Here is a 71,766-nt window from a genome sequence, read left to right as displayed (position 1 = left end):
TTAAATACCTTCACTCCAAATGTGACAAACTGCCTATCCGAAAAGCCATTACACAGAAGAATCACTCCAAGAAACAAAATAGAAAGGTCTCATTTTCCAGTTCTGTCTTACCTACTCCTTTGTGTAGTAGCGCTCAAAACCCAAAAGGTTTACCAGCTGAAGACCGTCTCAAAGCTGCAAGTAGACTTCAGCAAGGAATAATAATAATAATAGTAGTAGTGGTAGTAAAAATTAAGACTTAAGGTTGATGTTGAATCTGCATGCGGCAAAGCAAACGATGAACTGCCCATCGGATTATTTGCAACCTCTCTGTTGTGTGACTCCTCTAGTTTCATGTGGCTGATTATGGCCCCACTGTTCCAAGTTTCTCTCAGTGAGTGATCTGTCACTGGGTTTTATTAGATTTTCTTAGAGCAGATAGCTGATTCTTCTTACCTGGAGAGCTGCCACTTTCTTTAGATGCATCTCAGTATTATGGTAGTCTAATTTATCTGTTTACTTGAGAAATAAGTAACTTAAATTACAAGGGGGGTATAGTTTCACTGACCTTAGAGGAAGTGATAGATTTGCTGTGTAACCTGGGAAAAAAAAAAAGAGAAAAGAATTTAGTCCATTGGTAGATGGACTGCTAGCCATGAAAAAACCAGCCCAGGTCATGACTAAATTCTGGCATCTGTGATAGAGCTTCATAGCTGGTTGCTGGATATTCTGCTTTACATTTCAGCTTGCAGAGTTACATCAGGAATAAACTTGCTCTGTGCAGCCATTCACCTATATTTATGTCTAGGTTTCTTATTTCTGCAGGTTGCCTTTTATCGGCTCGTATTCCTGAGCTGGAATTGCTCCTTGTTTGTTTGTACCAGGTTGTTCTTTTCCTGCTGCTTCTTCCATCCTGTCTGAATAATTCTGCACCGGTTCATTGCAAAGCTGCCAGATACTCCTTATTCGGACGTTAATCACACAGATAAGGACTGGTTTTGTACTGGTGACCTGGCCAGGGGTATTTTCTTGCTTGTCTTTGGGCCACAGTTTAAGGTTGGCGATAAATAAATAAATAAAGGCTTACAGAGAAGAGCACGCAATTTGTAAAGACACCTTCATAGCCAGCGGTGACTACAGATGAAGTTTCATTTTGAGTATTTGAGCTCTGACCTGCAGCCCACGGAGGGAGAGGTCTCGTGTTTGGCCTTGTGAACCTCTGTCGCTGCTCATACTTCACTGACAGGAATAATGCAAATTTTGCCCCAGTAAAACATGCTTGTGAAAATGTTCTCCACCTTCTACAGGGCTGTTCAATGAAGTATGAATGATCTTTCTAAATTCTACTCTTGCGAGTTCCCCTTTGCTTGAATGTTGATGTCTTTACAAGCCCCAGATTTTACAAACGTGACATAAAAGCCATGCAGGCAGTGTAAGCTTGCCGAAAAAATAACCCAAATCCTAGGCCTGTCAATAGGAACGAATGAGGATTTTAATTCAGTAGCTATGTATGCCACCCTGGATATGCTGATGAAAGGCGCATCCAGGTAGCTGGCACCGAGTCTAAGCTAACTGGTGTTCCTTGGTGAAAGCAAACCAGAATTTGCCCCCGTGGTACAGAGAACTAATGGCACAGTTCAAGCGTGCATTTCTAACCATGAGATAAAGCCCAAGAAGAATAACTGTACAATCCAGGCCATTTCCCATTTTTTATTTTCTTTTTTTTTTTTTTTAAACTGACTAGGGAATCCCCATTTTACCCTTTTTACACGGATTTAGCATTAAAGTTTCTGTTTTCTGTAATCCCCACGGACCTCCTGTCAGCGTGAAATATACATCTATTTCTTTTCTTTTTGATCTTAACACTTGTAAGTAATAAATAATTGATTGCCAAAGGAATTCTGGGAATATATTCAGCCTTAAATTGAGCACTAAACTATTTGCAAATGTGCTTAGGCACTAGCCCAAAAGATACATCAAAAGAATGTCAATTGGATATTGGGAAGTGAAGTGCCATCGTATGTTAGAATTAGGAAGCATAAAATATAAGTAGAGAGATAACAGCTGTCAGATCTGCTACCGGTAGTAATAGAAAAAGGTATGTTTTTATAGAAGGCTATAAACTTTTGTTCAAGCTAGATCACACTTTGACCTCAGTAATGACACTCCAGACCCTAGCCAGGGAATGCCTCGGTTTTGACCGTTGTCTTGAAACTGGGGCTTGACAGTGCACTCTCCCAGGAGATATCTACAACTTAGTCTGAATGGCCTGTGAAATAAATCTACTGGAAAGAACTGGGGTATATTTAGTGCAGTGACTGGCCATCTTTGGTACTGAGGACAGATTTACTATGGCAGTCTTGTTTCACCATGGCTATAAGCCCCAACATAAGCTTGGTCAGTAAAGCTATAGTCGGTGCTGCTGTGGCCAGACTGTTTGTAGGGTCTGGACTAACCTGACTACACCTACACTGCGGCGCTTGCAACACAGTCATACCCCAATATTGGGATGTCTGTGAATAAATTTAGGTGCTGTATGATGTTGGCCTTGCCACTGCAACTAAAGCTCAAGTATGCTCTTCGTGGGGCACATCCTCTTGGAATCCATTCCCAAACATGCAAATGACAAGAAGGTAAAGACAAGGAAGAGTGAGGATGGATTTATTTACCAATGGTAAATCATGCTTGACCAACCTGGGTGCTTTTTCTGGTGAAACAGCTGGCTAAGAAGATGAAGGGAGAGTGAAGGATGAAATATATTTTGTCTTCCGCAGTTTTTGACACCATAGCATTCTTACCTGGAAGCTGAGGAAGTATAGGTCAAATGAATAGACTGTTAGATCAGTTGAAAACTGCCTGGGACCACGAGGTTTGAAGAACAATTATCAATGGCCTGACGCCCAGCTGGTGGCTGGTTAGTAGTTGTGTACCGCAGGGTGGATACTGGGGCTGATATTGTTCAGCATTTTCATTGTGACCAGTGAGAATGCACCTTCAGAAAACTTATGCGTGATGCTAAATTAGAGGAAACTATTAGGACACTGAACAATAGAGCTTCAGTCTAAAGGGATCTTGAAACACTTGTGGACTGGACCTTAGGACATTCAGTAAGGTGTGTGAAGCTTGGTACCTGGAGCAGAATAACCTCATGCAGCAACACAGACTGGGAACTTACAGTGAGAACTGGAAACTGAGGGCAAATTTGAGGGCAAGGGCCACAGTTTGCACCTTGGGAAATTCAAACTGGACATTAGCAAAATTTCTTCAGTAGATGGATAGTACAGCACTGGAATACATTATTTGGAGGAGTTGTGGAATCTCGATCCTTGCAGGTTTTCAAGACTCAGCCAAATAAAGCCATGGCTGATTTGATTTAGAGTAGGTGATAGCCTGGCTTTGAGTGGAAGGTTGGTTCAGATGGCCTTCAGGAGCTTATCCAGTTTCTCTGATTCTGTAATCTTTGTTTCCACACAGCAGCTAGAAGAGTCACAAGTGAGTTTGCCTGTGACCTCCCCAGATCTGTTAGGTTTTTCTTGCTTAGAAGTTTCTTGCATCTGTGCAAACTGGAAATCTGTAACCACGGGTGTAGATCAAAGATGGCTTTGCACTGGCTTTGTCAGAAGCCGTTCTGTCTTCCGATACTATGGAAAGCTATATCATCCATGATGTATGTTAGATCAGCCGCAGAGATTCTCTTGTGTAAGGCAACTTGCAGTAACTCTTACGAAGTTGCACATGTGGAGTGTTGCAAAGAGAGCACGCTCCATCCATGTTCATCCGGCATACTCATGGTTCTTCCGTCATGATGATGGAAGATGGTCATGGTAGCAACACAGAATAGAGTCAGTCAAGAGTTTTCTGATCGGTAGTTTTCCTATCAGAGAATACGGACTGGTGGAAAACAAGAAGCTCTTGCAGACTCTCTTTTGATGGAATGAAAATGGGTTGGATGGATTTCTCATCTTCAAAACTTCCGGGGGAGGTTTTTTGAAAGCTGTTGAGACATCATTGGTTAGCAATTTCAATGTGAAAACTGTCTTGTGAAACAAATTTTCTGATAGATCTTAAAGGTAATTATACTATTTGAATGAAAAAGGGCCATAGTTGAAACGAAACATTTAAAAAAATGTTCATGTTCGCTCACTGGTGGATTAGAGTACAAGACTTTGCTCTTTTGATTTTGAAATCCTGAAACTCCCCTAGGATGGGAAACCTCTTCCTACTGTTGTAAAAGAAAATAGCCATCTGAGGTTATGTTACGTTAGGGGAGCACAAAATAGCCTTGTTGTGGCTTGGGAGCATCATCCTGTATTTTCATTTCCTATATTCCATGCATCCTGACACTAGTGCAAAAAGTCACTTTGTGCTAAGTAGCATTTCTCTAATTATTAAATGTATTCACTTTGCTTGTGTTCATACCTGTTTCAATGCTTGATTTTCTGCAAATGTTCTGACAACAAGCTGCTGATGGGAATGTTCACTGAAGCACCAAATTTGTAAGTGAACATTCAAGTATATCTGCAGAGAATGAATTCAAAATATATATATAAACTACAATTTTTTCATCAACTGTATGAACTGTGCACTCACATCAGCGGTGATGGCCTGGATTTTCTGATGATGCATGTTTATAACAAACTTAGTGAGGGGCAGTTTACAGAAAGAGACTTCTTACAGAAAAGTCTGAAAAAAAGGTTAGAACTGAGATTTGGAAATGGTAGTTTCTGGAGAAAATAGTATATGAGAACATTCTTTCTCTGCAAATGGGGCTTTCTGACATACTTTCTCAGATTACATAGAACTTGAAAATATGGTCACCTCTTTCACTGCCGTAATCTTTGATAAGCAGTGCAGTAGCGAATAGCAATGTGTTGAAACAGTAACTGTGAAAATTAAGCACTTCACTAAAACAAATCTCGTAATTTAAGATTTTTCAATGTGCAGGCTAAGGTTGCAATTGCCTGACTGCTTTAAAACAACATCAGTTCAAGCTGCTCCTGCAAGACGTGATCCCTCTCTGGGCTGCACATCTTGCTGCCTCCTTTGGGCTGTGCTGGTGGTTGTGCACTGAACCAGCTCAGCCCTGCGACCCAGCTGGGAGCTGATGGAGGCGAGAGGAAGGAGTCTGCCTTTGGTTTCGGTGGTCAGTTCCCTCATGTGCAGATGGCAACGTGAAGCCAGAGGTGAGAGAGGGCAGGACTGTCTCACGCTGGCAGCCCGTATTTAGGTTGGCCAAGAGTGACTATAGAGCCAGTTGCAGGGAGACCTCAAAGCACTGGTTAATCTCAAAGGTTAATTTCTCCTCTGTGAAATTCACAGTCTCAAAAACAAAGCCTGAAATTCTGGAGCACGAAATGAAGCATCCAGAAGAAAACACCCTGTTGCTAGGCCACCCGGAGGTGATCCAAAATGTTTTGATGCCTGACCCAACACAGGGCAGTTTCTACCCTTTGGTTTGTGAGGGAATTGAGATAGATCTGTAGGCTAAAATAATTTCTGTATAAATCCTCTGACAGCAGCAGAGTTTCAACAGGAATGATTTCACCCAAGGTAGCAACTTCAGCAAGAAATGTGTTACATTGCTTCCCAAAGACCTGCACGCGAGCCCTAGCTTGGATTTATTAAATGGATGGTTAATAACAAAGAAGATGATCTAAGACAACATGGAAAGTTGGGGAGTAATAACAGACTTGTGGGAGATGCACAGGCCATGACCATGGATTACTGGAAACCTCTCCATGTCCACGTGGCATTTCAGAAGGTACCTGCAATATTAAAAATGACTACAAGGGTCCTATGCATCAAAAGCAGGGTTTCTGACACACGGTAGCCATCAACAAAGGTCCCTGGATTTCTGAGAGACCATTGCAGTTTCCAGCAAATCTTTCTCTTGCTGCTGGGATCCCACAAGCTGATTTGTGTCTATGTTAACTGGAAGATCTGCTTCTTAGGAAGAGATGCAGTTGGAGGAGGAGAGCGAAACATGGAAGTGTCTGCAAAATACCTTCATCATATAAGTGGAACCACTGGTTTGAGTGGCATTAAGGGTGCTGAGAACAGAGCACTAGGAAAGGACAGGACTGGTTTGCAAGAGAGGGGAAATTGGGGCTGATATGGTTAGGAGTCTGAGATTAACACCACAGCTTCTAATTGAACAAAACAGCCACTAAAACTGGTGCATTTTTTTCCAAGTTTAAGAATAATATGGATCACTTAGAGAGTGACAGAGTTATGGGGACCCAGAAAAGCTCTTCTCACCCCATAATCTCAAGTCTTCAGCTGACTGTCATGTTTGCCTGCCCTTCTAAAGTGAACCTAATAGTTCCTTCAAAAATAGCTTTGAATAAAATAACCAGACTCTTTCTCTCCATTTCCCTTTCCCGCTTGCCACTGGCAAACAAAGCCCTGACAGACAAGAGCCTTCACTAGTTCAATCCCCAACCCCCAAAATGAACTTAAAATGTAGCATGGAGCTAAAAAAAAAGGGTATAATCTGGGTGATTTTACCCATTACTATAGCCTGAAGGCTGTCTGAGCAAGTGTTCTCCACCTTCTCAAGAAATGAGGTGCCTCTGAGGAATTCAACAAAGCTAGATAGATGAGGAGTCTCAGGAGCAGTGAAAGGGGACACAAAAAAGGTCAGCTTGCCTTCCTCGCAAGCAACTCTGCTAATGTTTTAACGCAGACATAAATTAGGGGCCTGGAGAAAGAAGGGGAAAGAGCCCTGATAAGTTTGAGCAAATGTGGAAGTATCTTTTGGAGGTAGAATTCTAACTTCATCTGCATCTTCAATATTGTCCTTTTTCTCGTGGGATCCTGTCTTGGAAAAAATATCACATTTCACAATCCAAGGTAATTAGCCAACAACCATGATTTAAATCGTTAATTACAAACATCTCTGCTTACATATGATTACGCATTGACTTTTGTATGGCTAGATGAGCTCCTGTTCCACTGCTTTCTTGTATTGTTTTATCACCTTTTATGATCAGTCTCTTTCGTCCTTACGGCATGTTGGCTTGCTGTGCTTTGCCTGTAGGGTGTTTCAAGCCAGGTAGCAGCCGTGTGCTCCCCTCTTCACAGGCAGTTCTTTGACTTGTGTCCTTTCCCACCGGCACGCTCAGTCCTCAGTGGCCGCAGTGGCTTGGCGCAGAAAACAACAGTTGACCGATTATTGTAACGCTATCTTCACAGGGGCAGCCAGGTGTTGACCACAGCAAGAGAAAGAAATGTTGATTTTCTTTTTCTCAGGGTCATCCACTCCCTTTCAGTTAAACAAGAGGTGAACCAGGGCCAGGCAGTGCTGAGATGTCTGCTGACGTTCTCCAGCTGTGCATTTATCATCTGCTTCTATTCTTTATTTTGCCTCTCCCACTTTTGCAGGATGAAAGTAATGACAATGTGGGATTCTAAATATATCCGAGCCGCTTGCAGGTTCTGTGATTGCGCTGTAGGCTGTGTGAAATCTGCAGGCAACAGTACGCCCGCTTGCAGTGTTGCTTTAGGTGAGAATCTGTTTAGTGCCCTAAGACAAAGTTAGAGACATACAGAGGCCCAAAGGCTAACACACTGAAGGAGATGCTGGCAGCGTTTGCCTGAAAGCCTCTGTCTGTTAGCAGGTAATGTCCCCGCTGGACAATGAGTGCATTCAGCGGCAGATCTCCGTTACCATGAATTAGACACTCACTAGCACACAAAGATTCATCGAGTGAAGCATTTCAGGGAGAGAGCACATCCATCCTCACAAGGGCACCCTAGGAGTACTTGATCCCAGCGAGGCAGTTATTTTTTTAGGCTGCGGGCCTCAGACCCGCTGAAGCAGTCCCTTCTGCTCCCTCACCTCCTCCTACTTCCAGCCACTCCTTCCCACTCTCTTACTCCTCCTTCTGCTATGCTGGCACAAGCATTTGGGCATGTGGCGAAGTGCAAAGGGAGAGCTAATCTGGCTGAAAAAATCCTGGCTGAAAAAGAAGGGGTGGGGGGGTTAGGCAGCTCAGCTCCCTGCTCTGATTTATTTGCAGCAGCCTAGGAGGTACAAGGAGGAACAATGTAGGAGCAGGGACTCCTTAAGCAGACAGAGCTGCTGAAACTAATGCTCATCAGGCTATGACAGGATTTCCTTTTTGTGATGACTTCATCCTGCCACCTGCAAGGAGACAAGGCAGCCCTGGTAGCCTTTGCTGGGAGAGGATGGGGAAGAAATTACCTGCTCACAAGTGCTGGACTCCGAACTGGGCATCGAAGGGGAATTGAGAAGAAACTGTCAAGTGATGGTCAAGATCTTTTATATTCTCGTTTGTTTGGCATAGAGTTCAGTTTAAAATAAGAGTTTTTAACTAGTGAAGCTCTGCATGGTTTGAACCTCACTACCTCCAAACAGAGGAACCGCCACTTAGTTCAAACCACTGATAAGAGAAACCAGCGGAGCATTAGAGAACCACCTACTGAAAGGGAAATGTCTCCTTGGTTTGTATCAAGGAATACCTCATCTGTACTCAGAAACTTCATGGTTTATGTAATTTGTAAAATATCTTTCTATGCTTTTTTATTGTGGTCTTAAATATTATCATGATGTTTATGTGCATATATACAGATATACCCTCTCCTCTTTTATTTTTCTATCCTGCTTACCTCTTGGCCTGAAGAGATAACTGGAGGCTGTAGAGAGCGTTTTCAATGAGTCAGTTTGAAAATTACTCTGAGGATCTGAGGGCGCACAAGTGCTTTAGAAACACAACTGAGGACTCGAATGTACCCAGCAGCTTCAGGCACTGGGTTAAAGTGAAATAAAGCTTCAAAAGTAAGTCCTGGCCATCAGGGAGTGGTTCCAAGCAGCTGACCCAAGTCCTGCAGGTCTCCACACAGTAAGTGAAGACAGAAAGCTCAGAGGGCATGTCAGCGTGCCTGAGGCAATACCTCTCCTTCTGTAATGTGTCTAATGAACCTATGGGATGATGAAGCCTGTGGGCTGAGGAAGAAGCTCTTGGGCTAGCCGATGGGAAGCGATGGATGAAGATGTGTCTGAGACCAGGTGCCTGACTTGGGACTGCCTTGGGGGAGTCTTTCTCCCTTACAGATCAAGAATACTGAGCTCTAGGAAGGTAGGTCATGATAGGTGGACTCTTAAATGGAAAAATACAAGCAGTCCCTGAGCGAGAACCGGATCCCTGCCTTCTGGAGATGTTCATCAGTAAGGAGTAAAATTCATGCTTACTTTCTCCCTGGCCCACTGAAAGTTGTCGTCTTTGCAGCTCGGTGTGCCAGCTGCAGTAGGAGACGCATGGGAGTGGGACTGAGCACTTTATGTTCTGATGGCTGGAAGATCTTGCTGAGAAGTGGGAGCTGCAGAAAAGAGGAGTCTGGGTCCTCAACATCTTAGGAGTGTGCTGCAGACACTGAGTTATGATACAAAAGGCCACCGCCATCTTCTCCACCTGTGTTCTGCAGTGAACTCCCATGTAAGACTCACTTGGATATACTAAGATAAACTTTTTTTTTTTTTCCAGGGAGTTTTGCAGAAAGCACAAAAGCTTCACAGCGATTTTGAGGACACGTTTAGGGACTCAGCATGTTTCTTCTTTTTCAGACCTCAGGTAAGTTTGTATTCCAGACTGATGACAACAGTTGATATATACACACACACATACACATATAGATGCATACATTTAGTTCCTCTGGGAGCTATTTGGTACTGCAGTAAGTGGTCAGAATCACTATCTGAGCATGAGTTCCCCCAAACTGGCTGACTTGCTGGTGGTATAGGTGGGGAGGATCTGGCCTTCTGGCTATTAAATCAGGCAGGCTTTTTTTTTTTTTTTTTTTAAACTGAATTGTGTTAGAGAAGTACGATATGGAACAAACCCCTTGTGTTACACTTCTTTTCTCCTTGCAGCAGGAATGGCTGGAGGCAGGGGTGTGGCGCACAGAGATAAGCCGTGACTTTGTCATTACGAAGTAAGTAAGGGTTTACAAAGTGATGATGCAGTGGCTGTGTTCCTGCAGCGTGCTGGGCAGGCTGTGACTGCTGGATAATCTTTAAACTATTGCCTCACTCTCTGTAACTCCGAGCTCCTGAATTACATTAGAATCCCATATTTCATCCATAAAGCTGTCAAGTAGATACATTTTTCAAACAGTAAGGAACATTTTTCTTTCCTATTCTTTTCATGCCAATTCCATACCTTTCCTGAGGGAACCAGAGTGCCTGGCTAAGTGGAAAAGCAAGAGTGGGTCTGCAACAAATAGATAAGATGAAAAACTTGCTCTGTTGTAAAGGGTGCAGCTGCTTGATTGCATCTTGCTTATTTTGTCAGTGTCTGATATCCACTTTCTTGTCATCAGGCTTTGAGATTATTAGTACTGAATCTTCACCTCATTGCTTGCATCTACTGATAGTCTTTCTTACTTTCAGCCTCATGATGTGATAGTCTCAGCTACTGTAATGATAGCTGACTTTATGCAAAAAACCCCCACAAACAACAAAACAAAACCATCTGAGGAAAGGCACGGCACCCACACAAGTACCACAGAAGTACTTCTTCCTTAGCTGCTCTAAAGAGTTGCTACGAACCTTAACATTTTTCGGAGTGGGATTATAGGCAAGAGGAAATTTGGTAAGCAAGTTCTCAGAGAAGAGTGGAGTGTTTGCCTCCATTGGGGGTCTGCTTGTAGTGTGGGTAAATACATTTGATTTAGCTGTGATCTTACTTTGCTTGGGCAACAAGCGGGGTGAGAGATCAGTGGAAGAGCCACCCGCTTGGTTAATCACCCACAGCCCACTACATGCTGCTGCGTCGTCGCTGCTACCCATAGCTGAGATATACAGATTAGGAACAGTTTGCATATGTTTACAGGTGCTGCAATTGTTTTTCTTTCTTCCAGTTGCTGAACTGGCCTGTTGCTTTGTGAGGTATGTGAAGGTATTGTGTGAAACCAGGTGTCCACAGACTTGAAAGTCTTTGTTTTCACAAATGCTGAAGCTATGATATAGGAGACTCGAACCATCAGGCTTTGCCTTTATGCAGTAGTAGTATCAAAACATTTTGTAATTCATTAGCAAAATTCTATACTTTAAGGAAAAGTCCTAGTTTGTCTGTTAGTTGACACATATTCCACCCCTCAAAAACAAGTGAAGCGGGATGCAGGGCAGTATTAGTGGAGACACAGGAGCTGAGGGGGAAGAAGCAGCAAAGAGTATTTAAGAAAATCATCTTTTTCTATGTAGCAAAAGATGAAAATATTAGTCTGGGAAGATGGGTTTCCTTTGATATCTCGTGTAGAGAATATTAAATTTTGATGGTGACTGAGCTTGTATAACTTAGAAACGCTGAGGCTGGCATAAACCTTTATGGTGCTGGGGGTAGAGAAGCAAAAAAAAGTGTATATCAATGGACAGTTGTCAACAGGACAACTACCGTAGGTCTGAGCGCTCTGCAGTAGGTGACAGCTGTCGGATGTCGGACCTGTGAACTTAGAGTCAAAACAACAGCCCATACTCAGCATTTTTACTGCTAAATGGATGAATACTTGCAGTGAGTTAAGTCCAACTAGAGATACGGGGGATTCTCGATCAGTTTTAATATGCAAATGCCCAATAAAGGTATAATTGCTTGAGTTAGAAGTAAGGTCCAGCTCCACTTTTAGTGAATCTTTTTGTGGGAAGGCCTTGGAGAAGGAAACAGCCCATTCTGCTGTTGGCAGAAAGAATACGCCAGGATTTTCATGTTACTGAAGAGAATTAGCCCCTGGCCTCCGTGGAAGGCTGCGTTTCCACCTCCAAGTACTGTGTGCCAGTACCAGCCTCAGAGCCCTTCTGGTGTGTGACTTGTTGCAACCTGAAAAATTCACAAGATTTTCTTCAAAAGCCTGTTTTAAAAACAGTTCTGCTGCTTGAGAAAGTTAAACACAGACTCAGAAAGATATTTGGTATAAATAGCAGGGGTTTCGGAGATGAGGAACGGCATGTTGCTTTTATTGGTGCTTCAGACCAGCTAGTGCCCTACTCCTGCGGCAAGGCTTGGTCAGACCCCTTTTTGTGCCTCTGGGGTTGATCCTGTCACGTGCAGTTTGGATGTCCGTGATTTTGGACAGCTGTGTTCAGCTACAATAAATGTTTTCTTAAAGCCTGATTAGATCAAAATGATGTTTGTGTTGCGTGTGACAGTGCTTGTGGTGACTCGGAGAACCAAAGACTTCGTCTCCACAAAGAGGCTTCTTGATATCTCTGGTTTGGCTGATTAACAAATGCATTTAGTAACTGGAAAAATATGTTGCTGCTTTGTTGATGTGTTGACTCATTTGATGTATTTTAAAACAAAACAAACAGCAAACTGATTTGCTTGTCCAAACGCGTCTAGCTGACATATCTGCGGAGGTAGGCTGGGCTGGAGGATGTCAAGATCGTCTCTCATCAGATTACTGTGATCTCTTGTTTGCTTCATGGTCTGTATGAAGAAATCCGTTCTGTATTACCATCAACTCTTCTGGGCCTCAGATGAGGTTTCATATGGCATCGTTGTGACAAACAGACCTACGCTTTATGAACAGCATGTTATGGGAAACTTACCAAACCATGAAACTGGAGCATGTTTGATATTGATAAAAACTACATTGCATAAAAGTTATTTGAATGATACTTTAATGGCTCAGACAGTAATAGGAGAACATATTCCATTCAGTGTCCAGGAGACAAGATGTGCCGCTCCCGAGCTAGAGTAGTAGAGGGTTAGTTCAATCTGCAGGCAATTTTATTTAAGGATGGAAACCATTGGATAGGAGGTTCTGCACATACATATGTGTGCAGTCGCTTTTGAATGATGCACTTCTCGTAGTGGGGGTGGTTCTATACAGTGTGGAGCTGGGTTGTTGTTTGCATCCTGGAGGAACTTAAATCTCTCTCTTTTTTGGTGTGTCTAAACAGCCTGAATTGCCATTTTTGGAACTGGCTGTAATGCATCTGTTTCCAAGCAGATAAAGATTTGAGGGGCCATGCGTGCTCCAGTGATGACATTCATCACTGTGTTGCTGCGTTCTGCGCTGTTCTGCTGGCTTTCTGTAGCCGTTTCGGGCAAATTAAGCAAACAGTCCTTTAGACAGTGGCACCTGGGAAGTTGCCTCTGCCATGTTAATTTGTTGTTGTCTAATAATATACCTGCGCTGATGCTGCAATCTCTCTGTGAGGGTGATACTGGCCGTTCTCTGTAAGCTTCTCAGCTATTTTCTTTACACAACTACTGGAAATGTTTACATCTTTCAGGCCTCTACACTTGACTCAAGCTTGGTTGAAGTTGCCCAGTGAGTTCAAGTTGGAGGGAGGGAAGAAACTGTCAGTTAATACAAGCTTTTTTCCTAAGAATACCAAACTGAAAACCCAACGACGGAATTTGAAAGTGAATACTACAATTAATATAAAAACTTGACAAATACAGCTGACTTTATGCTATTCCCATGTTCAATATGAGCAGTCGTCTTCTTTTTCCCTTAAATTTACAATTCAGAAGTGCATCGCTGGTATTGTTTAGGAAGAAAGGGATGAACGGCATAGACCTTCCCTAGGTACTAGCTAGGCCTTCTGTTGATTTCCAGATTTCTTCAGAAGTGCAGGGGTAAAATCCCCTGATGTAAAAACGTAGCTTCTGGTGTATTATTTTTCAAATTAGAGGTGTAATGTTTGGCAAATTCCATGGTGCAGCATCACAAAGTACACAGAACTGAGTATATGGAACAGAATGTTGTGTTCTGTTTTAAAACCATGTAATGACATTGTATATATACATATACACATATATATGCAGAGTTTTACCGTATAGTTAATAATAACCAGATTTCAAGGTAATCAGGTGTGTTAACATAGGTGAAAGTGAGCATGAGAGTGTACTGCGAGTCTGCTGGCTTTGCTTGAATTTGAGGAACTGCTGCTTTCATTAATTATAAACATTCTATATCCTAACATTTCTCTTGGAGAAAGAAAACTATAAAAATAAGTGCATTATTTACATAGGTGTCAGTTACTGCAGTTGCTATTCTCAGCTAAAACTGGGTCCCAGGTCATGCTGGACTGGCTTCAAATTTCAGACTGTTATTTGCAAAGTGCAAAAGGGTAATTTCTCCGCTGGAGTAAGATGAAGTTGTTAGAATTCAATTTTAAAGGCAAAGAATCAGAGTGGTTTAAAATAAGCTTTGCACAGCCTCTACCTCAAAGATACTTTCTAAGGCATTCAGCTACCATGGTGATGAATGTGGTATAAATAGCAAATAGATTAGATAGAATCCAAAATGTTTCTGAGTAGATCTAAATTAACAATGGCCATTCAGGAAAGAGAGGTAGGAAGTCACTGTGCAAAATTTAGGAAAATACACACCAATAGTAAATCTAGAGTGGTTTCTAGAAGGAGGAAGGTAGGAAGCAGTTGATACTCAGATACACTCAGAAATAAGTCACCTATTCAACAAAAGACATACATCTCTGGCCTCTATCAATCAAACCCTCTTTAACTTGTCTCGTAACATAAGACCCCAATATAATATAAAGACAGCAAGTACTTTTTTAGGTTGTTTGCATAAGCAGCTTGTAGTTTTCTGCCACAATATGGTAAGGTCAACTGTTTGGTAGGAATTAAAGCTTGTTTAGGCCCCAGTTTGCAGACTTCGTTAAAGGAAATATAACTTTAGGGGCATGGATAATTCCGGTGTTTTCAGCGGGTCTATGTGCTTTCAATTGCAGGCGGACTGAAGTACCCTGCTGAAGAATGGTCTTAGAAACAGCCGTGTGCAGGTCTATGCAGACATAAAGAATATGCAATAGGTTAATGTGTGCTCTACAGATCTGTCTTTGTGTGAATAGTTTGCACTGTGTTGCTGCTTTTTTTTTTGGCTTTGTTTCGTCTGCAGCCAAGGGGAAAACTTAGCTTCTCCAGCGATTTACTTTCCAGTGATTGAGTAATACTCTGTGATTGCTAGTGTGTGAACGCCATTACTTGGTGACCTTTCCTAGTGATTGTATGATGACAACTGCGTAACAGCTGCCCTTAAACTAGCCTCATGTTTGAGATGATCAAGGGATTAAAGACCTGTCTTTCGTGCTGCTGCTTTTTGAGCTTCTGAGTTGAGTCTTTTTTATGTTGTCATCGTTTCTGCTAGTTAGAAAACAAGTTGAGACTTCAATCATGTATTTCTGACCAAGATGTAAGCACTGATTTTGGCTGGTCAGATGAACAAAAATCAGAGGGTGTACTTTATCTAACTCAAAAGTAATTCACTGAATATGATCTGATAACAGTTCTCCACTATTTACCTAAAATCAAAGTTTAAAGGAAGAGTGCTGACCACCCACTTATCTAGACATTGAAATTTTAGATTTGAAAGTAATTTAAAAAAAAATACATAGCTGAAATTATTTTGGATGGAGGATGACAGCTGGACAGAACAGAAACTTCAGGGGATGTGTGATAGTGCTCCCTCACCCTCATGTTACACAAGATACTGATGACCACTCTGTGAGGAGGCAGAGGTGCAGGAGAATGTTCTCAGGGGCCTTTATGAAGGTGCCTGCTAAGTAAGGAGTGATGGAAGAATATACCCTTACAACTACCCCTCTAACTAGAATTCAGCATGAACATGTGGCCTGCAGGTAAGTTGTTTGGGCAATGTGAATCTAAGTGCCAGCAGTACAGTCCTTCAACAGATCTTAGGTCTTATCAGTCCCACTAAGATAGCCTAGGGCTTTTACAGACCAGCTCAGCAATGAAGAAAAGCTGACTGAAGCTGATCTCAAGCAGGGGAGAGGTTACGTAAACAAAGAAAACCTTTTTCATAGTCTCATTTCTTTGACTGCATGCAAACACAATTGGTTAACTTGCTAATTAATTTGGTGATGTCCCTGGACTCTGAGCTGTACTAAGCCAGTGCATGCACTTTGTTTAGGAACCCCTGTCTCCTCCTGGCAGATTAGATATGTAACCAAAGCTGGGTTTCCATTACCCCTCCTCTGAAATAGCGACGTGATATATCTGGGTATGACACGATCAGCTTTGGAGATGCATGATCTAGAACACAACGTGCAGTTCATCTTAATAACACAAAGCTAGCATAAACGCATCAAAAGCACCCTCTTCTCGCATTACTGGCTTCTCATGGCTAAGTGCAGGCTCGCTTTGCCAAAGTTATCTAAGAGTTTCTCGGGGGCTGCTCTGTTACTGTTGAATTTATTCTCACAGGAGTAAAGGGTTATCAAAACTTCAACACCTTCTGCTTCTTTAGATTACCTTCTTTATTGTAAACATACAGTAGCATCAACACTTTAAGATAAAAACCCTAAAATAAAAAGTAAAAAACCAATCCTCTCCTGCCTACACAGTTCTCCCTTTGAGACTGAAATGAAAGAATGGCAGATATTAGCCACATCACTTAACACATCCCTGGAAGGCATTTGCATGCTGTGGTGCAAAGGGGTGTAGACAAACCAACGCAGAACAGCATAGCTTCAGCCGTGTAACTCGTGGCAGGCTTTATGGATAGTCAAACTGAGACTACGTATACTTCTTGGGTGTCCGTTTCCCTTTCTGTATAGCTTAAACTTGGCCAACTGTTGTGGCCTATATGGTGCAAAGGGCGGAAGAACATAATGATCCCTGTGGGCTTAACGCATGAAACAACAATAACAATGGCTGTGTTCTGAGGGAGAGGCCATGATATCCTCCAAATGCCACATGATGATGGTATCGGAAGAATCTACCGTTCACTAAGCTGTATAGAACAGGTGTCTCCTCCTTCCTCTTCTACCTGAGGAATTAGTTATCATTATTGTCATTTAAATAATCATTAGATACTTGATCTCTAATATATCCCTGGGATGAAAGAATGTTTTCACATTTCTCGTTGCTGTGAGGCCATCAGCTGATGTGTGTTATCATAGTTTCATGGCACAATTTTTGTTCCAGGTTCTCCAGGGACTTGTCTCTTTGTTACTCAGACTAGGGACAGATGTCCTCTTCTGGATCCAGCTGGAACAGCTAAAGATGTTACTGTGCCTTACCCCTCCTCTCACTTCTGCTAACAAAGCAACTTGTTTGAGTGCACCCTAACCCACTTCAGGCACAATCTACGGCGTTAGCACATAGCTCCTATTTAAACTGGTTGAACTCTCTCAGCTGATTCTGCTTGAAGTGGGTTAGGGATCACTCACACAAACAGCTGGGAGAGCTACGGGGGTAGTAATCAATGCCCGAGGGACCCTGATAAACAGCTTGAGAAGAGAAGGGCAGGGCACAAATGTTTCAAACCTCTGCAGCTGTTTGCAAATTGAATGTCTACATAGAGCCTGTAGGCTGCATCTGAGCTATGGCAATACCTCTGTTTCCAGATGAGGCATTCTTCTCTGCTGTAACAGCTAGTGACTTCTTAAAAAAAGAAAAAAAAAAAAAAAAAAGGGAAAGTTGAGAATCATAAGAAAGTTTACAGTGATGTGCCCATATAGCATATGAGCAGATATTCTCTGAGCCCAGCACAGCATATTGTGCAACAGCATGGGAGAGGGGAAATTTTGGCCAGCAAAGTCAAAGCATATTCTTTCTTTTATCTGTTGGATGCTAAAGCAGTGCCTTTCACGTGCTGTTTTAATTTGACTGACCTGAAGAGGGGGGCAGACAATTTCTATTGAGCTTCAATTCCCAGTCCTGGAGCCTACTTACTAGAGTCTGAGTGTTTGCTGTTTCAACCCACCGATAAGGGAGCCCTTCCAACAAACAAATTGGGCTGCCTTCCACCACACTCTGTATCTTCCAAAATCTCCAAGGGGAACGCGGTGAACAAATATGTTGAGCGAGTGTGCTCAGTTTGCGGTAAACGGCTGAACAACCCCCCCAGGGCATATGCGCAGTCTATAGCCATCGCACCACGTTGGGTCCGAGGACCAGCGGATACATCTCATTAATTTTCTTACACAAGCCCTTGATCTGCACGAGCTTCTGGTGTAGCGATGCGGAGCTGGGAGAGGGCGATAGAAAACTACACCCTCATGGGAAACACCCTTCTTCTCGTGGTTGGTGCTTGGGCCCAGGCATCCGGAGGGTCTATTTCTGGCATTACCACGCACTTGCAGTATGACCAGGGCTGAGTCACATATGAGACATCATTATCCTGTATGTAAATTAGGTATCAACAACTTTGCAGGTGATGTTTGTTGCAGCCTGGTTTTTTTTTTTTTTTCAAGTGCTTTAAGTGGATTAATATGTTGTTTTCTGGGTCTGTTTACAGCCAACCCCAAGGATTTGTGGGCTGTAGCATGGCCACCTGCGCCCAGAGAAACACAGCTTTGTGTTTTTTTACAATTGACTGGTTCGATGTTGGTGTTTTTTCCTGGGGCAAACCCCACCTTCACTGAAACGTGAACCCGGAGGCAAATCTTGCTCTGAACGGCAGCAGCATCTGCAGTGTTTGCTGGGGGGTGGTGAACCCTTTCTTCCCCCCCACACGCACCGTATCCTTTCTGGTCATACATCGCTTGAAAGAAGCTTTTAAAATGATGAAATCCATCTTGGCCACCGTGTCCTTGCTGCGGCCAGCCCTGGCAGACAGGCCCGAGGAACCGGCCTGGATGAAGCAGCACCCCTCACAAAGCTGAGCACGCCTTCAAGCCCAGAAGAAGGCTACGACCCCGCTGACACGCACGGCCTCTGAGGAGCTTCTCCAGAGCCCATGACAGCGGGCCGGGGCCGCCCGCAGCGCCCTCCCAAACCCGCAGCCCTTCGCCGCCCTCACCCAAGATGGCGGCCCGGGGGCGGGGAGGGGGGAGCGGCGGGCGGCGGAGGCCGCGTCACGTGGCGGCGGCGGGCGGCGCATGCGCCCCGGGGGCGGCGCTGACAGGCGGCTGCATGGTGCCCGCCGCCCCTCCGCCGCCCATGCAGTGAGGCCGCGGCGGGCCGGGCCGGGGGAGCCGGCGGCGGCCTGGATGGTGGCGTAGGGCCCGCACTGCCGGCTCCCCAGCATGGCGAGCTACCTGCCCCCCTGCGTGATAGACGGAGGCACTGGGTGAGTGCGGGGAGGGGGGGACCGGCGCTGCCGGTCCCCTTTCTGGGGAGCGGGGGGGTGTCTCCGCCGTGCCCGCGCCCCTCAGCCGCCTCCTGGTGCCGGCGAGGGCCCTCAGCGGGGAGTCCCTTCCCCTCTCACGGGGCCGGGCTCCTGCCGTGTGTCCCTGTCCTCTCTTGCCCTCCACCGAGTGCCCTCCTCCTCCTCCTCCCGCCCTTCCTCCCCGTTGGGAGCTCGGCGCAGGGCAGCCCTGCCGTGCCCCGGCCGTGTGCCCCGGGCGGGCCGTGTGCCTCCGGCCATGGCGTACTTCTACGTGCCTTTCGCTCCCCCGGGGTCCAGTTTTTGTTCGTGTTCTCTATTGCATGACTAAAATGCTAAAATTGGGGATGGCTTATTTGAAATGACTGCCTGGAGAGACGGGACCCGTTTTGCTTTGCCTGGAAGCTGCAAACCAGCACTGTGGTCCTTCGTGCACAGCTCCGGGACCGCAGTGGCCTTGCCGGATTGCATCTGGCCATCCCTCTAGATGCCATGTACATCTTGAACCTTTCCAGGTATTACCTCTGGCCAGCAATGAGATGGGAGCTGGCTATCTTATACTGCTGGTGTTTCTTGGTCATTAAGTCATCCCTTCTTCACCTTTGTGAGATGTATTCTACATTTAGCCAAACCACAAGTTTTGTAACTCAAGTCTTTGAGGACTAAAATGAATCTAAATTGCAGAGGATGTGCTTGGGAGGTGTTTCAGGAACAGGTCTTTCCTACCTGTCTGTGGGTAGAGAAGACCCGTTCATCATCTGATAGACCAGTTCTGCTGTGCCTCAGGAGTGGGAGGTGTCAGGGAGCTGTAATGAAGGGGATACTGAACATGGGTGCTCTTGCTAATACCTTTCCTTTGGCCCAGCAGCTATGGACAGCTCTGAGGAGGAGAGGAGACACAGGTCCATGAGAAACTATTCAGCCAATAGCTTTACTTGTCAGACTGTGCCTTACTGCCATAGATTACATCAATTTATTGCAATAAAAATAGACCTTTCATCTGCAGGGAATTTGCAGCACTATTTTCATTTATTTAATGCTTGGAAAGTTACCTTTAAAATTTCCAAAACTGAGCCATCTACAAAAAACAAACCCAAAACCAAACCAAACCAACAAACACCCCCAAACCCCTAAATAACCAGAGGAAACGTTTTCCAATGATGTGGTATCGCACTGCCTTCTCCTTGAAGTGTTTCATATTTTGAAATACATCGTATTAAACTGTCACAAAACTTTTAGAAGTGTCTTGTCCTGTTTCTGTTTATACCTTATTTTAGCAGAAATCAGCTCTGTCCCCTCAGTGGAGAATACTGGAGTCTGCAGCTGGAAACTTTTGGACTAGAACAGAGACTGAGTTCCATCTTGCATGTAATTCTGCCTGTGCATTAGATACTCCTTGGTAGTTTCCCAGGTTCCTTCTGTTTATTTGCTGAAGGTACTTTAAATATCTCTTCTCTACAGAACTGTTGGTATTACAAGAATATTACTTGACAGTTTTGAGGAGGTTTTCAAGGAGAGAAGTGGGAGCTCTAGGTGGATCCTTTAAAAAGTCTGCAGTATAAACTACAAAATCCGTTAAATGCAATGTCTGTCTCTTGCAGGAGACCTCCTTTGCTCTCAGTTTGTGGAGCGTTGTACTAGCAGTAGATATTGCTGACCAACAGTTGTACAAAATAAGTAAGGACAGAAAACAGTTTATTGTGTCCTTTCAGAGAAATAATAATATAAGTAGAATTTCTAAAATCTATTTAGTGCTTGCATAGGAAAAACTGGTGGAGTTTGTGTGCGGGGGCGTGTATATCAGTTTGTTTCAGGAAGGGTTCGGATAGTCCCCAAAGGATGCGACTTCACATTTCCATGCCTCCAAATGATCTTAATTCATATAAGACAACATGGCATCTCTGCTGATGGGACTTCTGCTTGGCTTCGCTGCAGGGCACTGAAATGTGGAAGACTTCAGCAATGAGATGACTGAATTTGAAATAAGTTATCTTGCAGAATTCAAGAAGAAATAAGAGTCTGAACCAAAGCAGCCAGAAGAAGTAGCTTGACTCATTGATACGCAGTCTCTGGAATTTTCCTCTGTGTGGGCTGAAAACCTTCTTATTGTTAGAATGAATCTGCTTTGGGTTACAAGCTTCAAACAATTCATTCAAATTATTCATGAAAAGGCTTTCAGATGAAAAACTTGGAACAGCATAGCAGAAAGGAAAAAGTATATGCAGACATGCACTGTGGAACATTACGTATATAAAATACACTTTTCTGCTTGCATCTCTGGTACTGAATGAGGTACTTTGTCCAGGCACTAATCCCTCTTCTTTTCATGTAAAGGGACTTAAGAAGTTTGTGAAAAGACTCTTCTTGTTGTTGTTTTCATGTAAGGAGCCTGGTTTAATTTACTGTTGTTTGCAGCCATAGGCCTCAGTCCTGTAAAATGCTAGAATTTCTCAAAAAAAACAACAACAACAGGTGTACAGAAAATAGGTACAGACCTTCAATGAGAAACATATCATCAGAACGGAACAGGATAAGGTTCCTTTTCGCTGTTGGATAGGTGACTTGAACTTTATTTGTGAAGAGTGAACAGTTTATGATAAATTTGGAGAAAGCGGTAATAATTTGCTATCATCTTTTCCTTTAGTATTTGCAAATGACTTGTCCTACTTCAATTTTGATGCACTACATCTTCATTTTCTTTGCATGAGGTTTTCCTCGTGATCAGTTTACACATTGCTATCAGTCTTTTTGTGGAGAAGGGCATGCTATTTTTAGTTTCTTAGGACTACCAGGCCTTTCTGGTGTTGCTGTTTTAAGTAGCTTTACACTTCATAACTAGTTTTATTAACTGGCATTTAGCTGTGGACATCAGAACGCTAGTAGGTGGGTGTGCGAAACAAAGATGTCTTAAAATACATCTCTCCTCTTCAGTGCGTATTTGCAGACCCTGAGGAATACTGCTATTTTGGGTGTATTTTATTGATGTCATTCCATTTTTCTTTTAGTTAAGAAAAATTACTTTGGCAAAATGTTACTGATGAGCTTAGAGGTAAATACTAATTTGATTTCTGGGAGAAGTGAGCTGGACTTGTCTTAAAACTTGAAGCTTAAGGTGTTTGTTGTTGTTGTTGCTGGGCTATTAAAGATAGCTGGAACCTCAGAACATGTTACGTTTTCCCCCTCTTTCTATATTTCTGATGCTAAATGAGTTCCTTTAGCCAAGTATTACCTCTGCTCCTTACATGTGAAGACTTGTGAACAGGCATTCTTGTAATTGCTGTTCTGGGTCTAGGGAGCCTGAGTTAATTAACTGTTGTTTATAATCACAGGCTTCAGTCCTGTAAAGTGCTGGACTCTCAGAGAGAAAAAAAAAAAAAAAAAAAAAAAGCAATGGCTCTAATGTACACTTTATTCTTATAGAGGCTGCTGGTGCTCTTGGGTAAATTGTGCAGACGTAATAGATTTTTTTTGTGTTTGATATTTCCTCCTTCATCCTTTGGTTCTTCATTCCCATTCCTTCATCCTCCTTCATTTCAAAAGTGCCTTTCCACAGCTTTATGAAGACCTTGTGTTGCGAGTTTCTCGGGCATATTTGTAATAATGATAATAGTCTGTTTATGGCAGCATGGCATCACAGGTGTTCTGGCAGTAATAACTGTTAGTTATTTACCATCTTAGCTGTCAGTGTTCTCTTCACAGAGGTTATTTTTTGTTTGTTTACAGGATTTAAAGTGTTTTGCTGTTTTCAGTTGCTTCATATCTGTCTTTTCAGAGCTTTTTTTGTGGATGTAACACATTGTTTTAAAGATCTGGACCAAAAAGCAATAGAAATTGAGGAAATGCTAAAACGTTCATAGCTGGGCTTTGGTCTTTTGAATACCTGTCCAGAGAAAAATTGCATGTTTTGTATTTTGAGATGGATAAAGCAACTGCCTGAGTTTGTGATTTTTAAATGCCTAAATTATGTTGTTCTCATGCTTTAGTAAGAAGTTTCCAAAATATATCTCTGCTCTTTACAGTGGTTGAGGGTGCAGCATCTGCTTCCTAGTTCCGTCCATTTGTGTATCTTTGCCGTCATTTTTCTGTGTAAGTTTTTCCGTCTTCCCATGGTAGGACCTCAGAAGAGAACAGGGTTAGGAGGACCATTCCTTGTGCGAAAGCTAGTGAAACCGATTTGTGTATTAACTAATCACCTGGGAAAAATAGTATGTAGGAGAAAACACATTTTAGAAACTGCTTGTTTCAAAAATACATAATTTCCAGCGTTTTTTTTTAAATGAGTATTCCCTCCGAATCTGCCTGCATGAAATATCCTTAGTCTATTGGATCAGTTTTCTATTAATCTTTGATGCACCTCCAGTATCCTATATTTTGGAGAGTTTCCAGTAGATTCCTGTCTCACTGGCATTAAATCTGCTACCTTTAATGAAATTAAGTTGGAATACTGATTATCTACACATTCCCTACAGCTGTCTGTGTAATTTACAGATCACAAGATGTTGCATTACCATTAGTCTACTAGGCTGTAACCCAGGAGAAAGAAAACCATGTTTTAGATGCTTAAATATTCATTGGAGAAGGGACTGGAGACCAGGTAACCTCTTTAACTGTTTAAGTCCAGAGCCTTTCAGGGAAATGAATATTTAAATATCTTGTGTAAAAGGGAACAATCTCTGTAGGCGGTCCTGGAAGTGGGTCACTTTAATGTACTCTTGGGTATGGCTCTGGAAGGTGGAATGTGTTCGAGTACTGCTGGGCAGAAGAAAAATCTGGTACCAAGTCTGCCATGTCCTGAGTGAGTAGGCTACTGAATAAGAAAGAGCAGCACAACTGCAGCATCTCTTTTATTTCTCTCCTTTAGTGGTTTTGAGAGTAGTTTGAGTTACCCTTCCATTTGGTTTTGTCAGAACACCTGAAATACAGCTGCTTGTTCAAGTCTGTCTCTTGCTTGATCCTAAATGGAATTTTTTTTTAACTGCATTTTTTTTTTTTTTCACTTCCTTGCTTCAACATTGAACTGAGAATTTAGTTATTCTCATAGTTGTAGTATTAATCCTTCATGGATTAATGGCATGCAAAAGAAATCTTTCCAGATGTTATCTTCTGTGAGATGTGTTCTTTGAACAGAAGTATTTTTTGCTGATAGTGAGAAATAAGCTTATCCTGTAGTTTTAACTGGGGTTAATTCAGCTAGTGAAAAAATAAATGGGTAAAATATTGAGCTATAGACTTCTGGTAACTTTACAAGTTACTCTAGTAAGGAGATCTGATCCCTACTTGGGAGGGAAAGTAAAGCTATTGCAGACTGATAGCCCAAGTTGACTTTTAGAGGGTGTTTTCTTTTTAATACTGTGAGTGAGTGTGAGTTTAGCATGTGTGTAGAGGGGGGGAAAGATGGCAAACTGAACTCGCCTCAGCCAGAGTTTGGTTTAAGAAATGAGTTCTGGTTATACTGCAGGAACCTTTACATTTTTATATATGTGTGTATATATATATATACACGCACACACATATATAAAAATTGTATAAGAGGTATATATACATATTTACATGCTTTGGTATAGGCATGTATATATTGCCTTGTTTTTTTTGTCACCGGGGCTTGAAGGGCTGTTTTCATGAGGTTTCTGCCTGATTGCCATTTCTGAGTCTTAGAAGTAGGTCTCTTGAATCCAAAAAGTTTCCTTGGCCCTCACTATGTGCATCTGAGCAAAACCCATTTCAGAGAGAGAAAGGAAGTATGCTGTAATGTGTCTTAAATCCCACTGTAACTCCTGTTGTTGCTTGTTATGTTTTAACAATATTCCCTAGGTAGGCCTCGTTCTAAAATGTGGAGAAACTATGCAATAATAATAATAAAAAGAATACTTCCTAGTAATGACCTTCTTTACAAACCAGTCTAATTTAATGTCCTGATTATATTTTTTTGAGAGCCACAGAAAGTATGCATAAACACTTTGGATTAGACTGAAAGCATATGCCCATATAATGATGATTAAAAATACAACAAACCCTTGCCCCCAAAACACAGTCCTTGTCTTTTTAGCCTTGGGGAAAATGGCTTTCTTAACTATTATTTGAAGTCTATTGAAGCAATGGCTTTGAAGAGATGTTGAAAATATAATATTTAAATTCCAAGGTCATTGCTAATTCAGTTTTTATTTAATTCCTTTATCTAAGCAAACTGACTCTTAATGAGTGTTTTTATAACAAATACTTCACAAAGGGGAACTTACTATTTAAGCTGTTAATGAAGAAGCAACCGTCTACTTTAGTGATGGCATAATATTGTTTGCAAATATTGAGAGCAGGCCGTAGACGAAGACCTTAAATTCACTTTAGGACCTAGATTGTGATTGGCCTCATTTAAGAATGTCATGGCTTTAGGTTTTCATCGTAAAAATGGATGTGAATAATGCTAGTTTCCCTCAAATCATGCTATTATTGTACTTCTATTCCAACCTAATGATAATATTAGAGGAAGACTTCAGTGTCTGCAACCATTCAATTAATTGTGTTGGATTTTGCCCCCCCCCCCTTTTTTTTTTTAAACTGCTGCTGAATTTTTTTTCCTCCTAGAAATTAGAGTTGTTTTTCATAGTCTGGGATGTTAATTATTTCTAGTTGCTAAAGACCTGAACTAGCTTGCAGCCAGTAACACCATGCAGAGACTTTAGGTTTTGTGTGAAAATTCCTTTTCCTTTTTTTCATCTCCATGTTACCAGTTTCTTTTTTCTGTTGATCCTTTACTTGTTAAAGTAGATATTGTATGTATATTGAAAGAGGCAGACAATGCTTCATACCATCTGCTGCCCATTTCCAAAGCATTTTATCGATACGTGCTTACTTTGGTGTAGCATGTATCTGTTACCACACACAGATACTATACTTGGGACAAAGTGAGTGGTTTGTGCAAGGCATGAAAGGGAATTATATCGGGATTGCAACTAGACTTCTGAACTGTGGTTTGTACTTAAGACACACTGGTGCATTTTTTTTTTTTTTCTGTGTTTGACAATATTAACCAAATATGCAAAGTCTAATGACATCTTCGGTCACGGTAGCTTTCTGAAAGGTAAGATCTGCACAGCCCTTTTTTTACCAAAGGTGGAATGTGGCCTGCCCTTCTTTTGTCATAGCCAGTCAACAAGATGGAGAAGCGAGAGCTCAGTTTTCAGATTTCATAGTTTGGAAAAAAAACTACCAAAATTTGTAAGCTGAAGGTGTCTGAAAAATAAATAACACCTAAAATATTTACCACTTCTGAGTTTTCTTCTCAGCAGGATGACACTTGAAAGCATAACCCAGAAAATGTAGATGTGGTATGCGATTGTTTGGCCTTCATGTTAAGAGGTGTAGTGAATTGAAAGTATTTTTTTCTTTTTTTTTTTGCATTTAAGTGCATCTAATGACCTCATGATCATTCTTTTTCTAGGTATACGAAACTTGGCTATGCAGGAAACACAGAACCTCAGTTCATTATCCCATCATGTGAGTAATTTTTTTGTCCCTCCAAATTCTAATATAACCCGCTATCCTTGAGCAGTTTCATGAGTAAATGACGTGCTTTCCAACTCCCAACTTCCAACTTCATAGTCTCCTGTCCATCCGGGCAGTGACACTCCTTGCGTTAGCATCTTCGCTAGCGGAGCATAGCTAAACAGAACTCCTTGTTTGCAGTTAGCTGGAACTGTTGTTCATTAAATCGGCTCTTGGTTGCTATGACAAAGATGAAGAGAACTCCAGTCCAATTTCCTTTTTATCTCCATTATTTTTGTGCCAGGACTCTTGAGTAGACAGAATGCAATTTACCTCCTGTCTACCTGACACCATGGTTACTGCCTGGATAATCTGGGGAAGGCTTCCAATCAAATTAAGTACTGAAGTGCAGGTGGTGTCTGCCTTATTTACATTGTCTGGGACTGTAGACAGTTTAATATTCAAAAAAGTTGTTCCTGTTAGAAAATGTTCTTTTTGGGTGTGTGTTTACCAATTAAAATGGTTTTGCCCATTTAACATGCTTTTGTTGAGCAGATTTACTCTTAATTTTTTTGTATGTTAAACTTGTTTAAAATGTTACACCTTTCTGGTGTTCTTGATTTTAATTGTTGTCATAGTAGTTTCTCTCAAATGCTGTATATGTTTATAAATAGTAGCACTGACTATGTATTTACATCTATAATGGCATGTATTATCTCATGTTTATCTCCAATTATGTTAAACACTACCTTTTACTTCTTGTGAACTTTGTCGATTAACTACTTATTAATGCATCTAGACTGCCTTGCAGCTACTCACAGTAGAAGATATAAAGATAAGGAAATAATAAAGGTCATCGGGCGGCCGAAGAGGTGGAGGGGGACATGCTCTTTACCAGATGTAGCTGCAGTACTGGCTGTAGTCCAACTATTTTAAGTATTGTAAAAAATTCAAACTTAAAACATTTAAATCTTTACCAGTGGTTTATGTTAAAGAAGTGGGATAGCAAGAGTTTCCTGTGAATTTGTTATAAATCCTGTTTTATAAAACTATAAACTTCTTGGGGCTTAGATGTGTTTCCAAAAGAGTTGTTTGCGTGTCAGTAATTTTTGGTGCTGATAGTATTTGGCGCGTTTGTGGATGACGCCTGTCTACTCTGCATTTTCTACTGTATGTTATTTAGATCCTGATTATGACCTATTAAAAGAAAACTGTATATAAATAAGGTTGTGTTTTAAGAGTACTTTATTTCATTTTTATTTATAGCTTGCCCCAGATTTGGGTTTTTTGCTGCCTCATCTTCTTGCCTATAGCGGCCATCATCTAATAATTTTAGTGGTAGTTGCAGCCTGCTAATGGGAAGCATAAGTGTCTCCAAAGATTTCTCTGTAGCACTGGAAATTGATTTCTCCCCTCTTCCCTTCTTCCTTCTCACCAACTGGGATAATGACTCCAATACTTATTTCTGCAGTACACAGTTTATTTTCTTCTCCTCCTGTGCTCTTTCTCTTAATTCTCGGAGTTGAAACTCAGAAAATGTTGCTTACTGGCTTAAAGAGTATCTCTGGTGGAATGCTGTACTTGCGCAGGTTTAGCGACTGCTGTAGTCTGTAACAGAACACATTTTTAAGATTTTCTCTGAGTTGTTATTTACATTAATAAGGGATGGGTGACCAGGATCCTCTGTGATGCAGTGAGAATGAACTCTGCTCTATTGGCTTGTCAATAGATCACTTGCATAATTTCTGCTTTCTGGAAACTATTCTTTCTATATCCCAGTATTTATTTCTGGAAAATAATCCTTCAGTAAATAAGTATTCATTGCTTGGTATTTAGCTGTTTTAATTTTGTTTTGATTTTTTTGGGGTTTATTTTAAGGTATTGCAATCCGAGAATCAGCCAAAGTAGGTGACCAGGCTCAGAGGAGGGTAATGAAAGGCGTTGATGATCTGGACTTTTTCATAGGAGATGAAGCCATAGATAAACCTACCTATGCTACAAAGGTAAGCACTGAGTATTTCTAAGAAGTCTTTCCGAAGTTTCACGCTTCTATTGTTATATAATGTTCTAGGCCTTTTTGGTAGCCATTTAAAACACACATTTGCTTTTTGTAAAGTATTTTTGTTGCTTTTTAAAAACTGCATGATTCCGTCATGGTTTTACCTTTTTTTTTTTTTTTTTTTTAATGTCTGTTTTACTAGTCCTGTCCTGTGTGATTGGTGCTTGAACCCTTTTGTAAATATTTATTGATACAGTGCAGCTGTTCAGTTTTCAAAATTATTAGCTATTAAAATAGTCATAAACACTGAATATTTAAATTCTTGCTAAAAGTGCATCCTCTTAACATGGCCTACGAACTGGGGGATGTGTTGGATACTTTTGCTTCAGGGAATGTCACAATTGTTTTGTGGAGGGCTGTCTTCAATGCGGCTTTTCTGTGAATCATATTTTCCGTACCCTAGTAAAGGACTACTTGTACTTACAAAATGTTACTGGCTTATGAATTATGTGGAAAAAAATCATATTTTATACATCCTACTGTATTACTTAAATGTCAGCTGTGCTCTTATAACATTAAACAAAATGTAAACATCATCCCTGCCAGAATTTTCGTTGAAAAACATATAGCCTATATGGTCTTTATTTCTTTTTATAGGTTGGAAGGCATATTGAAGCCAAGTATGATTCTCAACTTGATAAAATTGATACAAAAAGAGATTAAAACACAGTGCCACAATAGAGCAATAAGAGTATTAGGAATAGAGTCTGGATTCTTGCTTCTATCCTGCGAGACAGAATCGCAATTTGAAGTACCTGGGAGCAGGAGATAACTTCAAATAGTGCCTCTAAATTAAAATTATAAGGGAGGATTTGATAAGGTAACTGTGAGATGAGGTGTTCATTCTTGCAGAAGATGTAAGGGTTTGGGGACTTAGGCTATTCTTATTTCTGGGTTTGTTTATCCTTGTACGGTCTAGAGTGTTGACAAGTTTTCTTGCTTCAGTGGCCTATACGACATGGTATTGTTGAAGACTGGGACCTCATGGAGAGATTCATGGAGCAGGTCATTTTTAAATACCTACGAGCTGAACCTGAGGATCACTATTTTTTAATGGTGAGTTAATGAGACTGGGTAAGAAATATTTTCGTAAGAGGAAAACTAAATAATGTTACAAGCACAAGTAGCTCTGTTGGAGGATTTTTCTCTGTGTATGTATTTTATTTCTTCAGCAACCCGGGGGGTGGGAGGAGGGGGAGGAGGAAAGTAATCTGTAAAGTTGCATTATAACTAAATTCTGTTCATTTTGTGATGCAGGCTACTGCAGGTTGGATTTTGTTTTTGGAAAGCTTCAATTGCTTTGTTTAAATTCTGTTTGAAATTTTCTATTTTGAATGCACTGAGAAGTTTGATTACTATAAAGAGCTAATCAATCCGTGAACTGTTAGGACTCTACTGAGGTGCCTTTTCAAAACTTTTTTTTTTTTTTTTTTTTTTCCAGACAGAGCCTCCGCTGAACACACCAGAAAACAGAGAGTATCTTGCAGAAATCATGTTCGAATCATTTAACATACCAGGACTTTACATTGCTGTTCAGGTGAACAACGTGAATATATACTTTTCAAGTACAGTATAGCTGCACTATGTACAGTCTTTTGTATGCACATGTCGAAAATGTTTGAAACAGTATTTTCTGAGATTGTAAATTAGCACACTCTGCCTGCTTCTAAATATAAACTTTCTCACGTAGGCAGTGTTGGCCTTAGCTGCCTCTTGGACGTCACGGCAGGTTGGAGAACGTACTTTGACTGGAATTGTCATCGATAGTGGCGATGGAGTGACCCACGTAATTCCTGTGGTATGTAGCAGGATGCAGTTTGAAATTACCAGTGGTTTGGACAAGTACAGGGTTTGTTTACTATAGGTTTAAATAAGAAGTGTCAAACTAAACTTTATTTTTAAATTTTTAGTGTTGCTTGGTTGTTTGGGATTTTGTCCTCCTTTATGATTGTTTTGAAAAGTATGTATATTATTATGTGAACTTATTTATGCAATTAATTTGTTTGCAGACTAGGAAGGTCACAGTAAGGAATCGTCAGGCCATTTTAAAGGCTATTTCTATGTAAAACTTTGTCTTCTGTTACTATGATGCCTCAGTTCTGCTTAATATTAATGCTTATCACTGTTTTGGATCTCCTGTGTGCCACCAATGTCTGACAAGAAAAGTCCTAACTTTTTTGATGTCCTGCATTTTGATTGTTTAATATAGCTGACAATATGTGCTTTTTATATTATTTTATTGTATTTAAGAAGTTAGTGAACTCTGCTTGTGTGGAAACAACTGCAAGCTTGTATAAATGCATGTTCATATACATGGTCGATCTCAAACAGCTTAATTATGTTAGGATGTTAAAAATACAAAGTTATCTGTGTATACTGACATCTGTTCTATTGATGTCATTTCATGTATTTTTGAAGCATATAGTATGCTTGAGTGATTAATTATTTTAGAAATGAAAATTTGATTCCCTCTAACTTCATCTTGCATTTTGGTATTAAACTGGTCTTCTCAGTATTTTCTTCATATGGGAAATGCTGGGGAAAAGAAAGCATTTACCATATGAAACTCTGAAAAGCGTAAAAAAAAATCAAGAGAAGAAATAATGTTGGCTCAGCAATACCAGTGTTTTCATTAAATGCATCCTGAAAAAATGTAGCAAATAGATTTCTTGTTTTTACTGTGCTTATCATTAGATACTACTTCATTTGATTGTTCTTTTCTGAGGATTTTAATAAATTTTACATGTTTTCCTATTCATTTTTCACTCTCAAATGGGACACGAGTGGTCTGTTTATATTACATTTGCTTTTCAGATCATGCTTAAAAGGAACTATCTGACCAGACTTTGTCTTTTAATGTGTGCAAGACTTATTGTCTGTCACTTGTGTATCTGTTAGATACTCAGTATCTTTTTATATGTGGTAATCAAGGTCTTCTAAATAAAAATAATATCCACTTTGCAGTGGGTTGCATGTTTTTATAGTAATTTTACAGTTTCAAGATTTTACTTTTAATTAAAAATCAAAACAATTATAAAAATGAGTGTTAGTTTTGCTGTTAATTATTGATACGCAGCAGGTTTTCCCTAAATGGTTTTTTTCCCTCTCCTCCTACATAGGCAGAAGGCTATGTAATTGGAAGTTGCATCAAACATATTCCTATTGCAGGTAGAGATATTACTTACTTTATTCAACAACTCCTAAGGGAAAGGGAGGTGGGAATTCCTCCTGAACAATCTCTGGAGACAGCAAAAGCCATAAAGGTACACCCTTCTTTATCTCTTAATACATAAATAAAACTTTGAGCTAATTTTTTGGCTTTCAAAAATGCAAATGTAGGCAGTGTATTGTAATTACGCAAGCTTCTGGTGGTTTATCCAATGAAGTGCGGGGGAAGGAGAAAGAGGAAGAAAATCTTCATGCCTAGACTGTTTGGAGTGAATATGTTCTGCAGATTAAATTAGCATTTTAAGCTTTAGATTTGTTTATTTTTCATTAAATTAAAAAGCAAATTTTAATGTATGTAATGTCAGTAGGGTGATTGCGTGGGTCTGATCTTGCAATGAGAGCTCACTGTTGAACTTCTTTATTGTTGCAGACCTAATGGTTGTGATGTTTTCATTTTGAGACTAGACGAGTCGGTGTGCAATCTTAATGAAACAACTAGGTCATGTGCATCGTCTTGTAGGGCTGTCTTCAGTAGTCGTTTGGGTGAGAACATCTGTTGAACAGCTCTATCTGTAATGATGCTCACATATATTTGTTTTCTGATTGTGTTATACTTTAATTCAATGACAGAATAATTATTTTGGCAATTTTTAATGCACGGTATTTCTTAACAGGAGAAATACTGTTACATTTGCCCTGACATAGTGAAAGAATTTGCCAAGTACGATGGAGATCCTCGAAAATGGATCAAACAGTATACCGGCATCAATGCGATCAACAAAACCAAGTTTGTTATAGATGTTGGCTATGAAAGGTTCCTTGGACCTGAAATTTTCTTTCATCCTGAGGTAAGAATAGGGACTAGCAATATTAAGTTACAGAAACTTCTCTGTGTGAGTGAAGAGAGGGGGGGGGGGAGGGAGGTACTATCATTTTTGGTGCCAGTGCGCCATCACGTGGAAGTAAGATATCAGTAAGTCTCCTGACTGCAAGCCATGTAGTCTCAGATATCATAAGCACAGAAAAACGTGAGTAACATTGTATTGATAAAGTTTTAAATCATGGACACTGGCTTTTGTGTACTTCCTCTGTTGATACTGAGTCAATTTATAAAGCATGGATGCTAAATTTGTCCTTGAGGGAAGTCCATTAAAATCTGTGTTGCTGTGGTCATAAGTAACACGTACAATTCTGGGAAACGTTACAATACCTAGTCTGTCTGGTTTTGGGTAGTTCAGTTTGAGTGAGCTTCAGGATATTGTGGGAGAGGAAAGAGGCAAGTTTTACTATGTTACAGTATAGCAGAGAAGTCTAGTCTCCATTCCTGTGCACTCTATTAAGTTTATTGCAGGCAGCCATAACCTGTAATACTGTTCAAAAATTTAATCAAGATCCATGTTAACACTGGTGAAGTTTCCCTTTATCTACCCTCTTCCTATTGGAAGGATATTAAAAAACCTCATTCTCTCACTTTTTGTCTAAATTCCGGCCTTAATCTGTTTGTGGTCAGTTTGTAGACATCTGATCTTGTGCCAGCGTTAAACCTCTGGGCTAAATAGTTTCTCCTCCCTGCTGTTTACCCATGTGATCTTACAGAGAGGCATTGAATTCCATGTCAGACATCATTTTAACAGCTCCTCTTTCCATAGTCCCTTCAAAGACTGTTAGGAACAGGATAAAGGACTAATTTCCATTTTCTTCATTTCTTGATAGTTTCTTGGCTCTGTATTGAAAAAAAAAAACTGAACTGACTTTCTAGACAAGAAAAACACACTAGATGATACGTACTGCATCCAAAGAGAATTTCTCGCTGGACTTCATTAACTCCTCACTTCAAAGGGTATCAAGTTAGCTAGGTAAAAGCTGCCTTTGGTAAAGCTGTCTTGTAATCTTTTCCTATTTTCAGTTTATCTCCATCTTACAAAATTTGTTCTGAAGTCTTTAATACTCTTGAAGTTAGGCTTTGGGGTTGTAGTTATCCAGATTATCTCTCTGCTCTTTAAATTAGGTATTTTACTTGCTGTTCTCCAACCATATGGTATTTGCTAGCGGACTGCAATTTCACATGTCAGTTCTCTAGTCCCCTTTCTGGGAGCATGTTATACGCTGCTTTGGATGCCATAACCCTCATTTCTACTTATTCCTTTTGCCCTGCTGTGTTATCAGTATCTTTATGGAGAGCTCAGGAGAAGATTTCAGGCTGTAGTTCATTCAGATGAGAACTCTCCATGTGAAGCAACACCACTTCTTTCTTCTCTTTTAATTTACGTGGCTTCATGTTTTAGCTTCTTGCACGATTAATTCTTACTATGGAAATTAGCTTGAATTCTTGGGGATTTTTCACATCATTCTTATGGCTCCTGATCTCCAAGCCAACTTCCTTTGCTAATTTCTCTTTCAGTTCAATGTATACTTGTTGTTGTGTTTTGGCTTTTGTTATTCATCCAGTTAGATATTCGTCTTGTTTAGGATGTAAATCCCAAATAGTTTCTGCACCTTTAGGAAAGTTTTAAAGTTATATAATAATATATCTATAATAATATATTATTATGTATTTATTGATAATTTATTTACTTTCTCAAAGTTTAATCTGTGAAAGGGCAAAATGTAGGCTATGAATTGTTTGGGTTTTTTGTTTGTTTGTTTTTTAAAGCTTGTGTTAAGTTTTAATTGGAAAATCACCATTAGTCCAAGAATGTTCTCTAGCATTAGCAACTCTGACTCTCCAGTATTTATAATTGCAGAAATTTACATTAGCACTGTATTGGTGTTTGCATTGATGGGGTTTTCCACTCAAGACCTTAGAGTATTTATGCCTTTTTGAATATTAGAGATTTTATGTGCTTGGGGAAAAAAAAAAAAATCTGGTTTTGGTGGGAATTTAACATAAGTATTTTTTAGGAGGGTTGAAAATTTTTTTACAGGGGAACATTCTGATTTGCACACTGACTTTTTTTATTTCACTTAAAAGGAAAGGGACAACCACATTCCACAGTAACAGTACGTTTAATATTGCAGGAGAACTCAAACTCATGTCACGTGCCATTGTAGGCCTATAGTGTGTAAATTTTAAACAGTGAATTTATGACCAAGGAACAGAATCTGAATTTCTCGGCAGAAAAAGGATTTCTCATTTCCGTTGTACAGAAGTGGATTTGTTACAATGTAGAATAATTGGTGAGCAGGAGTAATAGTGATTTTGATTCCCACCCGCCCCCTTTAAAAGTGCTATTAGAAAATCTCTCTACAGTCTTGCTTTTGCCTTTTTGTTTCTCTGTTCTTGGGAGGAAATATCTAATGTCTGTTCTATTTCATTGTAGTTTGCTAATCCTGATTTTATGGAGTCCATTTCGGATGTAGTTGATGAAGTTATACAGAACTGTCCCATTGATGTCCGGCGTCCGTTATATAAGGTATGGTCTTTCTGTTGTAAGACTAACTTAATTCATTTGAAGACTAAATATCAGCATTATTATGAAGCATATACCACTTCCCCCACTATGAGAAATGTGAACTTTGAATAGAGATAAAGTTCAAGTTCAACAAAGTACTGCTTCTGAATGAAGAGTACTTGATACTTGCCTCTTTTTATTTCTGAAAGAAGGGTTATCTGTAGCAGTAGTTTGATTGGCGGGTAAGTATTGTCTCCAGGGAACTGAGGCAGAGGGATGTTATTTGTGTCTGGCACTTGTAATATGAATTCTTGTACATGAAGGTCTTTGGCTTTTGCCCATTTTAAGGGTTACATCATGATCTCACCCCTCTTACCCCCACTCTGCCCCCTGCTTTATTAAGCAGTGGTTTCAAATACATAGATTTTTTTTTTTTTTTTCATGGTCTTGACTTGTATCTGCCCGCTGTCTGCAGTTTTAGCCAGGTATCGAACCCAGTATTAAAATACATGAAGACTTAAAATCTTTCAGGAGACAATAATTATGCTGCTTAAACTTGTCCAGGGTGTAGTCCAGAGAGTACTTTCAGTCGTTAATTCTTTAAGAAATGAAAAGGAAGGTACTGACCGGCATAGCCTGTGGCAAGCTCTCTTTATATTGGCAGCACATCCTATGCTTCCTGATTGTTTTCTCCTTGTGCAGCAGCAGTGCTCTTTTGGAAATAACTGCATAAACTAACAGCATGGAGAAGTTTGCTTGCTGATGTAAAAGGTGGTAGTTTCCTTCACTTATTAGAATGAGCATTAAGTTCCAACTAAATCATACCGCATGGTAATTTGTAACTATTAAAATTTTGCAGTCTGTTTTACTTGTCTAGTAAACATACTCTGTAATCTAGGATGAGACATAGTGCTTCAGAGCAAATCTGTGGAGCAGGTTAAAATGGGAAGTTAAACTACTTAACAAGCTCATATGCGGAGTGAATTTTGCAGTAGATGTTTTCAATGGCTTCAAGCTTAGGTATGTTGCAAAAGGTTTTAGGAAGCTCTTAGTGTCTGGTTGTGCTTAGGATCTGTGCTTTTGTTCCTGAAAGACCAAAGTTGCCATAGAGCAATAGCTTCATCGCTTGGTAGGGTAGGGATTAGTACTGCCTTCTGGAAAGTGGTATTTAAAAATTGAGGTTAAGTTACTCTTTCCACACTGTAATCAGCAGGCAAATAACTTTCCCTTGGCTTGCCACTGATTGGACTTTGTTTTTTCCATTTTCTGTTTTTCATTATACTTGCTTAATTAAAACAATGTTACACAATTACCTATTGAATGTAATGATAGATGTCAGTAGTTATTAACACTGATAGTTGCTATCTTCTTCAAGCAAGGTCACTGGAAAGGGACGAGCATCTCTGCTCTCGTTGTTTAAAACAGTGCAGAAATAGGTGCAGAAATCCACTCATACTTAGTTTCTGTGGTTTATCTATTTCACTTACCCACAGTGCTGCATGATGGCCAGCCAAGGCCCTGAGCTTTGGAGCTGGGTTTCCATCAAATATATTTGGATTCTTCCTCAGTGTTCATGCAGAAAATACCTGCAAGTACCCTTCTTGCAGATTATGTGTGGTATGTAGCCTTTGAACCGTTGTTTCACAACCCATCTTCTGATGCCTATGGTATTTATCTTTTTTAGTTTTATTGCTGGTATCCCTGTTTCCCAGTGTGATCAACATCTCTCTTATGAGGCCAATTATCTTACCTTATGTTGATGTTTGGAGCAGCAGGACCTTCAGAAGACTGTTGTTCTTCAGCCAGATTCCATAGCCTGTAGCTGTTCAATACCAACCACAAACATTCTTTCACATGTGATGAAGCCTTTTTAATTGTATAATGGTTGCCAGCAATGCACTTTTTTTTTAATTCCCATGATTACACCATCTTAATGTGATTGCTTGGAAGAATTGATTTATAGTCTTATTCTGTCTCTCTCTGTGTCTCTAACAGAGTTGAGAGTTCTGGATTGCTTGGGATGAGCTGCTTTCTACTACAATAGAAGAAGATAGGTAGGCTGCTGGGTTTGGAACTAGAGGACTTGCATTAAAATTTGAAGAAATAACGTCTTTTTTTTTTTTTTTTTTTTTTTTTTTAACAAACCTGAATCTTCAGAAAGCAGAATGAAACATAAAGTGAGTGCTCAGGTGAAATGATGGTGGAGTAATTTTGGATCTTACCACATGGCTGAAATAATCTGGCATCCTTGCTATGTTACAGAAACAGAGAGAAATTAGAGGGAGGGAGCAGTAGCATGATGTGGACTATGGTCTGCAGAAAAATGTGGCCCTTCTCCCAGCTTCCAGGGTACAATGAGCATACTACTAAACACAGTGTAACTAATGCACACCCAGCTTGCATCAGTGGGAAACATCTGCTCTGTGGTACAGCCACAACAGATGCAAGTGTTGGATGTTTTCAATACTAGTTGCTATTTAAAAATCTGTTTTCAACCTGGAAATGCTTTGAAACTTGTCCTGACTTTTGTCAGTTAGTGCATGAGTTTTGACACCAAAATGTCAAAAAAGAGTAGCTGAATTTAAGTTGGCTAGTGAATATAGTTATAAGAACTTTAAAGGTGGACAACGGGCTTTCAGAAGTTCTAAAAACCGCTTGATATTCTAATAAATGGTATTTTTTTTGTTGGTAACAGGTTCAAAAACTGTCAGTCTTACTCCACAGTCTACTTCATCTTCCTTTTTCCCTATTCAGAGTCTCTCCCCAGATACTTCCAGAGTTTAGATAGTAGCAGGAGATGAGAACAGTATTGACAGTTCTGAGGTCTGTGCCTTTTCCCAGTAGAAAGGATGTAAGTGTAGGGTCATTGGCTGTCCCAACAGTTGATTTCTTTCAACTTTTCTCTGCTGTGTTTTTGGCGCAAATATATGGATGAAAGAATTTCAGATAAGTGACATCTGAAACCGAGTAAATTCTGTCAGAAATATCTCTGAAAGATCCAGGCCAAGCATATTTAAATATTCATGATTTAAATCATGACAGACCAAGTTGTAACATCCTTGACCTCAAGCATTTAAGCTAGCTTCTCAAGCTGAAAACACTGCAGGAGGCTGGGGACTATAGTGTATTGGCAAGTGTGGTGTTTTATTGTAGATAAATCATCCAGGTTTATCAGTGGAAACGCTGGTGCATGGAGGCAGGATTTTAATGATATTGGCTCTTTTCCTTAGAGGAGATGACTTTTTAGCTGGGTGTGCAGCTATTGTGGACAATAGTGAAATTGAGCTTGCTGATCCAGTTTAAGGTTTGGACTACACTTGTATCAGTGTTCTCTCAGAAGGTTAAACTGTTGACTGCCCAGCTCATAACGAACCATTCTCAAAGCTTGGAGAGATCTGGCGCGCAGGAGGCTAAAGGAGCGGTAAACATCCCCCTAACCAGCAATTCAAGTTAGAAGTGATGTGAATACTTTCTGTGAAGACAGCTTCAGATGCGCTGCGTGGTGTGTAGATGGCGCTGTCAGACTGCTGTGCGGCGTCAGACTGCTGCGTGGCATCCAAGACTGCTGTGCGGCGTCCGGCTGGACATCTGCGAGCTGCAGGGAGAAATACAGGCTGTGATGGTGCCCAGCTTATTTGCTGTATCAACCCTATTCTTGGTTTCCCCTCCAAAATTGTAGGTATCCTCGAGCAGAAGACTGGATGGGGTTCAACTGACTTCTGCTTATCTGTGCTTCAGTGAAATGATGTTTGCTCTTAATTAGTCAGTGCAGAGCGGGGAGGCTCTGTGGGTGAGGTGAGGCTGGAGAGACTGTCAGGCCGTTAGATCTGCATCATATTGGCACTGATGATAAGACATGGGAAAAGAAAGGTATTCCTGCTACCTCATGTTGAAGCCCCAAGTGATTAACACTTAGTGTAGCACAGGAATACTGAGGAGAAGCCCTGTTTATTCCTATCACAGCTGTAATTAAATTTATAACATTACCTGTGCTAGCTGGTTTAACAATAGCTCAATACATCGGCAGTATTTTGTGGTTACTTCTGTGTCTGAGTGCAGGCATATTTCTGTGGAACAGCATGACAATAAGTCATGCTGAAATCTTTTGCTATTACTTGAACTGTTAAATGAACATTGAAATTATGATTTTAAAGAAACAGAAATCGTTTCTTCATCATTAAAAAGTCAAACTTTTTTAAAAAACAGTGTTTTTCACAATACATTTACTTCTGTGTAATATATTTGCTGTTTGAGATGTGTAATACTTCTCATACTTTCCATACAATGTTGGCAAATATTGTCCTGTTTTAACTAAATTACCAGAGGCATGTAGCTTAATTGATTCACTTGCTCATGAAATGCTTGGCTTCAGCTTGTGAACCTTCCAGTTTTTACCCATAATAATTTTTATTATGTCACATATTGCTCTCATGACATGTCTCTGGTGGTGTGGTACTGTCATGTTAAACAACTTTAATTTAGGCTATCATTTGGAAGGAAGGGAAACTAAGATGTGTTGTTGAAATTTGTATTTACCAGAAAAGCAGCGGATGCTTCTCAGTTTGGTGCTGCAAAGTCTGAAGTCTCCAGCGGAGAGCGTGCTTATACCACGTTAGAAGGTGCAGCGTGAAGATGCACAAACCAGTTCAGCACCTTGTGTTTGGTAGCATTGAGTTCTGCAGAAACTAATTTAACTCTTTTGAATTTTTATGTAAACTTTATTTAGATAGAGATTTCTGTTACTGTAACTGTGTGGTTTTCTTAGGTAGGCTCGTATCTCTGTAGCATTGCACTGTACAGGCATAATACCAGAAATGGTATGGAGAGAAGCTCAATATCCCAGAGTTCATAAGAGAAGCAAAGGCTATGGATGAGAAGTGAGAAACTTCTTGCCAGCCCTCTGAGATGATTGGCGTTCACCCCCTGGTTTCCTTCCAGAAATGCCCTGCTCTCATTATTTACTTGTTGTGGTTAGCTTTTTCAAGTGTGTGGAAGGTCTTCATCCCTCTCTTCTAAGGGCATACATTCTTTTGAAACAACTTAAATTTTCAACCAGTTAGCTATAAAAGTGAAAAATCAGTGGGAGCTTCTTTCTGTCAGATGGTATGATAATCAGCGTTAGCTGTGAAACCTGTGGTCTGCTTAGAGCTGTCGAACCAGCTGAAGAGCGTTTGAGCAGGGTAAGATCAGAAGAAGTCTTGTTTAAAGGAATCAGCTGGAAACAGTTACTTAAATCCTAACTGTGTTGTCTTTTTCTGGGAGGCCAGAGAATTCGCAGGCATTCCTTCCAGGAATTCCTTACATCACTAGTAAGCTTTCTCCACAGGCCTATTTAGCATGCTTCATTGTTACTGTGTTTTTCCTTAAGTAGTTACTGGAATTACTGTGTTGTGTTACCTTTGCTAGAATAACTGAGTGTATTTGCTTTGGGGAGTGGCTTCTTGGTGTGGTTGTTTTTTTTGTTGGTTTTGGGGTTTTTTGGGGGGCGGGGAGGGTGTTATCTGACAGTCTTTTCCCACCGTCATTGGGTCCTTTCTAAGTGGTGGGTGTGTTGTGTGAGGGGTGGGGAACGTGTATGGATTCTGCTTTCATGGTGAGTGAGGGCTACCTGGCTTCTGACCTCCTTGCAGAAGCCTGACCTGCTGAGTTGTGTTCACTTACTGAAGCCATACGTGAGCAGTCTTCTACTAAAGAGTTAGCAGAGATTTGGCCTAGTGCTGAAAAGAAGTGCAGGGAGCAAGGGAACTGTAACTGTATAATTAACCATCTTATAAAGGCAGTTGGTGTCGCCTAGTTACTTACATCCAAAATTCTGCTTGGCCTGGCTTGTCCAGATACATGGTAATGAGATGATTCACCTTTTCAACAAGTATACCCTAGTGCTTCTGTTCTCCTTGTCCAGTATTATTGTTAAACTTCTTTCAGTGTGTAGAAGTATTTGAATAATCATAATCTAAGGAAGGTGTAACTTCTTAGCTTCTAACCCTGGAATGATGAAAGATCCTGCCAATGTTACTGCTAACTCTGTAGTTGCATGAGTTGGTCTTGGATGTATTCAAACAATTATTCTCAGGTGTATTCTGAAACCTATTTTTAGTGGTAGCATTGTCCACTTCATGGGGTATACTTGAAGTTTAATTTGCTTTGAATAGAATTATTGCTTTCACTGTCTTCGCCAGCTTCATTATCTCCAGGTAATATTTTCTGATGGCATCTTTTTAATTGCTATTTCATCACTCAGGTTGGTTGTTGTCTTTTTTTTTTTTTTTTTTTCCCCCGTTAGCAATTTTCTTCAATGTGGAGCCGTGACCGCTTTGAGGCAGGGGAAGAGACGTTCTTATGTGTGGGGGGAGCAGGGGGAATCTCCCTCCTGCTTTAATTTTAGGACCAACTGTGATTTCTGGCTTCTGCTTATATGTATGTCTCCTTTCCTCTTCTCTGTCCTCCTCTTTCTTTTAGGAAACCTTTCAGTAATGTTATAGGGATGTGTGCTTTTCTTTCAAGTACGCCTGCCTTGTTATGCACTCTGTTATACTGTAGATAATCTGAAGCTGTGAAGAAATGATTTTTTTCCTACTGTAATGGTTTTCATGATACGCAGAGATTTTTTTTCATGAATAAACAAACAGCTTTCTTCTCACTTTACAAGTCACAAACAAGATTTTTCTTGTTATCTGTTGCTTAAAATCCAAGCAGTTAGTTCTGCACCCTGCAAGTGTGAATACTTAGTATGCACGTCTTTGACTCTTCAGATCTGTGTGCAGGCTTCCTGGCTCAAAACAGCAGTTCAGGGATTCTTTCATTACTGCACAGTCTTGGTCTGCAGTGTCAAAAGCTATTACTGAGAGAGAATCCTTTGACCCGTGTATGACAAACTCTTGATCTCGGTTGAGTTCCTTGTGGACGTGTGTTTAAGGTACCTAAGTGGTTTCAGTAAGCACTAATTGGCACTTTGGTTTGCAGTTGCAGCAGTACGCAAGGGCACACGTGCGGTTTTGTCGTATAGAGTTCATTTTTCTGATTACGAAATGCATTTTTGCTGCCACCAATGTTACGTTCCAGGGTTCCTGTTTTGAATCCCCCACTTCTGAAATGACTTTTGCGTTAGTCTGTGACCCTGCAACATTATCAGAATTAAGGATGTGACATTCTAAAATCCCTATTTAGGAGCTAAGTACAAGTCTGGGCTAAGAGGCTTTCAATTCTGCTCTGAAAACTAAGTGATAGCAGGCAAGCAGTTACAGATAAGTGAAAGGCATTGTACCTGCCTCTCTACTGCAGTCCTCTTTGGAGGTGTGATACCTTTTTGAAGAATCATTGGACTTGCTGATTGCTATGTTTAATTTAACTCTTAAAATAAAAAAAACAATTGAGTTCTAGATAACTTTACAGCTTTTGGAAAGACACAAGCAGTAATACAATGAGGCTAGAGCCTTATTTGGTATCAGGGCTAAAACCGCTTACTTTGAGCATCCCTGGGAAACTTTTTGATATAGTGTCTTATTTCTGCTGCTCTGCACATGTAGGGTACTAGCTCACCATTTTAACGGAATCCTTCTCTTTTGTAATAATATATTCTACATGAAACTCTTCTTTAAAGGGGAAAAAAAGAAAGTAGAGGACCGTGCACCTCATACAGAAATGGAGCAATGCTTAAGGTTTTCTGTGTAGCTTGTCGGCTTCGTAATGATGTTAAGATCCAAATAGTCACCTCTGCAGTGTTGGCTGTTGGGAAACTTGCTTGAAGATGGATGTAAAGAATGTGTCTTTAATTTCTGCACAGAATGTGGTCCTCTCGGGAGGATCCACCATGTTCAGGGACTTTGGACGACGACTGCAAAGGGATTTGAAGAGAGTAGTAGATGCGAGGTTGCGACTTAGTGAGGAACTCAGTGGTGGTCGGATAAAAGTAAGTAAGAATTTCAAGTGAATTGATTACATGAGTAGTGAAAGAAATAAAGTTCAGAATTTTCACCTCACTCGTGAAAATGCAGTGTTGTAAAATGAGTAGTATATATGTATGTGTTGTTAAACATGTTGGTAGCCTTGCAATGTATGACATGTCTTTACAGGAACCTTAAAGTTACTGTGAGCAGCCTCTAAGGGCATTTCTGGTTTCCCTTCTAGGAGATATGTGATCTTAGCGGTAGGCAAGAGGGATTTAACTGTTGTGTCCTTCAGCATACTAATCATGAAGGGTTTTATGACTTGGTCTCCTAGGGAACATGGCAGACTGAGTAATAAGTGTGAGAGAGCGATGTGAATGGTGGGGTGAAGGTGTCTGGGTCTGAGCATTTTCAGTCAGTAAGGATCTTGCCAGAAAATGTAAACCAACTAAATACAAACTCTCTTTCTTAGCCCAAACCAGTTGAAGTTCAAGTGATAACACATCACATGCAGCGTTATGCAGTTTGGTTCGGCGGTTCCATGCTGGCTTCAACAGTAAGTCTTTATCAAAATAGTTCTGAATTTTTTTTAATTGCATATTGTCTTCTGGCTATATTTGATCTGAGCACCAAGTTTCAAACCTTTTCATTGTGACAGCCTAAACTGTGTCACATTCTGGAATCCTTGCACAACTTTTATCTCAGTAAAATTTGTACAAGGCAAGTGGGAGCTTTACTTGAGTAAGGATATCATGATTTGACATAATTCTGAAGTAGTTTTTATATAATAGTGGCAATGTAGTCCCTTTATTTTTGAAGTCAGCACTAGAGATTAGTTAGGACTTCAGGAATACAGGATCCAACTCAATGGTCTTAAACCTGAGAGAGAAGCAAATACAGAAAAATGGGAGCAATTCCTGTCTCCAAATTGTGATTTCTTGTTGCTATGTTTAAAAGCAGTTTTCTGTCCAGGCAAACTGTTCTTGATTAATTGTATTCCTATCAGAATATTTCTAGTTTTATTCTATTTCAAACATGTAATACTGCATCATAAAGCTACAATCTACAAAAATGTTAAGGTATTAGTTTATTTGTCGTTTTTTCTGCTTGATATATTCTTATGCTTTTGAGGGGATTTGTTTTATATTTTCATAGCCAGAGTTTTTCCAAGTATGTCACACCAAGAAAGACTATGAAGAGTATGGCCCTAGTATTTGTCGTCATAATCCTGTTTTTGGAGTCATGTCATAATGCTCGTCTAATGGAAACAAGATCTCTTGATATCTTGCTGGTGAAGAAACTCATGTAATGCAGAGGAAGGCAGCAGATACTGTAAATACTGAAGCAAGATGTGGTTATCTCTTGGAAGCATTTGGATCAGCACCGTGCACTAAAGCACAACTTACAGCCCCAAGTCATTTCAGTAAAAGCCATTTCTCTGCTGACTACTTTAAAGCCTATCCTTCTTTCTTCCTAAATGTGAGGTAATTGAAAATAGGTAAGTCTCGGTTTAGGAGGTTGTGCAAATACTACTGAAACTGAATCTAGAAGAATAAGGCAGTGCTTTACTGCTTGTGGAAAGATTTAAACCTTTCCCACTTGTGCCCTGATTCTGCAATCAAATCTTAGCAATGGAGCACTAAATACCACATTGCCTTCAGGGGAGTCGGAATGGATGCAGGTACCTGCCCAAATGGATTAGATTGCAGGATTGGGACTGCACTTTGTAAATGTAGGTTTTTCATATCATTTTGTATTTTATGATATTGGTAGGGTGAGTTGATGACTAGTTCTAAGCACGAACAGCTATTGGTGTCATGGAGTGATGTTACGCATTTCCAGGTGTGAGGCATGTATTGGAGTTGTGCTGGTATTTTTTTTGGGGAAAAAAAAAAAAGCCATGTATGCTAGAAACTGATTTGTTCTTGTTTGGGTGACACAGACTAAGTGATTTCCGGTATTGTATGAAGTTTATTATAGCCACTGTTACTTTGTTTTGAATTTTCTGAAACTGTTTTATAGAAGATGATGTTTTGTTTCGATGTTGGTGAGTGGTGGATGACACATGGGCCTTGCACCAGTGAAATAAAAGCTGTTAACATCTTTATGAGTGTTTGTGGTAGTCGTGATTTACATACTCGTCCATTTTATTTCACACAGTTAGCTTTCCATTTATATGTCAATGTACATGGAATCATAGTAACACTGAAGTTGGAAGGGACCTCTGGAGATTTCTGGTCCAGACTCCTGCTGAGTGCAGGGCTCACTTCAAAATCAGATCTGGTTGTTTGGGGCAGTCAAGTTTCTGTGAATGGAGGTTCCTTAACATCTCTGGCAACCTGTTCTGGGGCTTAACTACCCTGTTACGGGTACATGTTCTTGTGTTGTGGACATGGTGTTTGTTCTTCTGTGGTTTAAATCTAAATAGAGTAGGAAGTCCTGCTTGTTCTGTCTGTGCTGATGTTTGTCTGATCTCTGTCAGCAGAGATTTTGTAACAGTTTGTGTAGCCCAATAAGGATTTTGCAAGACACATCAATTTGGTTTTAACTGGCGTGGAGGGATTTAGACCAAGCAATTATTTGTTCAGCATAAATTAGAAATTGAACAAAATGGGACTCTATGACTCAAGTCTGGTTCTGAGTGCTTTTGAGCTTAAAGCTCAGCTCTCAGGAGAAACACATTGAAGCTTACTTTGCTCAATCTTCTCATTAAGAAAGAAATGGGTAATCTGATATAATGTGTGCTGTTTCATCTTGTTCCAGTGTTACATCAGGTTCTCTATGTTTAAATCTGTTTCAAGTTTGTCACCCCACTGCTGGCTACTTGGGTTTTGGCCTGTACATCAGAATCCAGAACCATGGGCACAACATGGCTGGAGTCAGGCTTCAGAGGAAGATTTACATGTTTAGTGCATTGAGCAAGCGTGGGCTGAAACACTGGCATGCTCACTTGCTGATACAAAATAGGGAATGCTGGGCATGTGGCATAGTTACCTGTGGCCTGCAACAAGTTTTAGCCAGGTATTGAGATATGTTAGAGTTAGCAAGAGGTGGCATTTTTACTCCACACTTCTGACATAAGGCATGGGCACCTATTTTTGTGAGGGGGGAAAACACTTGTTTCAAAAAGCAAGCAAGACTTGCTTTAAAAACAAATGAAGAAATGTGTTCATATTCACTCTTCATTAAAAAAAAAAAAAGATAGTAAGAAAACTAATACAGAATGTTCAGATGTCCTGGAGCTGAGTTCCCCTCTTCTTCAACTTCTTGGAAGACTGACCTACCTATCATAGTACAGACAACGTGAGTTTAAAGCAGTCATTGAGTGGAAAAAAATTCAAGATGACCTGTGTCAGAGGACAAATGCGAACATGAGTTAGCCTCTTTCCTTCGGTCTCGCTGATTCCTGTTGGGCTAATTTACACTTGTTAGCAAGTAAGCTTGCCTTTTCAGTTATGTTTTATGGATTCCTTGCAAATAGTTAATGAATAACCATAAGGATCTGTGAAGAGCAAGTTGAAAATTGGTTCCCTAACCTGCTGTTTTGAGCGCTCACCTGAGAAGGAGCACGTGCATTGGGTTTGAATCCCCTTGGACAGAGGAAGGAGTTGAACCCAAGACTTGAAGCCAGAAGGCCAGCAGGTATCTATTCTGCCTCCAGACACTTACGTACCAGTTACTAGTGCACTTCTCCAAAGCGTGATTTCTGAAGGAATGCTCTCTCTAAACCTAATGCATCAGGGCAGATTTCTGGAGCCTGGTGAGGGTCATAGTTTGCTGCTCTAATAGCTTGCTGTAGGGGTTGTGGTACTACTTTGTCCCTGGAGCAGGCTCTGGTGATCACAGGACGCTTCTGTGAGACGACTTGATATGCTAACCTTGCAGAAAACTCTCCCCACTCCTGTTTTCTTGAATGCAATGACCTGTTAGATTGGCTCACTGTGTTTGGTGAAGCTGCAAGTTTACTGAATATTACAATGAACGTGGACCTCAACTGGTCTTGAGCTTTGCTGCTGGTTGCTTAATGAGTCTTGTGAAGTCAGTACCTCTGTTTTGTTCTTTTTTTTATTGGCTTGTAAAATGCCTTGAAAATGTACTGAAAAGCACTGTAAAGATCTAGGTCAACAGCATTGCTTCAGTGGTGGGACTGTATGGAGACAGAGTGTAGGTAAGCTAAACTGCAGCAAGAAGTTCAGTCTGATCTGCACAGTTATAATTGGGGCTTCTGACTTTGTTGAGGGCTTATGATACCACATGCCTGTCAGAAAAGGGTATTACCTGTCCCCATCAACCAATTAGCAGATGATGTGTTTTAGCCTTGATTAACTTTGACTTGATTTGAGTCAATGCTCTGAAAGTGGAAGGTATTGTTTCCTGCTACCGATCCTCTGAGCCTTTTCCTTTTTTTTTTTTTTTTTTTCAGTAGTATTTAAAAGCACTTAAGGCTTTTATAAACCTGAAGAGCATTGTGCATATGTTCAGTGTGGTACTTTCAATTAACTACAATTAGTGAAGTCTTGATGTAAACCAGAGTACTGATCTTCCTGTAAATAATTCATTCTTTATGATCACTGGGTTCTCTCTCATCTGGAAAAATTACTGTTGTGCCAAACAAGTGTTGGAGACGAAACAAGTAAAAAGCTTATTTAAACCCACCAGGGATGCTGAGCGGAGATAGGCAGCCTCCTGCTTAATTGAAAAGTGCATTGCGTAATATTAAAAAGTGCTGTGTGGTGGCTGTCAGCTAGTTACAGTGAATGACAGCTCGGGTAAAACTGGCAAAGGAATAGCCGCTTACCTCACTTTCATACACTGGTATTTAGCAAGAGCATTTTTGCAAAAGGTAAAAGAAAAACACAAAGACAGTAGTGAAGGGGAGTGTCTGTATAATTTTTCAACTTCTTAGGATTCTTTTCTGCAAGCTAAATATACGTGATAGAAGAAACAGGCAGAATTGTACGTATTCACAGCTTGCTTCTGTGGCCACTTTTGTTCCTACTGTTTCAGATCTGATGATTCTCCTGTAAGCACTCAGGGCCTGACCCAAAGTCAGTGGAAGAGGCTTCTCTTTGGCATTATTGATCCTGTAATGTTCTAGATTCCTTTCCATTTCTTACTGCCACCTACCATATCAGTCTTGACCACGCTGCATCATTTTGGGCAAGGCACTTCATTTCTGTATGCTTTTTCCTGATCTTTTCCTGGGGACTGCCTCTTAGACAATACCTTAGCGTTTGTCTCCTCTGACATAACATCAGATCCTTAGGTGCAGATGTCTGGCATGGGCGCTTTGGCTTCAAAGAGAGTAGCAGAATTATGTGCTGAGAGCAAGTCCTCTCATCCTAGGATATGCATCTAACACAGGTTGGTGGACTCATCCTTTGGCAGTGCTTTCTCTATTCAGGTGACTATAAAAATCTATGATGTCTAGCACAGATGTTGTACCTAATTCTTAAATGCTCAAAGTTGGGGGGGGGGGGAAATCCCACCCTGATTTTGGTCTCTGGGCCCTACAGACAGTACGTACTAAAGCAGCGTGGTGAGGGAGCAGGCTCACTGGGGAGGAGGGCTGCCGCCGGTTCACTGCACTATAGCCATGAAAAGTGGTGAAGGATGAGTGCTGTGCTGCTTTAGATTCCAAATGACCTGAGGATTTCTTACCTGAATGTTATTTAAATGATCAACCTCTGTGGCCCTGCCTGTGTCTTCACAGCTTTAGTCTAACTGTGCTGACCTGTTATGTGTTAGTTATACTTTCTACCTGTTTTTATGAACGATTTAAGAATAACTCCTGTAAACTGCAGCTTATTCATGTGCAAGGTAAGGGTGTGCTAGCACAGCAGTTTTGATGTGCCTGAGGAAACACTGAGTGCCTACCAGCTACCGTGCTGTGTCCTCACAGCGTTCAGCGCAGAGCTCCGGTGAGGCAGTGGCTTTCTCATGTGTACCAGCACTTGTCACGTTGTTCAAGAAGGAAATTTTGTGCACTCTATATGCAGTAAGGTTTTGGTGGCGTTCATGTCTTGCAGCACTCTCCTGCCAGGCAGATGAAAGGCTCCGGAGCCAGCCTAAGAATCTGCTGCCTTCAGCTGCTGCCAAAGCAGAGGTCAAGCTAAATCAGGATGTTTGGATTATTTTTCAACTTTCCCTCCAGTGAAATTGGGAAAAAGAGGGAGCACTTAGTAATTCCTTAGGGATTTAAATGAGACTTTCATTTTTTAGCAATACATTACAATAATAGCTAGATGTCCTACTGGGGAGAGGCATGGGGTTCATAAGTACCTGTAAATTATTAAACAAACTGCCTGTCACCTCTCCCTCTAGTGCTAGTTCCCTTTAAGTTCTCTTGAGTTCAGCTGATGAACGTAACTAGGTTACATTATTAGTCATTGTTTCTTACTTATGTCTAGTTTGAAGTTTGGTGCTGTTTTGCTTGTGGTCCCAGGAGCCTGCTACATCTTCCCAGTTCTATCAGCTGTTCTAAAATTAACGATTTTGCATTTCCCCACAAACACGGCGTCTCATGTTATGAATGAATATATGGAAAATCATGAAGGAATTTTTTTCCTTATTTTCAGTTTATCTTCCTCTGTAATTAGGGCAAGGAAGTGACAGAGCTGCCAGTAATGGGAGGTGTTTAACCCTTTGACTGCATGGGAAACAAAATGAGCGGGTGTGGATTTGAAAAGTCAGAAAATAGATGGTACTTACGAGGATGACTGCCAGCATACATCTCGAGTTTCTGATGCCTTTGCAATCATGTGCGTCTCTGCTTTAAGAAGTGGTGCCCTATTATGTCTGTTGTACATCAGTAAGTAAAGGAGCAGTGTGGTTTAACTGGGAGGCTGCATTTATCTCCAGCAATTTTTCAGCAGTTTGCTGTGCTATTGTTTTTCTGGCACCCTGTGGGGTAATGACATGAGTTGCAGCCACTTTTACAGAGGGAAAATTGTTCACTGCCTTTGGCAGGTGGTAGATACTGTATATGAAAGAGAGAGATATTTTTAATGTAAACGTGTATTGCTCGTAATTCTGTTGCTACTGGTAATCTGTAGTTTGGTGCAGGAGACAGATGCTTTGGGTCAGTTCCAGTAAGGATGTAGTCAAAACAAAATAGAAGATATGTTGCTGAGGTGGCGGGCACTTCCCTGGCCCATAGAGTAGCTGGCTGATAAGAGTTCCCCGATCTGGACTTAAGGTGACTGAAGTTAGTTTATGAGCAGGGACAGAGCCAGCCTCCAGAAAATACTAGGCATGACTGTGTCCTAATTCTTGTCCTTTCTCTGGAGCATCAAAGTGCTTCAGGGATGCTTTTGATCCAGAAACAGAATGCATTTCGGGAGGGGTGATTGCATTACCCTCCTTCAGAGGCTCAGCCTTTTTAATGCGGCAGGTGATGCTTGCCTCTGAGGCACTCATCTTGTGGTTGCAAGAGCTGCTGAGGAAACTTCTCATCAGGTTGAAGTGGTCTCTCCTACTTTTGAAGTCTCTTACGCTAGGAGAAGATGTGGCAGGCTGGATCTAGCATCCAGGACTGGAGTGGACAAGTTCTAGTTTCTATGTTTGAACTGTTTATGCATTTGTAGTAGTAGCCATTGGTTAAAAATACAAGTAATTCTTGGACCAGTGAAGAGATTCTTGAATACTGTGTGCCCTGCCTGAGAATAATAGCTAGGCTTCAAATTGTGTTTCCTTTTAAGCTTTTTCTTTCTGGTCCCATATGCTGTATATGCTCTTAGGCTGTAGATAAGCCAAAGGTTTAAGCAAACTCCTTCCTGTTCCTTGGCTCTTCTTTTCTGGGGTAAAACCAAAATGTTGACAATGTCAATGTGAAGAACATAAGTAAGAGATGACCAGAAGAGTAGTCCTTAGTAGCACTTGGGTCTGTTGTGGGTTCTCTCCGTTTTGGACTGGGTCAGCATCTACTGCAGTTTAAGTCCTCATAACTTCTTGCCAAAGAATTGCTAGAAATCTATTTCTGCCCTTTGCTTGATGCTTTATTGATGTAAGTGGCAATCTATGGTAGATTTCTTTCAGTAGTTTTAATTTGCGCATCCAGTCAGGTACTCTTGAAGACCAACTATTGGTGCGACAAATACGCAAAGTGAGAGGAGAAATCCTGATGTTTCTCGGCTGTGTATTCTGATGCTTATTAATCGTGCTTGTTTAATAGCCTGCATCGCTGGCTATGCTATCGCTTTTACTGTGGCTTGCTTGCAGAATGGTTTAGTACATTTGTTCATCTAGTCATATGGTATGTCTATAATGCATTAGATGATATTGGCAATTAAAGGATTACAGCTAGTATATAATTATGGCCCTGTGGAATAAAGTTTTCAAATTATTCTGCTGCAGTCTATAATTATTCTGTGTGTGCCCTGATGCCAAGGATTAATAGGGGGATTACAAACTGTTTTCCGGTAACACGCAGTTCACGGATATGCAGTTTACAATTCACTGGCTTTAAGGAGCTAGTGACCTCTCATGGGAAATGTTATTAAAGGATAATGTCCAGTGGAATGTTTTTGTGTTATATTATGCGTGTTTCCCTCCTTCACCCTGAGTTTCTCATGCGGTGACTATTCCGGGTAGCTCAGATCTTGAGTAGACAACCTTTAAATTGGAGTATTAAGGAAGTGAAAAGAGACAAGCTTCAGCAGACAGCCTTGCACTGTTAAACTTGCTCCTCTTTTGCACTTTTCCTTCACACCAGAGGCATCTCAGCTAGGTGCTCTGTATTCTCCATCTCTGTGGGATGGAGATGGGAGTCTTCAGGATATATTGTTCCATATTACACAAGTAGTAGGATTGAAACATTTTTATTTCTGTATATCTGAAAATGATTTACTCTAAGAACCTCTGCAATCAACGCTTCTCTGAAGAACTGCAGTGGTTTGGTTGTAATGAAGATAAACCAATGTTGATGCTATTTAAAATGGATGAGAATGTAACTAAGGATCGTCTTTGAAGTAGCAAAATAGCACTGAACTGTTAGTTGAATCCCCAAATGGGAAACTTAGGCTTCTTTCTGCCAAATTACAAGTAAACTAAATGGCATTTAATTTTCTGTGAACTTGGATGACTCTCTAAGAGTAGTATCAAACCTTATATTAACTTTGAAATGCAACATCTTGCTTCCCATGTCAGTTCTGAGTGGTTAGAGCAATGCTTGTAAACTAAACGTTCTCAAAGCCCTTCTTTGGCACCGAGACCCACTTGCATGAAACAGCCTGTTCCTCCTAAACTCTCCTGACTTTGCCAGTAAAGTGCCCGCACATGGACTGCCTTTTGGGGTGGTCTCTGGGCAGTGCTAATTCCTGAGCTGTGCTCTGCCATTAGTTGGCTCAGTCACAACTGGCCATGGCCAAAGTGGAACTATGGATCATGCCTGCAACTTAACAGTGTAGTTGATGGCACTCCGGTGCCTGGGAATGTTCCTGAGCACTGTTTAATTTACCAGTGTAAATTGAACTTGTGTATTTTCAGTGGCAGAGTGATGCCAAATATTTCAAACAGGCTATTTTGTTTCTTAAGGCTCGAGATCTTCATCACGCTGTTTTTTACATGAATCTGATTTATGTTTTAGGAGAACGCTTCTACTACAGTTGCTGAAGAAACATGAACCTTGGGCTGTCAGATAACAATGACAAATAAAGACTCTTCAGTTTGTTTTGAAAAAATATCATCGTTTTTAAGCCAGTGTTATGGTTCTTAATGTCAGAGTAATATTTAAATGGGTAAGTTGTACATATGTAAGAGTACAGGTCAGCTTACACTTGTAACTTTCTGTAGCGTGGGGTGGTGGGTTTTGCAGTTTTTCATAGTTCACAGGGTTTTTTCCTTAGTCTTTTCCCTTTGCTATTTTGCATGAGTTACCATCATGTAACCTCAGTAAGGCTCTCAGATTACAGAGATGTATCTAGCATCTAATTTGTCTTTGAGAATCTTTCCTCCTGATGGGAGCATGTGAGAAGGAAAAAGAACCCAGCTTGACTTTTATATTTCTCCGGATGGCTTTACGGAACTATAAATCGAACTATTTGTTCTGGAGTATTGCCACAAATAAGGCCTGGCAGCTGGAACTGGCCTGCTATGTGCATTGCATGAACATTAAAGCTCCTGTGTCTTTCTCTTCAAGCAGAAGCTGCTTTGAAATTGTAGTGAAAATTCTTCTTTCCTCTTTCATGTCTGTATGGTGTTTTCCCCTCTTCCCCCTGCCCCAGTTTTCTTCCATCTTGGACCTAAGAAACTTGCATGGATGTTTTGATGAAATGATTAAATTAACAAAAAAGATTGGTTATGACAAAAAGGCACTTTTCAGTGGAAAGGGGAAGACTGTTTGGGCAACTCTGCTAGAAATAGTTTCTTTGCATAGTCATTTTTCAGAACAAGGAATACAATTCCCAGTATTTAGCAAGATGCAGTCTTTTGAACCTTTGTGTTCCCAAATGGGTCAAAGTTAATGAAATTGTAAAGCAGAATTAAATACGCTGGTAGATGCAGTTGTCATTGTGGTTTGCATAGCAGCAAAATAGCACTGAAAAATAAATTGTTAATAGCAGCAGAAGGCAAGCTTAGTGGTGTCATTTTTTCAAAACAAGCATTGCTTTCTCTTTCATAGGCTAGGGTGTATGCTCATAATAAAAACCAAAGAAAGCAAATATCTCACAGAATAGTAATTTAAATCTATCCTGTGAGTTAGAGACACTGGGTTATGAGTACTCCAAAGCCTTAATAACTGAAGGTAACACTGAAATTAATTCCCCTTTCCTCTTCTGGGGCTAAATGTAATCGGGCAGCAGATCAGTACTATCATCAGTTAGACTGCACAGATATAAGTATCCAAAAAAATTACACTAAGTAAATTGCAGCAAAACTCGGTTCTTTCCCAAGGGAAGGTCGTCTTGTTCCAATCATGATTTGCGCCACGGGCTTTTATAGCAGGACTGCAAAAATCTTATAAAAATTGTATTAGAGTAGAATCAGCCACCCTTAAACATATTAGGCTTCCAGCTGTGAGCAAATTTGTCCCAGAAGCCCAGGGAGTTTTGTGTGAGGTTCCTAATTTTCTTAAAATCTTTCTTTAATGGTGTCTATTATTAAAGCTGTTTCTTCCTCCTGGGTGTGTAGAGAGAAACAAGCAACTCGTGATTAAATGCATGTTGGGGTCCTGGCCATAGCACTTACTGATTCATGAGCCATTGTGTCTTCAGAAGCAAAAAGACAATTACGCTCCAGAGAGCGCGCTTTAATTGTTCAAATAGGTACATTAAACTTTTACACTTGAATAATAAATTATGTGGAAGTAGATCTGCCTCTTTGCAGCTACTTTTTCTCTGCTCCAGCCACCCCCAGCAGTCACCAGGCAGGTCAGCAGCCCGCTGCCATCATTCCGGCACCTTTGGAGCCCGTCCTGTGGGTTGGTGCTCCCGGGTTGCCTCTTTCAGGACTGGGTTTTGGCTTCTGCTGCGTTCAGGGGGGTAGTTCTGCAGCTTCTCGAAGTAGCTGTCGCTTGAAGTGAGATGCCCTGAATTAAGCATTAATGTTTTTTAAAATGCATGTAAGAAAAGAAAAGGGCTGGCTGGAGTGGGGAAAAAATAGCATCGGAAATGGCTTGGTTACTGCATTTTACGATCAGGCAGAACTGTAATCAGGCACGGCACTCGTGAGCTGGAGAATGATCATAACAGGCAAGAGCACACAGACAGTATGGATGTCAAAGTAAAAGCCACCTTTCTTTAAATGAGGCAAGTTTAAACTAAATTACAATAATCCATTTTCCTGGTTCGCCCTGTTCTGGGCTCTGCTGAAATGCCCAATAACATATCCAAGCAGCACCAACGATGAGGAGGATTTCAGGACTGGCACAGTCCTTGAGCAGAACCCCGTTAGCTTTGGCTGTCCCAAAGTGGTGCCGGTTTAGTGAACAAGACTTAAGGAGGATTCATGATGGGCTGCTCGGCATTTTCTCAGCCAGATTAGGTTCATCCAAAAACCATTTTTGATTAAGCGCTTTTTCATGAAAGGAGTCTTTTTTTTGTGTGGAAAATAAAGCATTTCAATCCCCAAACCAAACTTGTTCTTTTCTAAATGATGCTCATATAAGTATTATAAATCAGGTACTGCTGTTAAGCTGCACTATCACTACAGACTGGTTCTGGTTAGGGTTTGCCTTTCCTTTGGGATGACAGGCAAGTGCTTCCAGGTTTTCTCACCCTGTTTGTTTGTTTTGGGTTTTTTGAGAGTAAGTTTTCATTTCATTTGAGAAATCTTCTCAAAAGAGTGTGGTCAAAGTGCTCTTTTGTTTTTTGGGCAAAACTCCAATAAACCTAATGTTTTGACCAATTTTACATACTGTCAGCGATGCACTCAGCATGCTACCGGACCTTCACAGCAATAATTAACAGCAGATACTAATTTTCTTCAGTCCAGATGATCTCTGATATTATCATGGGAATGGTGAGTGCTGACTAGGAGGGTGAACATATGGCAGCCTGGCATGCCTGGTCGACACCAGCATCTCTTGCTTTAAATCTTTTTTTTTTTTTTTTTTTTTTTTTTTTTTTTTTTTTTTTGTCTTGTCAACTGTGCTGTTAGGGTTTTTCAGCCCTCTGGGCAGCTCTGTGAAGGGTGGTAGAATGAAGATAGATGTGAGCAAATCCACCTGGAAGGGGATGTATTACGAAAAACTTGTTACTTTACAACCGTTCCTTCTCCTGAAGGTGTCAGCTTTCCCGTGAGGAACAGTCCTCACATTTGATATTCGTGATTCCTTAGTGGATATTCAAGTAACTCACTGTTGCATGCTGAGAAGACGGGGTTATAATCCTGAGACGAGGTGCTATTTTTTGGGACAGAATTCATCTGTTCCACTTCATGATTCTTAAAGATACCTAAATCTGAGCTCATCAGTTCTGGCTCCCTTTGTAATCCAAGGAGAGAAGTATGCGCCCATCGGTGCAATTCCCGCAGGTCTAAAATAGGTCAGACGAATGACTCCATGGCACTGCCTGTTTCTTTCCATCAAGTTAGATCAAGATACACAGCCGAACTTAGGAGAGAAGAGTTTTCTTCCCAGAAACTCAGGTGTCAAGGTGAAGCTCAAATTTTCTGGTGGTATACGTAGTCTCTTACAAGAACAGACGTTTGCTAACCCTTCTTCAGAAACATTGGATTTATTTCTGAGTCTGAGAGCATCAGGTTAGGACTGAAACCTCTGAAAGGCTGAGAAAACCTGTTTACTCCTAGAAGCAGGGAAAGACCCTGTGTTTCGTAATGAAATTTCTGGTAAAGTTTTCATGTTGTCCTGAATTTGAGTCGATTCAGACATCCATTTACTAATTACCAGCTGATAGTAGCACTAAATCAAGTGTAACAGTCACAATCAGATAAACGGTGAGTGTTTATTCTTTCCACGCATCCTTTCTATATAATTCAGTTGTACTTTCTGATGGTGTATTTTAACTGCCTGGTGTAATTTGTGTGAGCCTGAGTATTACATCTTTTCAAAGGCGCTGGGTTGATGTGCAGTGTCAGAGCTGAGAAGGTTCATTTCACATTGCTGCTGTTTGTGACAGTACTGCTTATGTTTAAAGGTCTTCTTTTGACATCTCTGAAATAATCTTACTCCTGGACTGTAGCTGCTTCAGACGCAGTTCTTCAGCTGTTCTGAAGCTGGGTCTTTCCTTGTTTGTGTTTCATGATTCTGCTTTTAAAGTTCTTTTTCTCACTGAGCTATCAAGATCTCTTCCTTCTAACAAGCAGTGCTGCAATGACTTGCTATATTGCGATTTATCAAGTGCTAGGGACATCAACTAAGGCATTTATTATAGCTTTGTAGTTCAATAATAGGGAGTTCAGATTCTGGGATTCTGTCTTATTATCCTAAAGGCAGCTGTTAGTTCATCAGTGATTGTAATTCCTGTTCCTGGATCTGTATCTGTTGCCACTGAAGGCAAAGACCAAACTCATAAATAGCTTTATGAATTCATTTTGTATCATTTGGGATTGCTTTAACCTTTTCCTAAACAAGAACCAGAGCTTCTAAGAAAAAGCAGACCGAAGGGGAGGAGGAGAGGAATGTGTTAGAGTTTAAACACCTGCACACTGAAAAAAGATGGGGACTAAAAGCCTGAGCAACCCCGTGGGGGGAAGGAGGGCAGCCAGCTCTCCAGCGGAGGCTGTTTTATCAGTGTTTGCTTGCTAAATGGATGCTAAGATGAAAGGTGCCATACGGTCGAAGGAGCACTGCTACCTTAAGCCTGATCTTTTGTTTTTATTTTATCTTAATGGGAATTATTAGACCTGAGACAACCATGCCATGGCTTTGCTGTATGCGGCCTTTTCAACAGCTGCCTGCTCTTTTTGATATCTCTGATTGCTTATGGTATTGGTGAAGAACGTGGCTAGTCTTGACACGGCTTTGAATGATACTGCCCAGCTCGGTGGTCCTTCTCATGTTCTTCCACAAAGCAGGTGATGTGGTGCTGAAGGTCTTGGTACACAAGCGTGCTCTGGTTCCTGTGGTGTCGGCTCAAGTCCCTGTGCGATCTGTTAGCTGTTGGTGTAGCATGAACAGCATGCTGTAAAGAAGAACTTGGAAGTCTCAAGTATTCCCTTCACATAAATTTTAAACAAATGAATGACTAGTGCCAAATTCATTGGCCCACAGTTCAAAAATCACTTTTTGCCAGTGTGAAGCATCACCTGTGGTTAGCTTAGCACTTGCCTTTCGGGCCATTTGGACAACTACAGCTTGGTCATGTTTTCATTGTTGCTTCAAAACTGAATGCAGTGTTTCCATTCCGTGCTCTCAGCTGCCGTATGATGTTTGTTATTGTACCGTGGCCATCTATCATTCAAGCTATTCAGCTGCACAATATCCAGCTATTTCTCTTGCATTGAAAATTACTGCCAAGTGTCCTGTTGTTTCAGCCGTGTTTGCTTCTCGTAAGGTCATTACCTGTCTGATCCACTTGCGTTCTGTAGCGAACAACAGCAATTGCCGTTGACATCAGAGTGCTGTAAGTCAACCGTCTCTGAATTTTGAGGTGCATCCCAAGTTCCTCATCACAACATGATTCAAATGGTGAAGGTAAGCTAACCCATTAAGAATGACTCCAAAGAAGCCAAATGCATGTGCTGTTACCTGCACTTATTTGTACCATTGTACCTGCTCTTCAAACCACATCGTGAATTGTATGGTTAAAAAGGGTGTGCTTGTAACAGAGAACAATATATTCCATGTCACAGGAATAACACCCTCCACTTACCTGTGGTTTCCTTTTTGCAAGTCAAGAATTGTACAAGGTGGCTAAATACCTTTATGGCCTCTTCACAGATGGAGGAACAAAGGCAGAAGACAGTAAATGACTTGCTGTAGAGCATACAAAGCATCGGTGGCTGTGCTGAAGTATCAAAGGCTCCTCTCCGAGCCCAGACCGGAGCATTTCCCCTGCTTACACGTAGGGCTATTAATATTCTTTTGCTGTGGGCTGCCATTGTACTAGGACGTTACTCTGAGGATAAGCTTCTAATTAAATTGTTTACAGATGAGTGATTTGCTAGACTACTCACACGGTGTCTTAATAAAACTGGCTTTCCTGAGGGTGTGGGGTGTTACAATAAGAGAGGTGTTTCAGCTGCGTTGATCGGGAGTGCTGAGCACATCACGGGGCTTTTAGGCTCATCGCAGGAAAATTTGCACTGTGAATGCACCAGGGGAGGTGCGGCAGCTCAGCTCGCTCTTTCCGAATGACTGACAGAAGCAACACAAGCAGCTTGGCGATGGTCCTTGTAGTCTATATTGATGCTCTTCAGGACACCACCGTTTTCTTCATCCGGACATTTGGAAATCCATCACGTGCATTTCCTATGTGCTGTAAGGGTGTCTTTTGAAAACGTACCATGGCTATGGGATGTCCGTGGTTGTAGCAGACCACTATTTCATGGGTGAATGTTCCTGAATAACATTCATTTATTTGGTTATTTGTTGGCAGCTTTAGAGCAAAGTTTGTGAGACACCAGCACGCACGCAGGGGCAAATGTCTCTTACCTCCTTGGCTGGGAAGGATCTTGGCAATAGGTGTTTCTGGCAGCAAGGTGGAGCTCTGGGGTGCTTGGGAAGGAGTCACCTGTAGAAAGCACGCACTGGGGAGCAGGTAGCATCCAGAATCAAGCAACTGTTGTTTTTTCCAGGCTAAAAATAGAAGAGCAACAACAGTGGCTGCAAACAGGATCTCTTGTCGCTCACTGGTACTAGGGAAGGTGTCTTCAGTTTATCCTCTTGCTTGGGAGCACAGTGCAATTCTGTTAGCCAAGCTGTTACAATACGTCAGGCATGACTGTAAGAGCTTCCTTGGGGAGTCAGAAATGGTGTTAATTCACTCAAATGGCTGCATTACTCTGGATTGTGTTGACTTTCGAACACAAAGAGTTGCGGAGCACAGAGGGACGGGGAGGAGGGTTGTGCTGACATTTAGTATAAAGCCTGTGGGCACCTGATGCTGTTTTCTCTGCACGCCTTTACTCCACAGGTACATGTACCTGCTGGGTGAAATTCTGTATCCATCTTTTGGAGAGTGCTAGGTTTATTGTAGCATTACATGTTGTCCTGCTGATAACCACCATACTTCTGTTGGTCCTAAGCAAAAACCTTAGTTGCTGTGCAGGTTCATAGCATGGTAGAGGATATGCTGGTGATCCCCTGCTATCAGTAGGGAATGTGCTTTTATTGCTCTGTAATTTTCTCTAGGGAAGTTGCTAAAAGTTCAAATGCTTTTAAAAAACTCATTTACTTTTGCCTGTTTGTTGTTGTTGTGCTTAATTTGAATGAGAGTTTGAAAACATTTGGTTTTCGTAATTGTGCTGAAAAAAGTTTGTGTGAAGAATTTCCCAACCGCCACCCACCACCACCATCTTCAACAGTGCCCATCGTCTGTCGGCTCCTGCTTTCTAGCCAGTTTTAAATCGTTCTTGTAGTGTTAAGATCTTGCCATTACACTTGATAATTAAAAAAAGTCCAAGCTTCTGGCCAGTTCATTGCACGAAGTTTTAACTGATGCAAACCTTTTACTCTTCAGCTAACATTTGTATAAGCAAAACTAAACTGGACCACTGTGGTTAGCCTACAAGGTGCAAAGTCATAGCTATTGGGCAGCAAATGCCTTCATTACTGTGATTTTTGTGTAGGTAAAGTGCTTCTGGTATATTGCTAACGATTTTTTTCAAGGTCATTTCTATTTAATGCATCGTACTGCTTAATTCCGCTACAGCTCTCCCTGAGCTGAATTACAAATCTCTGTATGCTATAACAGTTATCTTTTGAAAGCATACCTTAGTTATACTTTTCAAAATAGTGAAATGGCCAGGTATTAATAGGGGTGCTTTTTCAAGGATTTTAAAGATGCTAAAAAAATCTGTCACTCACTCTATAGAGTGCTCCTTGCCAAAATTTAACTGGGGCACTTGATAGAAGTGTGGAGGTAGCCCAAGAGCCTGGACTTGATTTACTTTTTCCATTTCAGAAGTGAGTGGGAATCAGCAGAGGGGAGCTTTCAGGCAATGTTGATAATTGGGAATCTGATGGACAGATTTTGCCACTTTCATGTGCCCTTTATACAGTCAAAATGTGTCTCTCATCAGTCTTAGCAGGATCCTCAGCTCTCGGTAATGATTCCACCTAGCGCCGTGCAGTGCTCGCTGTCCCATCGGAGATCAAACACAGAATATAATGTTCAGCAGTGAGTTAAACTGGGCCTGGGAAGGCTGCTTGTTCCTCATCTTCTATTTTTGTCATCTGTAGAAGAGCATGGTTTAGGAGAGGTGGTGGGGTAGGAGGGTTCAATATCCAAGGGGATCTTGCAGCTTAATTGGGAGACGGTGGTCTCGGTTCTTCTCTGCTGCCTGTGTAGGATCCTGAGCCTGGCACGTGTAAATAGCAGCTTCTGGTCAGTCCAATCAGGAGGAGGTAGAATACAACCCAGTGTTTGATGCATAGCTATATTTTCTATCCTGTTTAGGTCACATATACAATAACACACTGTGTATGCATAGAAATGCTACAGATCACAGCCTACTGCACCTTTTCCCAACCATAGAAATGGCTGCATAGCTATTAGCTCCTATGATTAACGTTTATGTCTTTGTTAAAACAAATCTGGTAAGAAAACCCTTCATTAAAATAGTTAGAGGTGGCAGGGTGTTGTGTTGTGCTTTTTCCAGAAGGCTATTTAGAAAAATTCAAAATTCTGAAGCCAAGATGGGAATGTTAGGGTGAGCAGCTCCAAACGATCAGGGAGAAATAGCCCAACACACCTGTAGAACAGCATGTTTTAGTTCTGCCTGCTTGTACCCACCAACAGCTCTTACTTACACCTGCCTTGGAGCCTGTCCGTCTGTGCCACAGGCAGAAGGTGCTGTCCGCTGTGTTTAACAGCCTCTCTGTTGTTCTCAGCAGATGTCCACCCTGTGCTACTTGTCAGCCCACCAACCACGCTCATCTAACACCTCGTGAGCATCCAGGTGCCCAGGCCGAGGGGTCTTCTGTCCCAGGAAAGGTGTGATGGTCTCTGTTACAATCAGAATTGTGCCGACCTCCCTTCTAGGCATCCCTCTGTTTTTCAATAAAACCAGTTAACTCTGGGAAAGCTGCTGAGTGTCAGCAGGAGTTTTCCATTGGCTTTGCTGTGTAGGGAAAGAGTGACAGGAAGGGAAAAACACAGTGAGTGTGAGTTTGTATATCCTGGTTTCTGATTTCTTGCTTTTTATAAGTTAGATTTTTTCATAGTTTGGTACTCAGGGAGGACACGTGATGCTGGATAGTAATTTAATCTTGAAGCTTCTTATCATGGAATAATGGAGAAACTTTAGTTTTTGATCTGACTGAAGACAGGCAAGAAAGCGTGTCTGAACTACAGCCTGGCAGGGGTGAGATTTCATATCATCCTACCCTATCCTTCAGCTGCCCCTTCTGCCCAGCTTCTGCTGCGCTTGACGTGACAGCCTCCTGTTTGGATTCAGTGCAGCAAAAGGAGACTGTATTTGGTAACCAAATCCAGCCCAAATTGCCAAAGGACCCTCAGAGTAAAGCAGAGGTATTCATGAAAGCCGCCTTGTGTATTTGAATGTTTTGCAACAGACATACGTTTTGCAAAACATTTTTTCTATCTTTCACCTACTTTTCTCCTCCAACCAGAAGTACCCTGGCCTCCTCAGTGGTGATGGTAAAGGGTTTATTTTCATAATAAAAATACGCCATGTAGCAGTGTTTGGACATCACTGCAACGCAGTGTTTTACCTAGTCAGCCACCTACTCGTTGGTAGGTAGGTGTTAGCATCCCTGTGACTCTGTGAATTAAAATAAGCTAGCAGCCAGCACTAGTTTGTTAGTTATGGAAAGGCAGCTAAGGTACTAATTGGAAAGGGGGTGCATGAATTTGACTGGCACGAGTAGGAAATGCCTGAGGACGCTGACGATCCAGCTCTGCAATGTTGTTCCTCAGAAATTCTAATTAGAGATAGCAATTGGGTTCTTTTAATTTTCTTCCGTGTGCACTCCAAGCAACATGAAACCAATTAACTTTCTTATTGCATCTATACATTACTTTATGTACAGAACATAGTGATAGAAGACATTTCTATTTGAATTCTTGCCTTTTGGCCTTTAATAGAACATCAGATAGTTGCAGTTTATTAGACTATTAGAGAGTATATAGGAACGCAAATTTTTATCTTTTTTCCACCAGAAAGGAATTCCTAGACCTTTCTGCTTCTAGAAACTTTTTTGTACAGTGCTTGTGATTTCTCAGCAATTTTTTGAAACCTGATAAGGATGCACATCAATTAAGTTTAGATGAAGGAAACTTCTTGGCAGTTAATCTCTGAAGTCCAACTGCTATTCTGTACATAAAGCTCTCCTTGACTATGAGGAGGTATTTAACCAGGATTTTGTTTTGGGGCAAGGAAACATGCAAGCTTAAGTCTGAGCATTGTGCACATTGATACAGAGGATGAACTTTAACTAAAAATAAGTGTCTTGATACAGCTTGGGATGATTAATAGATTTAACTTTTCCCTTCCAGTCTGTCTTCTCTTTAGGTAGAACTTATTTCTTAGGGAAAATTATATAAAGCTGTAAGTTAAAGTCTTATGGTGATTCTAATTACTTGGTTAGGTGTTGCCGTAACGAAGAAAAATACTGAATTGAGTCTGGTGGGGAGCTGGGAAGAGGCAGACACAGATGTATCTCAAGACATTGTTTTACTCTAAGCCCTGCTGCTATTTACTTTATCTGTTCTTCCTTCATGGCTCATAAATCGAGAAGAACAAACATGATGACTTCTGAGAAACAGTGTCTGTATTCAGGGACACTCAACGAAGGGCGAGAACTGGCAGAGACTGAAGTACCTGGCACTGTCTAGGTGTAGATTTACAGTGTTACAGACCGCCAGCCACCCCCCACCATGGTCTCCCGTGGTGCTGCCTGTGCTCCATGGTGGCAGAAGAATCATAGAATCATAGAATGTCCTGAGTTGGAAGGGACCCACAAGGGTCATCGAGTCCAACTCCTGTCCCTGCATAGGACAACCCCAAAAATCACACCCTATGCCTGAGGGTGTTGTCCAAATGCTTCTTGAATGTTGTCAGGCTTGGTGCCGTGACTGCCTCATGGAAGGAAGAGTCTGTCTGCTCCTGATGGAGGACCCTCCCCAGTCTTTATCACAGCTCTATCCAGCTCTGATAGAGACCCAGCTGTCTGTTCAGACATCACCCCCAGATAGATGCAGTTGACTGATAAACCAGTTTCTATATTGCTCAGTAAAGCAATACAGGGAACCTGTGCTTATTTTCCTCATAAACTGTGCTGAGGTCCTTGGCAGAGGTTTAAAGCATGACGAGTCCTCATGATTTGCAGCAGCGTCGTCCAACCTTTGCAAGTGCTAGATTTCTCTCTCCAAAGGTGTAACATTCTTTGCCCTATGGAAAATCAACCATTTTCATCTCCTCTCCCACCTCCCCTGCCCCTCCAGCAGCCGTTGCAGCCGCTCTTTGGTACCTACCTCGGACCTGAGGATGGGGAGAGGAAAGTGGGTCAGGGTGGGATGGTTGCTGCTGCCTAACACACAGTGCAGGGATCTTGCTGCTGGGCACGTGGCTGTTTAAGAAGCAGAGACAGTAACTCGGACGTGCGTTGAGTCCGTGCAGGCTCAGGAAGGGGTGTTACGGCAGTCAAGCTGCTTGAAGACCTGTGCCCTATCTCTGCTGGGGACAAGGCCGCAGGTCGGTCAGTAGGTTGCCTCCTGGACCAGGAGTCAACCCAGAATTTATCAGCATTCAGAGGGATTTTCATTAGGTGGAATCAACCTTTTTGGGAATGCAAAATGACATTAATTAGCGTGGCTGCAGTGAGTGTAGGCACTGCCCTCGTTAGGTTCCCAGGAGTCTCTTTTGCTGGAGGAGTACTTGTCCCTTTCTCCTGGCCAGTAAGTAGCTGTGTATCACAATGAATCTGTTTCCAGTGTGTTGGTTGCTGGGGGAATGTTGAATCTCCACATTTGCTTCCTAAAAATGGGAACCATCCTTTGGCTAGTGCTGCCAGATGCATTTAAAGAGGTCCTGCCTCGTCTCCCTAAAATGGCTGCATTTCAGAGGTAGTTGAACAATTTCTGCTTAGCCATCTCCTCCTGGTGAGCCTGGAGAGGAAACATCGGCTGCATTACACGGATTGACATAACAATATTGAGAGCTGTGATTTTTTTTTTTTGGTGAGATGCCAAGAGAGTTACAAGAAGTGGCAAAAACTCTTTTAAGCCAGATTGGATTTAACATTAAGGAAATAACCTCGGAAGTGACATCTCAGGAAGCTGAACTTAGTGGCTTACTTGTTCATATTTATTGCTGTTCTCTAACCTGTGGGGTGATGAGAAGTAGCCTTTCATACTGCCTATACGCTATACTGCAATACTTTCTGTAAAGTATGACTTGTGTATGTGCAGTGTTGCTCTGTGGTGCAAGAAATGGTTTTGTGCTACTGAACGCTCTTTGATTAGCTAGAGGGAGCTCTTTGTCTAAGATATATGCTGCTTCAGCCCTGCTTCTTCTCATCCTTAAACAGTAATTTTAATATCACCAACCTGTCATGACTGTGTTTTTCAAACCCATTTTAAAATGATAATTAAGGATTTGGAATAGGTTTTCTGTATAAGAAACATTTTTGCTGAGTTTGTTTGCCTATTTGATCTCCAGAAAAAGTTTGGTCACCCTGATAGAGGAATTTTTCAGCTTCCCTTGCGATGAATTCCTGCTACAGTGGAAAGGCAAATAACTGAATATCTGTTTAAAAAAAACCTCCTTTTTAATATCTGAAGTTGGTAGAGCTGTATGTAAGTGGTGTTTCCCAGTGAGAAGCACATTTGCTCATGGGATGCTCCCGTGCTCGCTCCTTAACAGCCTGATCCAAAGCTCTTTGCTGTCTGTGGGATCACTCTCATTGACTTCAACGGTTTGACCCCAGTTATTTCCTGCTGGAGCTGTGGCTTTGTGGAGGAAGGGTTCTGTGTCTGTTTTCTTTAAAAGTTTGTGGAGACTCTGCAGGTTTTCTCTTATAACAGCATCTCCCTCCTCTCACATTTGGATTTGGTAAAAAGGGTTTGGTGCTTTCTGAATCTTGAATTAGCACTTTTCCGTGTTCAGATCGTCTCGCAACTATCAATGAAATAAACCCTACAACACCACACGAGCCCAGCGCTGCTGGTGTTCCCAGTTTACAGGTGGAAGAGCTGAGGTGCAGCGTGAGCCGACGGCGTGCGTGGAGACACACAGGATTTCTGTGGCAAAGCCATCGAGCCCCCAGACCTTCCTGTTTTCCTGCCCTTACTGTGTGCCTTGGATTACAGTGCTTGCAGGCTTTTAGATGTTCGCACGTGTGTCAAGAGTGCAGCTTGAGACCCTTCTCCTTTCTGATCAAGACTTTTGCTGTTTTGTTTCTGAATATCAGTACCTCCATGAAGTTCAATGTGCCAGAGACAAAACAAACTGCCTGACTGCCCCATACCTCAAAATCCAGTTTGTTGAAATAGAGCACTAGAGTGTGTGATGGATTCATGTCTGTTCATCTTTTACAGCAAGCTGGTAACTTGATCCAAAAATGTAACGTCTTAAAACTGGACTATTGGCGTTTGTAATTCAAGGCTGCAGGATATGTTTTTGTGTGTGGAGATAATGGGTATCAAGTCTAAGGGACCCCTGCACAAAAGCAGCACTAAAATCAAGCGGAGCGTGGAGTACTTTTCAGTGCAGATGAAATCAATGACTCTGAGCTCCAGCTGCCACACGTGATGTCCCAGCCAGGTCTGTCTGTGCAGGAAGCCGGTGCTGCTGGGAAGACTTTCATAGCCAGAGGGTTAGGTCAAGTGCCTGATTTCGCGGAGGCTCGGGAAGAACTGGCTGTGTAACTCCACCATTGCCTTCTTTCGCAGTGAACCATTTGTTCTGGGCAGGACGAAGCATCATTTCCATGTTTCCATTTCAAAATAAATATATTCAGGGTGAAAAATATGTTTAGTTTAAACACACAAAAAATCAAATAATTCAAAAATAACAGAATAAAATACTTTGAGCCCTTGAAAACTGCCTCAGTTTTCCTCCTCAAAAAGATTCAAATAAACTCATGCAAGATTTTAGTCCCCAAAAGAAAGAGATTTCTGTTGTTAAGAAGGGAATTGTCTGGAAAATGTTGTTGAGCTCCAGGCTTCAGCTTCTGCCCAGCGTTACAGGGCGTAGTTGCACGCTGGCTGAGAATCACAAAATTGTTTAGGTTGTAAAAGAACTTCAAGATCATCAAGTCCAACTGTTAACCTAGCACTGCCAAGTCCACCACTAAACCACGTCCCTAAGCACCACATCTACCCGGCTTTTAAATACCCCCAGGAATGGGGACTCAACCACTGCCCTGGGCAGCCTGTTCCAGTGCCTCAGTGCCCTTTCGGTGAAGAAATTTTTCTTAATATCCAACCTAAACCTCCCCTGGCGCAGCTTGAGGCCGTTTCCTCTCGTCCTATCGCTTGTTACTGGGGAGGAGAGGCTGATCCCCACCTCACTACAGCCTCCTTTCAGGTATTGCTCGGTAGAGAGCCATAAGGTCTCCCCTCAGCCTCCTCTTCTCCAGACGAAACAACCCCAGCTCCCTCAGCCGCTCCCCATCAGACTTGTGCTCCAGACCCTTCACCAGCTTCGTTGCCCTTCTCTGGCCACACTCCAGCACCTCGATGTCCTTGTAGTGAGGGGCCCAATACTGAACACAGGATTTGAGGTGGGGCCTCACCAGTGCCGAGTACAGGGCAACGATCACTGCCCCGGTCCTGCTGGCCACACTATTGCTGATACAAGCCAGGATGCCATTGGCCCTCTTGGCCACCTGGGCACACTGCTGGCTCATGTTCAGGCAGCTGTCGACCAACACCCCCAGGTCCTTTTCAGCCAGGCAGCTCTGCAGCCACTCCTCCCCAAGCCTGTAGCGTTGCATGGGGTTGTTGTGACCCACGTGCAGGACCCGACACTGAGCCTTGTTGAACCTCATACAGTTGGCCCCGGCCCATCGATCCAGCCTGCCCAGATCCCTCTGTAGGGCCTGCCTTCCCTCCAGCAGATCAACACTGCCACCCAACTTGGTGTCGTCTGCAAACTTACTGAGGGGGCCCTCGATCCCCTCATCCAGATCATTGATAAAGATATTAAACAGAACTGGCCCCAATACTGAGCCCTGGGGAACACCACTTGTGACCGGCTGCCAACTGGATTTAACTCCATTCACCGCAACTCTTTGGGCCCGGCCATCCAGCCAGTTTTTTACCTAGCAAAGAGTATACTTGTCCAAGCCATGAGCAGCCAGTTTCTCCAGGAGAATGCTGTGGGAAATGGTGTCAAAGTCTTTACTAAAGTCCAGGCAGACAACAGCCACAATGTTTCCCTCATCCACGAAGCGGGTCACCTTGTCACGGAAGGAGATCAGGTTAGTTAAGCAGCACCTGCTTTTCATAAACCCATGCTGCCTGGGCCTGATCCCCTGGTTGTCCTGTACGTGCTGCGGGATGGCACTCAGGATGATCTGCTCCATAACCTTCCCCGGCACCGAGGTCAGGCTGACAGGCCTGTAGTTCCCTGGATCCTCCTTCCGACCCTTCTTGTAGATGGGTGTCACATTTGCTAACCTCCAGTTGACTGGGACCTCCCTGATGAGCCAGGACTGCTGATAGGTGATGGAAAGTGGCTTGGGGAGCACCTCTGCCAGCTCCCTCAGTACCCTTGGGTGGATCCCATCCGCCCCACAGACATGTGTGTGTCTAAGTGGTGTCACCACTTAGCAGGTCACCCATTTCCCGTTGGATTATGGGGGCTTCATTCTGCTCCCTGTCCCTGTCTTCAGGGGAGCTCCTGCTTGAAGGGGGGGGTGCTGCACCTCAGCTGTGAAAATCAAAATCACAGCTGGAAATATTTCTTCTGAACAACCTGGAGAGGCAAGGAGTGGTTTGCCCTTTCCTATCCCTCAGGTGATGTTTGCAGGATCTGCTTTCTAGGTGCTCTTTAGGAACATCAATCAGTCAGTTTGGTCTATAGGGGAGCACAGATGGAAATAAAATTTTCTTCCTTATCTGCAGTCAAAGATGCTTCAATTGGCAGCTGTTCCTGAAGTCACTTCCAATCTCGTCTTGTAGAAATATGCTGCCAGTTAACATGCACTGGCTTTCATTTCTCCCCATTACGGACGCAGCTGCCAGGAGCTGGGGCTGGTCCCAGTGGGTAAACTGGCCACCGAGTCTGCAAGGTGATGTGTGTATAGAGCAAGAGAGAGAGAGTGGGGAGATGGAGGAATGCTTTTTCCTATGGATCTCATCCCAGACTGAGGATCCTGGACCCGGCAACGATTTTCTCTTGCGTTTATTGCTGTTGAGTCTGTTTTGCCTGTAAGTGCCTGCCCAGGGACTGCCTCACTGTGTGTTTGTGCGGGGCTCGGCATTTCTGTAGTACAAGAAATGATAGCAGCAGTCTGGAGGCTGCTCAGGTTGTGTGGACAGCAGTACCTATACGAAACTCTTCTGTAGGAGAGAGAGGCTGTGACAACATTCATCACAGCCGCATCTGTGGACTGTACATATGAGCACATGTTTACGGGGGACAGGCTAAGAAAGGTACAGTCCACCTTGATCAGCATCAGATGCTGAAGCGTATTCCCACATCACCTGATACGGACATAGCTATGTAGCTGTGCGGTCCTCCTGCTTATATCACGATGCATCTGGCCCTATGGGGGGGAATTGCCAGTACCACTATAAATGTTTCCTGGCTCGTGAAGCATTGAAACTACTGCACAGCCCCAGATTTAATCTCTTTAAAATTCCCAGGCCTGGGACATCTGATGTTAAAAAATCCCTGGCTGAAAAGTTCCTGCCAGGTTAATGTTTTCAGGCCAGGGTAGGAGTCTTCTGAATTCCTTGTCTGTGGTGTAAATAACTTATTATACATATATATGGTGTAAATAACTAATTTTGGGGAAACCTTTTAGAATCCAATTGTTGAGAGATAAAAGCCAAGTGGTGTAGGCTGGAAGTCTTGGAGCTGCCCCAGAAGCTTGACTCCACTGGTTCAGTGGAAAACAAAGAAAATTATATGGGGATCATTTGATATCTGGTTTAGATACCAAAGATTCTGTGGCTACAGTGTAAGCATCTGCAAGCGAGGCAGATGCCTAAGCTCTCATAGCTGATGAAGATGTAGGCAAAATAGTCAGTGGAGATGTCTGCTTTATACTGAAAGGAATCATTCTCTAAGCTCTGTTGACTGACTGTCAACTACATTGGGATCTTAGACAGCTAGCTTCCACGTATAGAGCCATAGGTAGTCATTTACATATAAGTTTGTTCATCTGGAGCTGAATCCTACTGTAAATTAATAGAAAATATAGCCTGGAGAGATTGAGAACAACACGGTTGCTCAGCCTAAATATGAAAAGACTGAAGAGGAGTAGTGCTACTCTTCAAATACAAAGAGGACTGCTAGCAAGAATAACTTGTTTTCCAAATCCCTGGAGGATAAGATGGGCAATGATGGATTTTGGTTGCAACAAGGAGGATTTAAGATCAACATCACAAAAAACTTGGTAATGGAACACTGAATGGATTTACTGAGAAGGATGTAGAGCTGTCAATGTTTGAGGTATTTGTCAACAGATATAGACTTATCTGTTGGAGGAGGTTGGTTTAGATTCCTTCCAGTTCAGTGACTGACAGATAAGGTCAATTTACTATTGTAGTATAATTGAAAGACAATGTATAAAACACTACACAAATCATGGCTTCATTTACAGAGACAGTTCCCCACCCTGGAATTGGGGATGTCATCAGACTGGGATGGTCCCCACGTGTAGGTTCCCAACCATGCTTACATTTTCCTGAGGAGTCGCTGGTGTGACAGCAAGAAGAGATACATCTTTCTGGAGCAATGCAAAGGCAGTTTCGTTTTCCAAGGCTTAAGCTACTTATAAAACAAAGTGTAAGTCATCTTTAAAGACAAGTGGTACGAGCATTTCTGCTAGCATTTTGCCTGTTAAAGGAATCCCGTCCACCATTTTGAAGCTGTAGGCCATCATGTCATGCAGAAGCAGCTTCTGAAGCTGCAAGAGTCCTAGCAAAACCTGTGTGATTTAGAGCACATCACACCATTTGTGCTCTGTCTTAAGGCTGAGAATTTGCAATGTGCGCATAAGAAATGCTTGGATACTGGATTTTCCTGGCAAAAAATAGGGAGAAATGAAACCTTCAAAAGCATTTGACATAAAGTAGTTTAAGCCTTGTGAACTGCTGAAACAGCATGTCTGGGTAGGGCTATCTACTGTAGCTATTATAAATATCAAGCAATATATTACTGTGGCTGTGTTATCTCTGACAAGATTAAGTGCATTCCTGTCAGAGAGAATTTTCCGATAAAGATTTCATTGCCTGTTCCCCACATACAAAATGATAAGTGACCCTGATATTTCTCTGCTCCACTTTATCAATAAAAATTTTTCTGGTTGGATTATTTCTGTTTGTCTCCTAATGAAGTGACATTTTGTGATGTGTCAGTCAATCCTGGAATTGAGAAAGACATATCAACTCAAATCCACATCCTAAAAGTAGTAGATATGTACCACACACTGAAATATGCTGTGCTGTGCTTTTAACTGTTTTACTCATAAAAGCATAAATCACCCATTAAAAATAATTACTGAGGTGAGGGAATAGATTATTTGATGAACCAGATTGCTCACTGTGAATCATAGCATCTCTTGCTGAAACAGACATATGATGGTATGGAATTGGAGACATCAAAACTGATTTAGGAAGAGACACTAGCAATGTTAAATCAAAGTTACTGCTTATAGAGCAGAATATATGGTTTGCTGGGTAGACATCCTGAGGACCACATGGGGTCCCATGAATATTAAATATTCCATGCCGCATGTGAAAAATGCAACAGAAAGGTCTAAAATATGCACAGGGACCTGAATTGATGACAGTGGCTGCTGCATCGCAGTCTGCCATCGTGACCTTTTCATCGCTCACTCATCCTGATGCATCTGTTTCCAGGGAAACTCAGCAATGCTGTGATGAACCCTCCACAGTCGGTTGGGCCCAGCATAGCAAAGGCAGTTGGGATTTCCCCGTTGGCACAGGGGAGCTTACCCAGAATAAAAGTTACCCCTTGA

At 41.5% G+C, this 71,766-nt stretch overlaps 1 protein-coding gene across 5 annotated transcripts; it reads left to right on the top strand.

Annotated features, from left to right (window-relative positions):
* Positions 1 to 18,837: 18,837 nt before the first annotated feature.
* On the top strand, positions 18,838 to 45,132 carry ACTR3B (actin related protein 3B). Of its 5 annotated transcripts, none has more exons than XM_082314875.1 (12): positions 18,838 to 19,005; positions 26,477 to 26,532; positions 28,399 to 28,523; positions 29,525 to 29,635; positions 30,021 to 30,116; positions 30,270 to 30,377; positions 31,699 to 31,842; positions 32,422 to 32,595; positions 35,068 to 35,160; positions 42,923 to 43,048; positions 43,498 to 43,581; positions 44,185 to 45,132. In XM_082314875.1, exons 1-12 carry the CDS (start codon positions 18,962 to 18,964, stop codon positions 44,332 to 44,334), a joined length of 1,311 nt encoding a protein of 436 aa, XP_082171001.1. In that variant the 5' UTR covers positions 18,838 to 18,961; the 3' UTR covers positions 44,335 to 45,132. The 5 variants fall into 5 exon arrangements, with proteins under 5 accessions (XP_082171001.1, XP_082170997.1, XP_082170999.1 ...); XM_082314871.1 differs by having other exon boundaries at positions 44,181 to 45,132; XM_082314872.1 differs by lacking the exon at positions 18,838 to 19,005 and adding an exon at positions 19,058 to 19,556 and having other exon boundaries at positions 44,181 to 45,132.
* Positions 45,133 to 71,766: the final 26,634 nt, after the last annotated feature.

This window comes from Platalea leucorodia (genome assembly GCF_965183815.1).
Source record: "Platalea leucorodia genome assembly, chromosome: 1".
NCBI lineage: Eukaryota > Metazoa > Chordata > Aves > Pelecaniformes > Threskiornithidae > Platalea > Platalea leucorodia.
Note: the sequence above shows the minus strand (reverse complement) of the source record. Positions and strands in the feature narration are given on the sequence as shown.

What these genes read in the sequence shown, in the direction of transcription:
- ACTR3B (XM_082314875.1), top strand. Translation starts at nt 18,962, where the DNA reads ATGGCGAGCTACCTGCCCCCCTGCGTGATAGACGGAGGCACTGG. An exon ending in GTGATAGACGGAGGCACTGG is followed by an intron (nt 19,006 to 26,476) that starts GTGAGTGCGGGG and finishes TTCTTTTTCTAG; the next exon opens with GTATACGAAACTTGGCTATG. An exon ending in AAATTTTCTTTCATCCTGAG is followed by an intron (nt 32,596 to 35,067) that starts GTAAGAATAGGG and finishes ATTTCATTGTAG; the next exon opens with TTTGCTAATCCTGATTTTAT.